General features: G+C 45.1%; 2 protein-coding genes across 2 annotated transcripts in view; one reads left to right on the plus strand and one right to left on the minus strand.

Annotated features, from left to right (window-relative positions):
• Window positions 1-12,729: 12,729 nt before the first annotated feature.
• On the minus strand, window positions 12,730-22,761 carry OSTM1 (osteopetrosis associated transmembrane protein 1). The gene is made up of 6 exons (XM_017830190.1): window positions 22,419-22,761; window positions 19,444-19,558; window positions 17,896-17,993; window positions 16,717-16,881; window positions 15,742-15,907; window positions 12,730-15,435 (listed from the first exon to the last, which is right to left on the minus strand). Exons 1-6 carry the CDS (start codon window positions 22,752-22,754, stop codon window positions 15,380-15,382), a joined length of 936 nt encoding a protein of 311 aa, XP_017685679.1. The 5' UTR covers window positions 22,755-22,761; the 3' UTR covers window positions 12,730-15,379.
• Window positions 22,762-70,627: 47,866 nt separating this feature from the next.
• NR2E1 (nuclear receptor subfamily 2 group E member 1) overlaps window positions 70,628-71,840 on the plus strand; it is an 18,055-nt gene continuing 16,842 nt past the window's right edge. Inside the window, exon 1 of the mRNA XM_017828892.1 lies at window positions 70,628-70,739. Coding sequence (XP_017684381.1) covers window positions 70,715-70,739 — 25 coding nt within the window. The 5' untranslated portion in view covers window positions 70,628-70,714. The remainder of the gene's footprint in view (window positions 70,740-71,840) is intronic.

Below are 71,840 nucleotides of genomic sequence, written 5' to 3' on the forward strand. Positions count from 1 at the left end.
TTATGTTAGTCAATCTGTTTCCAAGCACAAGCTAGCAGGGAGCAGGGCACTAGAACCTCCCGAGCAGGGCACCCATTGGCTGTTCCCGGGGTCTTATGATGGGTCAGCTGGCAGTGACACCACCTCTGACAGCTCACATGTCAGACCTTCCCTGCCTGACTTCTGCCTTTGTTATCACAGAGCCTCTTCACAGACAATCAATCTCTGCTTCAGGTTGCAAAGAGCTCCCAGTAAGAGCTGAAACAAATTTGAAATCCATGTGTAGCCATCACTTTTGCTAATTAAAGGGAAAAGCAGAGCACTTGCGCTCCAGCTAACCTCTCTCAGGCTCTCACCTTAAAAAAATGAACTAAAAATTTTCTAAGGGGAGAAGGGAGTAGCTAAACAGCAACAGCTGGGAGGGAAAACATTGGGTTCAGCTTTGGTGCGTGCGTCAGTTTAAAAGTAAAAAAGTACTTCATATGTGGGATAAAGAGATTTCAGATGTGATAGAGATCTTAAGAAATATTTGACTTTCCTATTCTTTAAGGGAAATTATTATGCCAAAAAGTCTTATTCAGTCAACTCAGCACAGAACTCCTTGGTACCAAGGGGAAAGAAAATCCTCTTGTATTTGAGAAACACAGTAGTAGTCAGCACTGTGGGCACGTACACTTCTGACAGACTGCAACTTTCTGAGATCCTACCAAAGACAGGTGGTTCCACCACTACTTTGGGCTGGTTATTTTGCCCTCTCACCAGTCTGGCAGCTGCACCAAAGCCAGGAGGATCCCAGGGCTGCCAGCATGGCACAGAAAGACTTGGGGGTAAATCAGAACAGGTAAGCTGGCTTAGGCAGCCCTGAAGGACTGGAACTAACAAAACCACATTTGTGCTCTGTGGTCAATTGATTGTAGTGCCTAGGAAGATGCAAAATCTGACTGTAGCTTTTCCTGCAGCTGGGGCTTTTACAGGCTCCATCATGTGGGATTTTGTCATAGCTAACCAATGGAGAGGTCAGGCTGCTGCCTTTCTGAGGGGTAATTTCTTTCCTCAGCAGCCCTTATCATCAAACTTGTGAGAATTCCTATGGCATGTTCTCCCTTGAGTCCAGTTTGATTAAGATTTGCCAAGAGATTCAAAATGTAGGAGATCATAATCTTCATTCAAACCCCATAAGACACAAGCTCACTTTCCTCAGGAAGCCAAGCTCAGAATGTGCTTGCCCTGCCATTCATTGAGAGCTTTTTTTTCCTTGAAATACCATGTAAGGAGCACAATTTTAGCCATCCCATGTTTACAATAGGCACTGTGTTGCTCAGCAGCAATAGCAGCAGCAGCTTTTCTCTCATGCTGAGGAAGGGACCTGAGTCAGGATTGGCCCCAAAACTAAGGAATGCCGTCATGCAGGTGCCCTCATGCTCACCCTGGACCGGGGTTAACAAGCATTTAAGGAGCTGTTTGGCCATGCCAGAAGCAGACACAGGGCTGCTGGCTCCTGCACAGTGGACTGCCCAGACATCCAGAGATCAGAGCAGGAGCTTCAACACCAAACCCACACAGTGTCCTTCCTGGGGACACCCATGTTTGGAGCCAAGTGTCACCAGAAATACAGTGCAGACACAGCATCAGGAGAAGCCACAGTTCCTGGAGGACACAGGGTGGATCAGAAGAGATTTTTGTAGGATTATGTTGGACACCATACTGCCCCAGCAAGGACCTGGGCATGGGGTCTGGCCTCCAGCAGTTCTTTCTCAGCACCTTCCTGGAGCCACTGACCTCACTTTCAGAGGTGCCCCTGCAAAAGCAGGTAACTAAGAAGGTCAGCATAGACTTACCTTGGGGCAACGATCTCTGCATGACCCTGCTTGAGCAGGGGGGTTGGACCAGGTGACCTGCAGAGGTCCCTTCCATCATCAAGGATTCTGTGATACTGTGAGGAGGACCAGTGTATATTCGATGTGTATAACAATAGTGAGCTGTGGATTTATTTCATAGCCTGCATGAAGTAAGGACTGTGATTCCAGAATCAAACCACTATATGAGTGATGATGGATGAATCTTCAAAGCCACCCTGGGTGCTCACAAATGAAGGGCTACTCACAGACATGGCTGAAGTGCTGCAAGGAAGCACTAGGGGGAAGAACCAAGCACTTGTTTGAAAAGCAAGCAGAGGAAGCTGCTTATAGGACATAGTGAAGAGTTTTTCCCACCCTACAGACTCCAGGAGCTATGCCAGCTGTCCTGCCCTAAGTGGAACACTGATGGGACACCCAATCCTGAGTGACCTGTGCACCTCTCAGAGCTTCTGCTTCCCCTCTGTGTGCTTGCCCATTTCTGCAGTGATTTCCTTGGCATTACAGCTCATTGGGCCCCCCATTGGTTCCTGGTCAGAGCCCCTGGGCTGGCAGCATGTGACCATGGTGACTGTGGTTGTTCTGGGACCTTTAAAACCATCAATGTTAATCTCTCCCACCAACTTCTTCTGGCTGCACTCTGGAGATTCCTTGGATTGCTTCATGTTTACCAAGTGATTGTGCCATTACCTGCTCATGGTAATAAACTTCACTGTAGTTGCAAAGCACCTCCATAATTTTAACTTTGTCATTTGCAGTACCCCTCCAAATTAGCTGGAAAAGCACTGAAGTAAAATACAGGGTGAAAAATTAAAGTAGGAAATCTTTTCCTTTCTGTTTGAACCATCAGCCTAGGCAAAGAGAAGAATTTCCCATAAATTAGTTTTGCTGTTGTTATAACAAGACTGGAAGGGAACTTCTCCTTACTGGGCACCAGCTTTTCCTGGCAAACACCATGACATGAAAATCGTAGAATTTGGAACAAAGCCTGGTTTTCAATAAAAACTCTCAGTTGTTTGTTTTTTTTTAAAGTGTGGTTTCTTTTCTTTTCTTATTAATCACCTCAAAGATAGTCTGTCAATCTGTGTCTCTTGGAGATAATATCTGTTGTACTTCAGGAGCTAGCTTGTCTTCTCAAATACATTCACAGGTTTTCATACATATTTATCCCATTTCATTGCAGAACATACAGCACCGTGGGTCATACAAACACCTCGTTAATCCCCAGAGGCTGAATCTGGGCATGGCAAGAGTCAGTTCATGTCCTTGGAGATCAACAGAGCAACATTAGTTTACACCAGGCAATGTTCTGATGCATTGGCTAGCAGCCAAGGAGTTCATGACTTTTATATGTTTCAACAAAAGGCGTTGAAAAGAGCTTTTGATATGGTTATTTGGTGAAACAGATCAAACACTTCCCCTTTGCATTAATCCTTTTCATGTTTTCAGTATATAAACTAATTTTTAAAAATCTCATCTTGCAGGTGTTCAAGCACATGGTTTGAGAAACAGTTATTTGGGGCATATGTGCTACTGAAAAGAAATGGCAGAGGTTTAGAAAATCCCAGCCAGCATAGAGAGCAAGAACAAAAAATGATGAGTCCTACCCCATCGTACCAGGATTGGCAGGCACAGTGGAGACAGGCTCCTGGACTAGAGATGACTCGCTACAGCAGCTCTTACGTTCTTCAGTGGGCATTGTCTTTATGCCATTATCACCCCAAAGCCCATCCCTGGAAGTTACAGATGGCCGGGGCATGTTTCAATGACACAAGAAATGTATCGCAGAGGCCCCACTGCGCTTACACGTAGTGTGAGAGGTGCTGGGCTGCTCCAGCAGCCGTGATCCTGCCTGGCTGCTCCCGGGCTCATGCCAGGCTCAGGCCAGTGTGGGTTTGCCACTGTGGGCAGGGAGCCAACAGCTTTCCTCCTCCCTGAGTGGGGCAAGGGCAGAAAGGCTCCTGCTTCCATGGGGGGTGAATCTTGTCTCTCAAAGTGGTAGGTGCCGTAGGGTTTGCCCGAAGGTCGGTAGAGGCTGAATTCATTTAGCAATGACTCAGCACTTGTTTTCTGACCTCTGCAGCCCCTTTGTGAGCCCCGGACCACACTTGTTTGTATGAGCTTGGCTATTGTACATGTGCTGGGCTTAACTGCTGTTCCTGAAAGCTGCCCACAAAATGAGATTTACTTCTAAGAATTAACAAAACCCAGGCAGGCAGTCATACTCTCTTCATCCTTCCTGGATTTTTGATTTCTTTTTAAATGACCTCTAAACTATTTTCCCATTAAAGCAAGGTCTATTTTTAGGCTATCAATGTCATTTAATTAGTCATTTTGCACAAGAGGCACATCTGACTGGAATTTATGTTCTTTTTATCCTCTTTTAACAGCATACACATTTTTTTCTACCAGTGAGTAAGATGGGGTCTCTTAGTCTTAGGTCTAACAATCTCTGCTTTTTTTTTTCCCTTTTACCTCATCTTCCCTCTCAGATGCTGGAAGCAAATATAGTAGACAGTCTGTGCACCCCCATTTCACAGACTGACTCATGGCATAGGAGTTATGAAGCAATGTGCTCTGAAATCAAGAAGGTGCACTTAATAAGAAAAAGAAATAGATTCTAAATATTTATATATGTATTTTAGACATTTTGATCTGTTACTTGGATACCTGTCCATGTTGTCTTATGCTTACTGTCCCCTTGGAATGAGTTTCCAGGGTCAAAATACGAGAGTTTCATAATGTCAGACCATAAAGATAACTTACAGCTTGATTTCTGCCCCAGCCACATAAAGGATGATGCTATTCCCTTACTGAGCTCTCACAGCTGGGTGAATATAAATTTTCGGGGGAAAAAAAGAAGCGCAGGTCTTGAATCAAAATGTTCAGAAATAGAAACCATAGCAGAGAAGAAAACATAGTTTTGCCCAGCTTAAGTGCCTTCAAGATCTTATAGCTGATTGAGAAGAGTTAGTTCAAGCACAGAGCACATGGGTCACATCTGGCAGCCTTGTGCTCAACAGCCATGTATCCAAATCCCTGTGATGTGGCCATTTTGCTTACAGACCTCTAGACATGGCAGCAGCAAAAACCTTGAGAAGGCGAGAGATCAGATAGAGCACAACTGTATATGCTTTGCTTTTTTCTTGAGGTTACCTACCTGTACGTAAGACTGCTGACTGCTGTACAGCAAGGTGTGCACTGCAGAGCAGTTATCCCACCTGGAAATAAACCCCCAAGCCCGAGGGAGAAGCCTGCACCCTGTCCTAGAGCTCTAGTCCCTCTGCATCATAGTCAGGAAGTGCAGAACATGTGGTTTTACTTCCAACCTCCTATTACAGAGGGTTGCTTTCACTTCAACTAAAGTAAGTAGACATCTGTATGCATAAGTAGCAGAAATCTGCCCCTGCTACCAGTCACTGGGGATCAGCTTGTGCACACAATCTGCCAAGGAAAGCGAGAGAGAAGCCGTATAAAGAAACTAGGCATGGGAAGCCCCTTCACCTCCTCCATTTTTTGAGTGGTTCCCTGTTAGCCAGCTGTTTTATGAGACAGCCACACACTCCCCAACCAGGCTGACACACACGGGGCGCTGGGTCAAAGCAGCCTCTGCTGTATGGCTCTTAGAGGATGCAGATAAACATGTACAGTGATGGCACAGCTTCTCAGGACTTTCTAAGCCTCTACTCAAATGTAAAGCCAACAATTACCATTACCATTAGTGACCTGGATGTCTGCTTACATATCAGAACCTCATTATGATACGTGCTGCACAGTGCACAGTGAACCTCTGGTGCCTGTAACCCTCCTTCATGTATGGGCAGTGGGATCATTGCTAGAGCCCTGGCAGCAGCCATACAGGGAGAGGAACCTTCAGCTGAGCAAACTGCAAAGAGAGGCCAGGTGCTTCTGCAGAGAAAATGAAATGTGTCAGTACTGCTTCAGCCTCTGAACCAATAACAGGCAGGAGAGGAGAGCCTCCCTACTCTCTGCTCAGGAAGAGCCATGTTGAAGTTTGCTTACTAGCTTTGTGGGCAGCTTTTCTTTCAGCCCTGTGCCCTGTGGGTGCACAGGAACAGCCTCTGCTCACTAAGGGCTCCAGCACTCTGCAGCCCACTGCAAAGCTTGAGGACTTGTAGCATTCAGCAGCTGTGAACTTGTGTTACTGGGAAGAAAATCTCCGTGTTCACGTATAAAGCTCTTTTTGAAGTATTTTGATACCAGACAGAGATAAACAACACTTCTTAATAAAACACCATCTGCTTGTGCTGTGAAACATCGAGTGTTAAAGGGATTCTGCTCTAAGATGGTCTTTCGGAGACAGTCTGTGTAAAGTTGCTTTCATCTCCAATAGTCTTTCTTGTCCTTTAAGGTCATGGACTTCTCTTTTCTTTCCAACCCTAGTGACCATGAATCTCACAGTCAGCTGGATAACATCCTCAGGGAATGCTGCCATAGTTATTTGCAGCATTGTGAGAACCCAGCTCCCATCTGGTGAAACCGTAGTAAGATGCACCCATCCTGCTTGAATCAGGATTGCAGATATTAAAGATAGAGCAGCAATCACAGGGTGTGCAGAAACCCTTTCTGAGATGGCAGAGGGTACTCCATGGCAGTGCAGTAGTATAGAGGCAGAAGAACCACCGGACATCATGGATTTTAGACCTAGGAGATGTGACACCAAGTCCTGGGAGAACAGAACACCTGAAAGATGTTGATTATAGATTTTACAGTCAGAAGAAACAGTCCGAGAAGGATGGTCTGGTACGGAGAACCAGTCAGGGATGGCATGGCATGATGCTTCCCCTTGCATTGACCCTAACAGCCTTGACTGAGTTAGAGCTGTGGTTTTCAGCCTCAGCAGTGCCACACATTGCACTGAAGGTCTCCAGGGAGGTGACCAGAAAAAGCAAGTTCACATACCTGTACAGCATACTTTGAATAAAGCAAGTTCAAAGCCCCACTAGTGAAAAAACAGGAGACTATCAATTGAAATAAAGTTGACAGACAGGAACTAAAGACCATTTGAATGCTGAACTTGACCCAGTATTTTCAAAAATACCTTACAGCTGAAAAACAAGGAATATTATTCAGAAATAATAAGTCTCACAGGAGCCCAAGTCCTGCTTTCAAAATGGCTTGACTGTTAGGATGCTACACTGTTCTGTGGGTCAGTGGGTTTGACCACATTTCTGAAGGCTAGGTGTGGACTTCCAAATCACTAATGGGGAAAATGGTTGTCATTTGTTCCCTCAGAAATCCTAGCTGTTGCCTCATGGATGCAATAGATAGGGGGACAGCTGTCACAGAGAAAGCTGCTGTGTTTTGGCATGGCCCATTAGTGTGTTGGACTCCAGCAGCTTCCCAGTACAGAAAGATGCAGCAGCACTGCTGACACCAAGCTGAAGCCAGAGGCTCCAGTCCCTCATGTTACCATGAATAAAAATCCAAAAGGCAGAAAACCCTATGCCTTCTGGAGAAATTAAGCTCTGGCAACTCCTGTAGCCTTTCAAGGAACAAGAGACCCATTTTATTTAGGGAGGTTACAGTTGCTTTGCTAAACTGGAGGGTGCTGTTATATTTACCACATTTTTCTTTCCTTCCCCAACAATGCTGTTACCAGGAGAGAACAGACAGCATTTCTGGTGGGTAGTGAACCTGCTGCCAGCGGCCTTCCCTGATGAGATGCTGCTGTGGAACTCCAGGGGGCAAGCTGTGTGCATGCCTTTTGCAGAAAGCAGCCAGCTAAATATCACAGAAATAAACAGGCAAGGTTGCTTTGGCCATGCCAGCCAACAGGCAAGCTAAAAGCCAATGAAATTGTTCCAGGAAAAAATAAAAGAAAAGCTTAATCTTAGTAAAAATATAGTCCCTGAGCACTGGCAGGGTCAGGGTCAGATTGGGTTACGTGTTGTATAAGCCCCCATTATACAAGCCAAGGCAGGGCAGAGGCTTTCCCAGGACTATTCAATCCTCCTTTCTCCTGCTCGGTTTCACTGTTGCTCCCTCATTCCTTCCTTCGCACTGTCCCTTCTCCTGCTGCTTGCTTGGACATCGAACAGGTGAGTCCAAATGCTTCCATCACTGTGAGTTAGAGCACACATCACTTGGTCTTTGAATGAAGTATGACTGTGGGACCTTATGAGTGGGCCTAAAGTTGCTCATGTGAGTTGTTGAGGACATTATTTTCCCCTTGAAGCATGCATATTCCTTTTAGGGCACTCCATCACATTCACCTTGAGATTCTGCTTTTCCATGAAGAAGTGTCATATCAGTAGCAAATTTCTGTGCATCCCAGCACTCACCTTTCAAGCAAATGTTCTGAAAGCATCTTCAGGCTATTTTTTTTTTAAATGGAGAAATGCAAAGTGATGCTGCTCCTCCTAACAGACTTCCAGAATGCATTTGCTTCTTCAGAAATAGCCTCCTTCAATCCCTCGACTCTCCCTTTGCCAGATTACTTTCAATTCTCTGTTCTGACGACATGGAGAAAAGCAGCATTCATTGGAAATAACGTGCACCTTCCAGAGTGAGAACCACGACCTGCATTTGAAAACCAACTCCAGCACAGTGCAAATGCAGTACTTTTCACATTCTTTCTCATTTCTACATGTTTAAGTAATTGCTGTCAACTCAGCACACATCTGCAATATTTTGAAACCCATTTCTCTGGTTTTGATATTCTAAGTTTGACTCCAAGACCCTAAAAAGCTGCTGAAATACATATTGGCAACTCATCATAATCTTTCAAAGAAAAAGAAACGTAACACTGTATTGCAAACAGAAAATTCATTGCAATTTTTAGAACTATGGAGAATATACTGAAGCCCTAACAAATACAACTTGTTTCTTAATAACAATAAGGGAAGTTAATTATCTAAAGCATGCCTTTTCATGACAGAGGGAAAGAACAAAACAGTAACCAAAACCCACTGACTTTACAGACTCCCAGTTGAAGTTTGCCCCTGTAGCAGGAAGAGAACACCACAGTTTTACCTGGAAACTGGAGAGCTTAAGCTTTTCAGATCTGGCCAGTATTATACAATAGAACAGATTTTCTATTATACAATACAGGACAGGTATAAAATACCTGTATCACCCTTATTTCCCTGTCCCCTGCTATAGGCTCTTTTGAAAACCTTAAGTCTTTACCACATCTATCTTAGGACGCTTCCTTGCAAAGCCAAGACGCCTGCTCCTTGCAGTCTGGTTTTTTCTGCAGCACAGTAAATTGCTACCCTTTGAAATGCTTGAAAAAAAATTTTGAATGAAGTCCAGAGGAATAGCCAGTGGCTGTTCTCTCTGTCTTAACCTAGATCAGTTTGACATAAGCCATTTATTTCATGGTTAACCCCGGAAAAATCCTGCAGGGAATATAAATTTGTGCATTAATCCTGCTCACTGGTTTGGATCCACTTAGGTTTGGATGAAGGAGGTGCCACGCTGCAATCCCCCAACTCAAATTTACTATTTCAAATGCTTTATGAAAATATCATTCCAGAGCCTTCCATGATCCTCACACAAACTCATTATTGCAGAGGAGAGAAAGAGACACCACTGTAAGCACTGAGCATTAAAATGAAATATAAAGCAGCATTAAAGTTGCTCCGTGCTTAATGCTGCAGTTTAAGCAGCTAATCTTGTTTCGGTTGAATGGCATGTTCATTACAGCAAATAAATCAGTAACATGTAGGATTATTGAAGAGGAAAGACATATTAAACCAGTTTAGGGCATCATATTGATTTTTCAATATTTTTTTTCAGTGTCCGATTTAGCTTGGCGTTTTTCAACAGTCAGTTCTAATAAACGCTTGTATAGCAGAGATTAAGCAGGTGGGAACACTGCCCAGAAAGAGTATTATGAATAACTTAATGCACTGGTTTAATTGCAGCAATCCATGATACTTACTGTGCTGGCACCAGAGGGGAATTTTCAGTATTAGAAGTTAAAACTTCAACCAAGCTACTAGTGAGTATCTCCCTTTTATTAAATATTTGAAAGAGCTTTCCAATATTTTCACTTCAGATGAGAGCAGGGAAGATTTCAGAGTTCATGTAACTATTTAACTTATTTCTACCACAACTAATTAAGTTATTTTTTAAAAATAGTTATCATTTACTTGGCACAACTTTGCCTCTCTGACACTGCAAAACATTGCAGCCGTGTCCCTGCTGTCCCTATGCCCAGTCAGCCCTATTCTGCCCAATCCCCTTTGCAAACAATGCACAGAAGCAAAAAAGCCCAAACCATCTCACACTTCAAGTAACAGGCTCCTTTCAAAGCTATACTGTATTCCCATATTGCTTTCCCACATTGCACCAGCATCCTTGCCACAGTTCAGAGAAAAGAGTCCTTTTGGAGTCTATCCATTTGGCGATGGCCATACTTGAGTAGCAACATAGTTGACCTTAAGGGGTCTCAAAGTAGGGCTGGCAGGAGAAGAAACACAGTTAAAGCTTAGGTAAAAGAGCAAAGGGCTCCCCATTGCCAGATGGCCTCCCCTCAGCCTCAGCAATTTGTCCACATAGAGTGAAGACCTCTGGGTAGAACACCAATGACATTTGCAGTAATCAAGCTCTTGTCCCACACACCATACACCAAAACACCAAAGCAAGGATTCAGTGGGAAGTTGTTTTATCTGTGGGGGAAAAAAATACAGCATTTTCTTCTCTGTAAAAGGCTGAAAGGAACAACATCTGTTCACAGGACAAAAACCTCCCTTTTCCTTCACCTCCAACCTGTGCAAGGTACGAAGGTCCATCTTAGCCCACCGCAGCTCTGGAGAAGTGTGCCTGTTCATGCATGCTCCCATGCACTCACCTTAGCCAGCACAAATCAGAAATGCCCCAAGCACCACCTCTGGCCTGAAGCAGATGCTGGGGGAAACCAGCTTGGAGCAGCACCAACTTTCCAGCAGAGCAAAGCCCTGAAGCTGTGTGCCATAGCAGAACACACTGGTCTGACAGCTCCCTAAGCCCACACACAGCCCTGGGTACAGACCATGCCAGGAACCCTCACAATGGCCAACAGAGATGCTAGTGTCTATAACAAACACCTGTGCTTGCAAAAGGTTATCACACAACCGATTGTGGTCACTGATCACTTCACCTCCTGTTTTCTTCCTTTCCATGCTATTTTTGCCTTAGATTAGACCAGGGCCTCCAAGACAGCAAGCGCTTTTCAACTCTCGGCACAACACAAGGCCACATTAACGCACTAATTGCACATAAATCATCCTGGCTGACTCCAACAAGTAGCAACAGACACCTATCACAATGCTGGGAGAAGCAATGCTCCAGAGCAGTTGCAGAATTTACTGGATCAGCTCTTCCGATGTGTAACTTTTTACACTGGCAAAGACACAGAATGTGCATCCTGCACAAACTTGAATATCAGGCTAAAAAAGCTTACAACAGTCTCAGAAGGAAAATTCACAATGAAATATGAACAAAAATTGGTAAGTTACTCATACATTCTGATTAGGAGTGCAGTAATTTTGCTAATCACATAGTTTATCATTCCAGAGAAACTCTATATTCAGGGCACGAAAACTAAGGTATAAATTAGCAGAAACACAAAAAGATTTGACGGTACTTGATTAACTGGACAGAATGCACTAGAAACAAAACATCAGGAAACTGAAGCCATTTTGTGATTGTAGCAGGTATTTAATAAAGATGGAAAAAACAGTCATTACACAAAATATATACATTTCTGGTTTGTTTTGAAGAAGTCCCTTGTTCAATGCTAAACAAGAGTCCTCACTCAGCTCAAAATAGAACAGGAGCTTTGTAAAGAACCTTTGAACCAAGATTATTTTGACACCATCATACAATTCAGGTGTCCTACCAGAAGAAAGCAGTTGCTTTTGAGTAACTCAGAAGAAAGTCCCTGTTGTCATCCTACTACTTCCTCCCATTCCTGACCTATGCAGGCAGCCCCCCTGCATGTCCCATCACAGACCAGTGGGGGACCCGGGGCTCAGCTGCACTGTTTCCTCACCCAGGCCCACCTCCACCAAGAAGCCAGAGCATCCCCCTTCCAGCTCAGCTGCAATCAGGGTCCCATTCATACCATCTTTTCTCAGAATATTTCAACCACCTGTGCACTTTAGCAGCGTCTCCATCTGAAGCGCTTAGTTCCATGTGTGTTTACAGACCCCCATTTCCACCCTCAATTACTCTCAGAGCCTCTGCTCCACTCATTAGGTAAATCCTCCGCTCTTCCCACTTGCCTTTCCCCTGTGCTGATTTCCTTTCAAGCTTCTCCCCCAAGCATACAGGCAACCAGAACAGTCCCTAGTTTTCCAGCTGAAGCCATACCTCATGGACCGGCATTACAATTTCCCCAGCCTTCCTGGAAGTCCCTTGCAAGGGATACACTGAGATTTAAATTTGCCTTTGAGAAATCCACATCCCACCACTAGTGCACAAGGCTCCTGCCCTCAGGCGAGACACCGAGCTCTCTCCACGGTGACGCGCTGCACTGCCGTTTTTAAAAAAATCTTGCAGCCTAACAGCAATCCAACACCAACTCCGTGCCTGCTGACACTGAAAGTGGCCAGTGCAGGCAACCAGAAGCCTCCCCACAAAGACAGTAAGTTATCCCCACCAGCCTTACTCAGGCACACCCATCCAAGAAACTCCATTGCAACTAACAGGAGCCTTTCCATAGACTCCAGGAGGCTCTGACCCAGCTAAACTCCACCCTTTCTCAGCAGTTGCCATTCATTTGTTCTGTAATTCAGTACAGCACTGCTCTGAAAACATCTTTCTGATGCTGTTTTCCTGCAAATGGAATAATGGGGAATAATAAGCAGGTGCTTCTGAACGCAAACCCAGAACAGCATGAGTATAAAACTACCATAGATGAAGCAAGTAAGTAACCACACTGTTCATTGTTTATTGACAATCTTTATTACAGCTGACTTTCCATGTTTAGAGGTTTCCTAGTAAGTACAAATATGAATCGAAGTGCTATCCCACAGTAAGAAATTTTTATTTGCACAAAAGAGATACAAACAATCAGTATTTCAAAGTTTATGCTACTTAATATATATAATACTAAAAAGGCAAAAAATAAACCAAGATGAAAGAGTAGCAGCAAAAAGAATTCTATTTCTCTTTCAACACAGTCTCTGTGCTTCCACATTTCTCTAGCAAATAGAGTACAAAGAGAATTCAATCCATTTATATATGAAATATCCTACCAAAAATATAACACTGTGTAAAGAAAGTTAGTAGTACAAAGTTTGGGGCAGGGGAAAAAAAAAGAGAAAAGGAGAAAATAGATGTATTATTAAAAATCCCAAGTGTAAACTTTGCTGCTGCTTTAAAATCAAAAACAAAAGTCACATGAGTATTTCCGTTTGGCTTGGGAGCGAGGAAAATAAGAAAAGCTGATTTTTTTTTAAAGTGCTTAAGCACCATATCCAAAAGTAATGACTTTCAGACCTACTTAACATGAATGTGCTCAAAAAGCCACTGCTTACAGTATAAAAGCTGTCATTCTGAAATGCTGCACATTCAAACTGGCTTTATCTGCACGAATGAAAGATTCCTTTGAACAGCTCTCAATCATATGATGTCCCAAATCAATGTAATGCTATTAGAGCAGGCAGCTGAATTAAGTCCCAGAAAGTTGAAGTTTAAGAATAATAGATATAAAAAAAAAAAAAATATTTTTTTAATTTAAAGGCAGCACGCCTCTCCCAGCCACATGAAGGTAACTTTATGCAATAAGCAAGAGAAACAGTTTTATGTTATTGTTGTAAGCTACCTAAAACAAAGTGACTGTTGATCTCGCAATTCACATGTTAAGCAGCAGGAGATAGATACTTCTTACTGACAAAACACAAAAAGGCAATTGTGGGTGGGACCAATTGCTAACACAGTATTTTACTTATTATTAAACATACTGTCAACTTGACTTCAAAATAAATAGTATGTCCTAACAGAAAAAAAAAAAAAAAAAAAAAAAAAAAACCAAGAAAACCAATTATTTGAAGAGATTTAGGACTGTTTTGTTACACTGTTATATATTTATTTGAGCCTTAAAATAAAGGAAAAATGTAACAAAGCAAATCAAATACATAAGACAATTTCATGCGGGGTTTTGACAGACATCAGACACAGATTGCAAGAGAAATTTAAATTTTTTTAGCCATTTAGTAATGGCCATTATTTTTTAATCTCAAGGTTAGAAAACACATTTAAAAATTGGAGCAAAGACTCTGGCATTCATTAAGCCCAGGTACTGCTATAAATCATTTCAATCCCACCACTCTCCCAAATCAGAAATACAATAAACAAACCGAACTGGCAGTATTGCTGCAGCCACTGAATTGTGCCCACAGAGTGACAGCAGCACTACCCATTCCTGCAGTTATTGCACGAATTTCTCCATCAGCTTTGGAATTCTGCAAGCCCAAATTTGTTTACATCCATCTATTTCACAGGAATAATATTTTTACACTATTTCTTGAAAGTCACCAATTTCCAACACAGTATATTCGTTGTCCTTCAGAACAGTTTTTAAGTTAAGAGAACCCAAAGGCGACTTCTCCCCTACAAAGTTCCTGTAAACACCTCTGTATTAAGCCATAGCAAGTTCTAGAACAGGAAATTCAGCATCTCCAGTGAATTGACTTTACCTCACTTCTCCTCTACAAAAACATTTAAAAAAACCCAGAACACTTAATAATTAAAAAGGAAAGGAAATGGCACAATAAAGACAGTGAAACATTGTAACCCAAACAGACACGTAAAATAAACCTCTGAAAAATATAGCATTTGAAAAGCAATTATTTTAGCGGTTAAAGTGTGCAAAAGACTAAATATGCCACCTGTTCCAGAGATAACTGAATACTGTAGCCATCAATGATTACTATTCAAGTCCAGCACTGGCAGTTGTGCTGCTTTTGTTGTTGTTTTGGACACTACATATTACCACTTTCTCTTCATTTGTCATGCCTTTTTGTTTGTTTTTGTTGTTTTTTTTAACAGATCCCAGCAGCATGACTTTACAGTGGTATAGGAAAGATAGGAACTTTTTCTTTTTTAAAGGTTTCCTGTCCATCCTAAGTCTGAATATTATGTGAAATTAAAAATAATGTTTTAAGCAAGAACATCAAACATTATTTCAATTTTTGCCTGTCTATCAAAATCACCTCAAAAAGATTCAAAATCTCATGTTTTCGTGAAACAAATATGATGAATACAGGAAAATACCATGCAAGGAAAGTGTAGCTATTCTATTGATGTGAAGTACAAAAGCTTAGAAACAGAAAAACACCCGCTTCAGTCCGAGACTGAAAAAAAACACCACAGATTTTTCAAAACCAGAGTCCATACAGTGTCACACAGCCCTGCCTTGTCATGTTTGTTAATACCCTCGCTTAGAAGTCAGACAGCATTTTGTTTAACTTGTGTTGCTCTGTATCATTACACTAAACCATAATTAACTCCTCTTTTGTGCCGGCCTCATTCCAACACAATTGTACCCACTGTATACCAGCAGCAGTTCTCAGGTTTTGTTTTGCAGCTCAGCTGTATTTTTCTTGGATGTTCACGAGACTGGCATTTGACTGGATGCGCTTGGCTAGAAAAGGAAAAATTATATGAAAATTAAACACTAAGAATTCCCTAAAACTAGTCTCTCCACTCCCTCTATTTATCCGACACAGACTTGCAAACAGCTTTCTGTTCACGTCCAGAAACTTTAATGAAAAGATACGGCTGAAGCTCTTTCCTACCCTTCTTCAGGGGACAGCAGCAGACTAATAGTTGCTATTAGCGCCGTCAGCACAGCTGCAGGCAGATCTGGCTGGGCTCCTCTCCCACACGAGCCAAGCAAATCCCTGGCACCACCCAGCTCTTACAGTGAAATGCCAACACCACCACTTACGCAAAATGAGTATCCGTTTCTTCTGCTTTGAGTGAAGGAAGCTACTAAGATAAAAAACAATAGGTAGGAAGAGAATAAAGGATGAAACTGCAATCACTGGGACTGTATCACTGCAGGGAAGAGAACAGTTGAAAGTCCTGCTCCAAAGCTTCCGAGTGATGTTCATCTAAAAGGAAAACATAAGCAAACCATGAAAGCAAGCACATGCATTTTTTTCTGTGCAGCATGGCATGGCAAACACTCAGGCCTCAAGACATTCAAGTGTTCAAATATCACCTCAGAAAACAGCACTTTAACAGAACTCCCCCCAAAAACAAGCAAATCCCTGGAAATGTAGAAACAGACAACTTAGACGAGGCCAAGATTTCATATCAAAACTTTTACAAGCTTCAAAAACACAACTATACTCAGATACATGCAGACATTGGGAAACAGGCATGTGGCTCACTGACAGCCTGTGGAGACAGGACTAATCCCACACTTTTGACAAGCACTCCTTTAGCCCAGCCACTTAAACTCCCACAATATACAGAAGCTTTTTCCAAACATATGTCATCAGTGCTGAGGACCTCTAGAAACAGCTGCTACAATAAGGAATCAATTAATACACCAGCTAGAACAATAGCAGTAAAGCTTCATATTAAAAGCCAGAAGATTAGGAGATTTTTTTTTTTTAAATCCATCCCTTTCACAGTAACAAGAAACGAAAAGTGCAGCTACTCAAACTGGAACGCACTTGGGAGATCAGGAGCTTCAGTCACGCTCCTGCAGCCCCAGCTGAGGACAAGACCCAGCAAGGCAGCCCCACCAAGCTAAATTCCCGCCATGGGACATCAGCCTGCCAAAGGCACTGCTGCCCATACTGCCCGACACCCAAAGGGAAAAGCCAATCCCTAGCAAGACAAGCACAAATGGCTGAGATTAATAAAGATCCCCATGACAAGGCCTCCGTGCTGAGTCTTAATAAACACTTACTGCATCTTCCACGTCGATACATAAGTGTGCGGAGTGCCCAGACTCATCACTTTGCCTGTTCATCCTCTGCAAGTTGTTATACAGGTCATTCAACTTTGTGTAGGTTTCATTGCAGTTTTTACACACTTCTGTGTAGTTATTTGGTGACAGATAAACGGTTTGTCCCTAGGGTTATAAAAATCTGCATGAATGCTGGTTTAAGGCATTACAAAAAAATTGGTTTGATTTGTTAGGTTGCTACTGCTATATTGACTGCTAGACTGACAGGGACAGACGGTGCCACACTGAGCAACCCTTTTCATCTGTGGCCTTCGGCACCTCCTGCACGCAACACAATGCACTCAAAAACAAAACTACAGTCTCTGAAGATATTTTAACACAGTCATGGCTGTATCAGCAACCCAATGACCACGAGGTCAAGTTCTAGTTTAGACACTCGAAGTGATCAGTAGGCTAAAGAAGGCCTATAAAATGAACAAGGCCTATAAAGGCACATTTCCCAGAAAGCATTAATAACAAAAAAGCAGTTCCCTCAGAGATTGTCCCGTACCCATCATTTCCCATTTCTACTACTGAATGATCCCGTAACTTGGCCAGTTTCTGATTGAAATGGAATATGCACAGTTTCTCAGGCTATATAGGGCATTTTCTCTTAGGATGATTACCACATTTATTTCACTAAGGAAGATATATTTGGCCATATTTGCAATATGGCCAAATTTTAACTACTCGTAATTTTAAGAGTCAAAAGAAATTTTACAACAATTTAAGGTATCTGGCCTTTCTGAACTAGTCCACATTATCAAAAGGATATTTAAAGACTGAATTTCTACGCCAAAACACAACAATTCTACAAAGAGAAAGAAAAAGAGACTTACAGCATGCGCACATGATATTTCTTACTGTATAATTATCAACTACGGTGAATTCAGAAATTCTGATGCAAAGTAGCATTGCAATTACATACAAAATGAAGTCAAGGTAAGTATCAGTTAGAATTAATTTTAAGCTCTCAATCTGTAAACTGCGTTTTACAGAACATTGTTTTATCTGCCTACAGTTCACAAACTCAGCAGCAGTTTATTTGTCTGGTTTGTATCTGCAGTTTATTCAACATCAATAAGATTTTGGTAGCAATTAGAGGATTTAGAGCTTCTCTTAAATACACAGCATAAATACCTGAAGGTTATGTTCAAAACACGTCAGAGATTTATTGAATAAATCCAGGAATTCTTCAGTAGAATTTGATAATCCCTCACTGTTATTCTTTAAACAATCTGTCAAAGAGAAAGAAAAACATCAGGATATTCTAATTCCTAACATTTCCACAGCTGGCAAGCCCCAGACACTCCTGTAAAAAGAGCTCTCGACTATAAAGGACAGGTCTAGTCAACACTGCGATTCCTTATCTGCCTGCCATTGATGTCTCAGACCTGCTGACCTAACTCGTCATCGAGAACACTTTTCAGAATTAATTGGCCTTGATTAAGTGAAAGATGAAGACTATCATCAAGAGCTTTCTGAAGAGGGGGACTGAATTATCTTTGGACTTTGAGATAAAACAAGACATTACTTTTATTTTCCAGCCCGCAAATCTGGCTTTGCCCAGCAACAGTAGCAGCCATTTTGTGCACCAGCAGTGGAGATGAAACAGTGAGCACCCAGGAAACAGCCAGACCACAAACACAATAGTAGAAATCAGAGTGTAGATTATTATTCTTTAAGAAAAGAGCTGAGCTTTTCACCAGCTTTGAGGGGAGCTCTGGGGCTTTCCTCCCAGTCATAGGCTCAACCCTACCATGTTACTGCTTCCATCCATCCTACCCTGCTTTAGGTGCTCTAACCAGCCAGAGCCTCGAAAACAAGAGCATTTGGGAATTTAGGTGTTCAGCAACAGCATCATGAGAGTAAGCCAATATCCTAGAAAATTCTTCTGAAAGAAGCAAGCATCAGCAGCAGTGAGGGTAAGCATTCAGCCGGGCACTGGGCAGGCAGCACACAGTCCACAGGCTAAGCATGGCAGGACAGCACAGTCCACAGAGCTGCTCCTGTTCTGCCTTTCCAGCCCTCACAAACGAAAACAAACTCTTCTGGGCTCTCAAGGGATTCTGCAGCAAATCCAGCATCTTTAACACTCAGCTCCATATTGGTATTCCCACTCTTTCCTAGTGTACCTGTTAGTGCAGGGTCCCACAAAGCACACCAGGGGAATAGCAAACAGCAATAGTTTAGCTGTTAGCACGGCACAGCAGCACCAGCACTGGGACGTGAGACACAACTATGCACTTGGACACTCTCCACCCATAAAATGAAATCAAATCATGGCTGTGCAGGCAGATACTGTTCAACATGTAAGCATCCCAGAGTTAATAACTTCCCTAACAAACAAGGAAAAGATTCTTATCCAAGTTTTTTTAAAAATGGAAAGACGGACAAAAAACCACAATGAAGCTAAAAAAATTCTCCAGCAAAGTAAATCACAAGAAAAACTAGCAAGACTACTAATCTATTAACCTAAAAGAAATATTTATATAGCAACTAAGTTTTCCAACAGATTACTGCCCTCAAATTTTGGCCCTTACAGAAGAAAACCCTCTTGGAGTGGCTATAGTTTAGGATTTCCATGTTATCTACTGATATTCAAACAAATAAGTACAATTCTGACCTGTCCAATTTCTGGGGCTAAGCCATAACAGCAGCACAAAAGCTACAGAATGAGTCACATACTTGCACAGTTGGCTGCCTCCCAGGTTTCATTAAAGAACTCCGAAAGGGTCACAACTATCTGCAGCCTGTCTGAGGTCAAGATGCTTTTGGCACAATTGTGGCTCTCAGAAGAATTCTAGAAACAAAAGGAAACAACAAAAGAAGCAAACAAGTGTTAAGAATACAAAGGGAAAATTTTGAAACATAGTTTGCACAAGCACAGCTAAACAATCACACAACGCATCGCATCGATATTTTCAGAAAAGCAGAGCAGAACTGATGGAACAAAAATCTTTTGATCCTCCAACTCATACTGTGAACAACACAGCTTATTGCAAGTGGTCTCTGCAGACCTACTAGGAAATGCACACAAGTCAGTCAAAAATACACGACAACATAAAAAGAAAAAACAAGCACAAGACAGGGCCTTCTCTTCCAGGTGGCTCATATTCATCCACTCCTGGGCTGCTACCACAGGAGCCAGCTCAAGGCATGTGCAGCCAGAGAAAAGGATGGGGTTGTTCACTAGACAGAAGGAACACTTGAAGGAGCTGAAGCAATGGAGTGGTCTCAAACAAACCAAACCCAAACAATAGAAACAGCCTCCAAAACCACTGTACCAATGTACTCTACCAACAGCAAACTTCCCCCCAGTGCAGCAACACCAGGAAAAGTCCTCTGCAAAGCAGTGCCTGCGCTCACTCCCCCAGGCCTGTGGCCAGGCTGGGCTCTCATCCTCCCCACACACAGGCACCAAGCTCATCTCTCTCAGTGAGCCACCCAACACCTCACAGCAGTCTCTGGCACAACTCATATAGCAACTTATTCTCTGGACCAAGCTCGTAAAAAAGCAGAGAAAAATTATAAAAGCAGTTACAGAACAGGAAGTCTCCCAGTCAGAATTCAGACACGGAACCATGACCTCCAGTCAGCTGACTGCCATGCTCTAGCTCCTGGTTTCTGGCTGCTAAATTGACTTAAGCACTTCTCAAAATTGCCAAAGCTGCCAAAAGCCTCTTTGATAAGCGACGTGGAACATAGGAAAAAATAATCTCTTTAATGAGAAATTTGTTCCTTATGGAGCTTTACAAGAGATCCACTTTCTGCCTCTCTTTGTTAAAATGGGGTGGGGGTTGGGTTAAACAAGACCTTTCCTTTGGAGGCTCAACTGCAGAAGTCAAATATTGCCACATCTGGTAACTCCCACATTCACTGACTTTCATTTCTACTGAATTAGAGAAGACAAGAATGTTGCTTATCTGGGAAACTCTGGTTGCTTCACAAAGGCTCTAACTGTGAAATTTCCTCACCACCTGGGCTCATGAGTAGGAAAAAACACTTTACCAAAACTGAATCAAGTAAACCTAAATAATTCCTTACGTATATTTGCCTAATTGATTCTTTAATTAGCCTAGGGAGGAGGATTTTACATTTCAGAGATGTCCAACACTTAAGTTGGCTGCCCTTGTCGCACTGCACTCTAACTATTGTTAAGATAAAAACATCAGATACCTGACCACTTGTAATTGTGGACTGAGGTTGCAAGAGGTCACCTCCTTTATTTACTTGGTTAGTTAATCCACACACAGAAGGAAAGCCAACTGCTCTCTCATACAGATTTGTCTTCCACACCACAGAGTGGACCAGTCCTCCCAGGCTGCCAGTATTCAAGCACAGCAGATACAATGTGTTCATACATATTGTAAGTACTGGAATATGTTTGGCAGCCTATTCCTAGCCAAAATATCATGCTAAAAGTACCCAAGAGAATTGCATACTAAATTTTTCCCTTTCACACTACCTAGTCACTGGTACAAACAGCTTCCATAAGAGCAACAGATAAAATAGACTACATGTTTGCAAACTAAAACACGAGACCAGTAGCTATACATTTGCCCTGGAAAGGGCAATTACCAAGTGAACATCCATGCACTTTTCCAATACAAGCACTGGAGTGGTGAGGAGAACCGGGCAAACAACCCAACATCACCCAAAAGCAACACTTTTCCAACAACAGGTACTTAAGCTGTGAAAGGCTTTGCAGCTGGACACTGCAGCACCTGAAGTTTTCCTGCGTTTAAAAAGCAACAGATTTTTCTCATCAATTGCAATTCTAAAGTTTGGGATTCAGAAATCCCAAGACTGGAAGCACAGTCCAGGGTACGCACTGCTATAAATGTGCTCTCTTACCAGGGCACCCACTTCATCACAGATCAAAGGTCCTTTGGTCTGATCCACTAATGTCATCCTCGCATCGTCCCAGGAACTAACTTTTACAAATGGATAAACTGGGTGAGAACACACAAAACAAGCCATGAACCACATCCAACACTAAGAAATGAAAAAAAAAAAAACCACCGAAAACCAAAACCAAATAACAGTATGATCAAAGTCTGAAAACCCAGCTTCAGCCAAGGTTCTCCCACCAGGAGGGTGCATTGACTCCAGCCAGTGCTCAAGACTTCTAGTTTGCTGCCACACACTCCCATCACCTTTGGAGCCAAGAAAACCATGACACGGCTCCTTACAGATGATGTGCATCACTCACCACAGTTTCACAGACCATCCATTTTCCAAGAAGTGTCAGGCAACTAAGCTCTGGCAGTGTTCCCCATTAGTGCTATACGACATGTAAGCCAGAGCACTGCTTCAGCCACTGCTACAGCAGCAAGAACAGCTCAAGTTTTTCCACTTGCACAGCTTTTTTCTGCAGGTGGAGCTACTTGCCCCTGGCCGTGCCAGGAGCTGGCTACACGGACCACGCCACCCCACGGAGCAGGAGGTGGCCGTCACTGGCAGCAGCGATTCTCACACATTCCCAGCCTCTGCCAAACTGCCCTGTGCACGCCGGTAAGGCTTCTAGCTTGCCTTCCCGATGATCCCACCTCCACCCGACGTGCTCCGGCACTGAACTCCCACGGCTGGAAGCCTCAAGAGAAGGGCCTAGGCCCTCAGCCCGCCCCGGTAGCCCCGCACCTCCCTCACCCCGGACGCACCCCGACGGCGCGGGCGATGCTGCCGTACAGTGTAAGCAGACGGCGGTAGAGCCCGTGGCAGCCCTGGCACAGCCGCACCGGGCGGGCGCGCCGGCCCAGGCAGCCCGTCAGCGCCGCGCAGCCCTCCGCGAAGGCGGCCAGCAGGCTGCGGCACTCGGGCTCCAGCTCGGGCAGGTCGCCGGGCAGCCCCGCGCCCCACAGCTCCTCCGCCAGCCCCTCCGCCGCCTCCAGTGCCGGGGCCCAGCGCGGCTCCTCGGCGGCGGCGGCGGCAGGGTCGAGCACAGCGAGCGCCAGGACAAGCAGCAGCACCCCAGAAAAGCTCTGCGGCGGCGCCATGGCGGCCTCGCCGAGGAACCGGAAGTGCCGCGCCGGGAAGAGCCCGCCCCCGCCGCGGGGCGCCGCCGCTCATTGGCCCCAGCGGCGAAGGGGCGAGGCCAAAGGGCGGGGCCGCAGCCGGCCGGCCCAGGGGCGCGTCCCGGGGCGGGGCGGGGAGCGGCGGGGAGCGGCGGGGGCCCGTCCCGGCGTCCCGTCCCGGGATCTCGTCCCGGGACACGGCGCTGGGGCGTCCTCAGGGCCGGAAGCGGGTAGGGGCTGTACCTGTGCCCGGGGGATGTACCTGCCTCGGATGCGTCCTGCTCCGCGGGAAGCGCGGTGTCTGTGCCGTGCGTTTCATCTATTTCACGCTCTCTCCCACGGCAAAGGGAATCGAAGGGTATCTGCGGTATGGGAAGTGACTTTAAAATATGCTGAAATACAGCAACAATTTAAAAAAAAAAAATCCCAAAACAGAGAAAGAATTGATGATGGAGAAATAAACTGCAGCTTTCTGCAGGCAACGTATTTCCCGCATCTTATCTGAAGCTGGACACCTTAGTTCAGGTACCACCTTTGTTGGTACCTAGTTCCAAACTTCCCCGTGGCTGATTCTGATTTAAACCACAGCCACGAAAGGAAAACTCTTCTGCTCAGCTCAGGAGAAGAGAGTAGAGGAGTAGGTAACCCCTGGCTGAGGGTTGAAGTACCAGACTATCTGGCAGGACCTTGACCCCATGCCAGTCCCGTCTGACTAAAATTCTTTTCAGCCATTTCCATGGGCCTCTGACTGAGTCTCTGGTCAGACACACCAGAGAGACAAAGCAGAGCCCTACAATTCCATAGCACGGTCCCTCCAGGAATAACAGAGCCAAACAGGAATGGCCCCATCCATTTATTGCAGCCGATTCAGTACTGCACACATGGCACCGGTGACAGTAGACAGTGCTGGCTGACGGTGCCACAACAGTGGCAGCTGCTGGGAGTTCGTGACTGAAGCTCCCCACACACACAGTCATACCTAGCTCCACCAGCTCCACGTCACCTGGCCCACCCAGTGCTGACTTGTGCCAGTCACGTAGTAAATGTCACGGCATGTAAATATCCAGGATAGATTTGTGAAAACACATCATCATCATCATCATCATCATCATCATGGCTAGGCTTCACGAACGAAGATTTGGGAAGGCTCTATCCACATTTGCTACAGGCACGCTGGTGGCTTATGAGGCAAATACGTGACAGACAACACAACAGTGTGAAAACACAACAACAAAGGCAATAAAGATGCCATCAGGCAGTCGAAGAGCACCCAACAGAAAGCATCTGACTTCTCTGAGTGGGCTGAATGCCTCAGCTCTGAAGAACTGGCTTCCAAAGCAATGAATGAAAACAAATTAAAACCACATCATGAGTTTGACACAGAGAAATGTGAGAGTTGATCAAAAAATTATCACATCTCCTGTACTTGCAAATGATCAGGGCAAGGGCCCTAGGTTGGGTCCTGGACCTTCCCTGAGCCCCCCTGCCCCGTCTCCGAGCAGGTCCCACCGAGGCTTTGTCCGAAGCCAGACAGTACCCTCCTGCACGGGGACTGCTGTTTTGGGGACCATGTCTAGCAAGGCTGCTACGTGTGGAAGCCTGAAGCCGCTTAGCAGGATGCGTGTGGCCGGGTGGCCGAGGGGCCAGAAGATGGTCACCTTTCCTTAGCTCACTAGCAGGGGTGCAGCCTCAGCACCGACAAAGCCTGGGGCGGCGGTAATGCCTGTAGCAAGCCGGAGCCCACAGCCTGGAGACGGGAACAGGGACCGGTTGCCGCCCCTAAACTACCCTCGGCCCAGCCGGCTACCAAAAAGCCCCGTTGTCCTGCCACAGGGAGCGGGGTGTCCTCGCAGTGCGGACCCCGGACACGGCCGGGCTGCCCGCATCCCCCCGGGAGAGGGCAGCAGCACTCCCGCACATCGCCCACCGAGGGGCGGCGGGGGGCTAGAAAGGGCCCTCGGAGTGTCCCATACAGCCCTGACAGCAGCTGCATCCCGAGGGAGCAACGGAAAAACACCCCGGACTGGTCGCTTACCATCGTCACCAGAGGCATCCGTCCCGTGGGTCTGCACGGGCACCGGGAAGGACCGGCTGGAGAGGATAAAGCTGCGCCTTCATCTTCGCAGGTCAAGGAGAATGTGTTTTCCCACGCCTTGAGAAACTTAAATATTCTCCTGCGAGAGAACGTGTTCTTCCTCCGAGTGGAAACTGGTCTCGGGGGGTGGGGCGAGGGAAAAAAAGAAAGGGAAAAAGGAGAAAGAAAAAATAGAAAAAAAAAAGGGGAAAGAGAAGAATTTAAAAAAACCCAACAATCAAACTCAAGACTTTCAGATGAAATCTCCAAGGCATAACTGGAGTATAAACATTTCTGACATTAATAAATGCATTGCTGCAGACCTCTAAGATGTCTGGTCATTAAATACTTCTCCTTTTTATCAGTAATAAACATGATATTACAAAGTAAAAATAGCAAGTCACTAACTTTTTCAGCTGTGGTTCAGAACCAGGGCTTGAAGAAGGCATGGACCCCTTCTCTGATAAATTTTGTTGCCAGGCAGAAGTGGTGACATTACCTTTCTGCTCAACCCTGTCAAAGGGGTTGTACTCACAACTAAAGCAAGCAGAATTTGGCCTTGGCCTGCAAATCTCAGAAATATCTAAGAATACCAGAAATCTTCTGAGGTTATATAGTCCCAATTATTCTTGAAAATACATCCAAGTGTTTCAATACCTGCCCTGACTATAGGAAAGTCTGTCATTTAGCAGGAGGAAGAGTCTTACCTTAACAGTGCAGAAATTGAACACAGCAAATGAGTATTGATTTCTTATGTCATCTTGTTGGATCTGTGGAGACGGCAGTGTGAACCAGAGAAAACTAACAGTTTGAAGCTGTGAACTTGGTTCTCCCTTCTGATCATCTCCCTGTTACCTTCAGTATTCTTTCTCCTGGTTTATGCCACTGTGAGCTGAGAACTGAACTCTTTTTTTCAAGTTTTCTTTTTATCTTTAAAGGATCAGGGCTTGGATAAAGCATTTTCACCAAAGGGCTGGAAAAAGAGGATCAGACCATAAATGTCAAAGTAGTGACAGAAAATTAAGTGATGACTAAGAGAGAAGGGAGTCAGGCATGACTGGGAGGCTGGGTGCTTGGAGAGTGGTATTGCTTCAGAAAGGGAGACTGGGGCAGGCAGCAGCTCAGAGGGCAGGATGAAAGGGGAGAAAAGGCTCTGCCTCCAAAGTCAAAACTGCAGCACAGAAGACAGACTACTCTTCATCTGAAATAGGGGCTGGCAAGAACAGGGAGGTGTGAATGTTGTCCACAGAGAGTTGTTTCTGGCATTGTGGAAATCTCTTGACCAATTTCATTGCAAAGATGACAAAGCTTAACATGAACAAAGGATCAGTGTATTATGTCTTCTTTGCGCAACTATTCCTTGCCGATGGAAAGTTTTTCTTCCCCATCTCCATTACAGTTCTGCACGTACCTATTAATTCACAAGGCCAGTGCTGGCTCCCTCGTGTGCTGGTTGTGACTGATGTCAAACCCTAACAGCAAGTAACCCAATTAAAATGACTTTTTTTCAGATTCCACAGAGCATCAGAAAGTGGTCCAGAAAACAGTACCACATATGTAATTAATAATTAAATAATTAATTAATGCATCTTCATCACACCCATGGCAATGAACTTGAGAGGAAGTAAATATGTTAAATAAACGCATCATGTTGAGACATTTTTGGTTAGTTGCAAGTCAAACTCATCCTGGCAATACCATACAATGGTCTGAGCCAACTCTATTTTCAAAGGTTGTGTAATCTTAGTTTAAAAGCAGTTGACAAACATTTATCTAACTGCACCATTTCTGACCAGCTTGAGCCACTGTGCCTGCTAGCACTGTCCCATTGGAGCATTATTTTTCTATGTGCATAGCTAAGAATAGGAAAGCCTTCTCGCTCAGGGCAAGAAGACAGAGTCACATCTGCACTAATCTCTGAAGAATGAGTAAAAGAACAAAAAGTCAGGAAAAAAAAAAGATAGTTGATTTACAATAATTTCAGTCTTTAATTCAGAAAACCCCAAAGTTTATCAGTGGTTTTGCAAATCAGATGCCAAATCCCAGCTTGAGCACTCAGGAGCAATAATGTTGCATTGGCTGCTAGGGAATCAGGGAAGGCCAGACACTTGATATCACAGAATCACAGAATCATTTAGACTGGAAAAGACCTCTGAGATCATCAAGTCCAACCTATGACCATCATCACCATGCCAACTAGACTGAGTGCCACATCCAGTCTTTTCTCAAACATGTCCAGGGACAGTGACTCCACCACTTTTCCTGGCAGTCCATTCCAAATGTGAAGACACACTCAGGAACCTCATTCTCTGGTTGAGTACAAGAAACTGCTTTCCCCAACTAAAACTTCAGCAATGTTAGACTTATGGAAAATGTGTGTCAGTGACACATACAGAATACTTTTTTAAGAATGTTCTGCAAAAATCATTTTATTCCCAGAATTGCCAAATGAAACAAGGAAAGACTAATAACATCACAGTTTTCTAAAGAGGTGTGACTACACCTACTGTGCCTGGCTGTCCAACTCAACCAGGATCTGCAATGTGTTTGTCTTGGGCAATTATATGGCAAATTGTGAAGCAGACTATTTGCTCACCTAAGCCAAATCACCACGTTCTCATTTTGGAGAATCATGAACCTCCACCCAATATCCTCTAGAGACTGTCCAGAGAGACCTGCCCAGGACCCATTTTCCATATCCACCTTCTTCTGAAACCTATGTTTTTTTGTAGCCTCTTGTGAATACTCAGGCCACATGCAGCTGGGACAAGCTCAGCAAAGGAGTCCTGGACACTGTCCTGACGCTGTGGCTAGGGTATCAGAAGGCATTGAAGTGACCTGTAATGGTAAGCCAGAAAGCCATCAATAATTTCCCCATTTCCAAGGAGATAGAGAGAGAACACCGAGACAGACATCAGCTAACTCTCTTCCTTAACACCAGCACATTTCTGAAGAGAGAAAACAACTCCACATCTTTGTATGAAGGCTCTTATTTTCTGTAAGTGTATAACAGCATGATAGCTTCAGAAATCATATATAGTGCTGTATGATCTTCTCTTAGACCTTAAATGTTTGCATATTATCCTCTCTATGAATCCACTGCACAAAGAAATATCATTTCCTTGCACCTGTCAGAGTTTTTTGCTGTGGAAAGGAAAAAAAAAAGTACATTATATTTTTAGAATCATGACTAGAAAAACAATAATTGACAGTAGACAATCATGCCAGTCTGTAAAGATATAGTTAGAAATAAGTTGATGGCATTTTTTCTTTTTTTTTTTTTTTTTCCAGGATGCTGCGCTTGAGCAATTGAATGATATCACATTTAAGGTCCTGGGTGGCATTGCCATTTCCTTACTCATATTAAGTCTAATTAAGTCTTAATTGTACTATTTGTTATGAAATGAAAGAAGAGCTGTTAGACTGCATATTTTTCATGGCAGTAAAACAGGATGATACTGATGAAATAACCAATGTATAGGGAAAAGAAATATGATGGAAGGAAAAGAGACATTTGAAGATAATGTTTAAAACACAGCAGAAACATTAGAAGCATCATAATAGTGAAATTAACACTAATAACTTCTTGATTGATGCAAATAATATCAAAGGTAGATTCTTTTCATAGTGTGGATGACTATCCATGTTCAAAAATACCCAGTGAGCCAAATTCTGCTTTTAGTAACCCTGGAGTCAGTGAGTTATCATCCCAGTCTTCTCTTCAGTAGGAAGCAATCCAAAGCTGTTCTTCCCTTTTGCATAGATTGTTTCTTGCTGGTCATATATTTCCATTGAATTTTACCAAGTTCCCAAAGCACAGGCCTAAAACACGGCTCATGAGGGAAGAGAATGGCTGGGCTTCAGCAGACACTGGATCTGCTTGTGCACCCATCAAGTTTCACTCCTTGTGGTACAGCTCCCCTGGGATAAGCCAGTGGAGGACACACTCCAGAAGCAGGAGTCCTTTCCTCCTGCACATGCGTGGCCAGGACTGAAGCAATGGTAAAGGAGCCAACATGAACATCTGAACTAATCAGCTAAGGGAAAAAGAATATTTTGACAGGTGTCTCCAAGTCTGTCCTGGTGAGTTCTTTGCTTTACATCTCTTCTTTGCATTGTACCTAGGTATTTTCTTTCACCCATAATAGTAGAAAATTATCTATTTATTAATATGATTTCCTAAAAAAAATTTTTTCTTTCTTCTCTGGATAAAAGACCACAGCAAGATGAGCCCTAACAGAAGATAGCATAAACATGATAGGTTATTTCAGTAAAGGTATTGAAATTTAAGCATTGCTTACCCTAATCTATGTTGATTCTGGGAAAATTAAAAAAAAAATACAAATATTCAGCACAATTTTAGGTTATTGTAGCAACAAGGTGCCTGCTGGTGAAGGGTTGGGAGAGACAGCTCTGGAGGAGAAGTCTAGTGTCCCACCAGGCCTCGGTCAGCTGTAGCCTCTGCACTGTTGTGAGCTGCGAGGAACCTGGGAAGAGCCAAGTGTTGTTCCTGCCTGGGGTATGTCACCAGCATTGGTCCATTGTGGTTTCCACAAAGGGCCAAACTTTCTCATCTGTGAATTTGCAAATCTGCTCAACTGAGTTCACCGAGGTTGCGTGCACGCAAGAAAGGGAGTGTGCTCTGGTCAAGAGGTTATAAACATAATGCTGAGTACCAGATGGCTAGCAGGAATAAACAGGCACTTCCAAAAGACTACAGACAGTTGAAGACTGGATGAAATTTTGTAAACAGTTGCCTTCACACCTCACAGTGTTCATTGCCATGTTTCAGTCTCAACCTGTTGCTGTGACCTAAAAGTCACTTACCCTGTTCCAGGAGTTCACATGGAATTTATATTAAAAAACCAAACAGCAAATACTGTCTCAGTTGTAAACATCACATGTAGTGAATGTAACTTACAGTGATGAGATGATAATTATGGATGGTTTATTTGTAATAGTTTCTTTTTAATTTTTTTTTTTCCATTTAGAGCGTTTTTATTTAAAAAAAATTTAGTTCCACCTCGTCTCAAAAAAAAAGTCCAAGCCGACTGACTTAACAGCAACTGATAAAAAACCCACAACTCATTTCCAGTCTTGAAACTGATCTAATACTGCATACTCAATCTTTCTCTGCTGGGTGGAACTGTACAAATCTACCTGCAGGGCCAGTGGAGGCAACCTGGTCATCCTGCCCACACCACGCCCCTGAAATCTCTGGCTGGCAGGATTTAGCTCCAATCCACATTTAAGGGGACAGTTACACTGGCTCCTTCCAGGGCCAAAGGACCCAAAGTAAATTTTCAAGAAAGGAGGTTCCAGAGACAGAGGTCAGGCTGTGAGGTTTTATAAAAGAATAAAATTTGATTTTCCTACTTTTTATACACTGAAGTGTTTGAAAGAGAGGAGTTACTTATTCAACACGAACCTGTCAATTCTTCATCAGGTTGGGCAAGCCTTTGTCAGCGGCACGGGTTTTTGAATGTCTGAGATTGTCTTACATGCACTGATGTCTCACTGTCTTCCAGCTATTCAGAGCCTGGATACCTTTGTCGACAAATGATTAAAAAAAAATAAGGAACGGTTGATCCCGGAAATTTCCCACGGGATTTTCAACATCTTCGCTTGCGGTGAAAGCGGGGACACACACACGCACACACACACACACACCGGCCAGTCCCAGCACCGAGTGGGGCCAGCTTCTGTGAGCTCCGTCCAACAGCTGGACACCCGCCGCAGGAATTCTCCTTCACGGTTCCTTGTTGCAAGGTGCGTGGCCCCGGCGACGAGCGTGGAGCCCCCCGCCCGTGCGAGCACAGGCGCTCTCCCCCCGCAGCCCTCCCGCGCACCACGGGGGGCGTCGAGCAGTGGGGCAGGCTATGGTGGTGAGGATAGATGAGTGTCCAGACGGATGGACAGATGGATGGACAGACTTCAGGTGAGCCCTTCCCCTCTTCACGGCTCTGTCTCGACGAGGACAGTGCTGGGGCTGCCTCCCGGGGCTCACTCCCACGCAGACCTCTGGAGAACTGCTGTGACTTTTTTCCTTCGGAGCGCGGATATCCAGAGCCCAGATTTAGGGGTTTTGGGTTTTTTTCCAAGTCAGGTATTCCCTTCCTCACAACAACCCCTGAATTTGTCACAAAGGAGGCTTAAACGACTCATCAAAGGAAAGGACAGGAGCCGATGAAACCCGGCACATACACGGGGGTACACACTCCCCCCCCCCCCCGCAGCCTCACGCACAGGGGCTCTGGGCACGCTGCCCCTGTCACAGGTGAGGTGGGCTCCGAGGGCTGTGGGGCTGAGCAGCAGCAGCCACCTGTTGACACCGGCGACAGCATAGGCAGCCTTCCCGGGGCTGGGGTCGGCTTCCCATTCCCCCCTGAGCCCTCCACCCCTTTCTCCTTGGCAGGATAGGGCCGCGAGCAGGAACTGGGGAGAGCTCGCTCGGCGCCGCGTCGGGGATCTGGGATATGCCCAGGCTGTCCTGCGCCCCTTGAGGTCGGGGCTTGGGGAGGCGGGAGTCCGAGAGCCCGATACTAGCCGGGCCTTTTTGACATGGGGCGGGGGTTGTTTTGAGGAGAGGCCGTGGCAGCAGCCCCGGCGGTGGCTTTGGGAGCAATGCCGCCCTCCGGCCCCGCTCCCTCGGCTCCCCCCGGTCCCGCCGCCCCCAGACCCCCGGCCCGCCCCGCTGCCGCCGCCGGGGTCGCCCCTCCTGCCCGGGGCCGCTCTGGGACTCGGCTTTTTGTTATTTTCACGGAGCAGATATTAATTAAAAGAAATACATGATTAAAAAGTAATGAGTTGAATAAAAATTATCTCCGCTCATTTTCTGATTATGTTAATTGTTAAAAACCCTTCAATCACGCTGTTGCAGTCAATGGGTTTTAATGTGAAATTAGTGGGCTCTTGATAACTTACAGTCCAGAATAATCCTGGAGGTTTAGTCATCATTCCTAATAACGAGATGTTACTGAGAACGGAGATTTTACATGATTTTGCCACATTCAGCCCTTCCCCCATGGAAAGGTCTGCCTTTGTGGCACACAACTTCAATTTTCATGCGTACGACTACTTTGTTAGTCTTCCCCTGTGTACTGCTCCATTATACGCCAATTACATATTTTATGTGCCTCTGTGTCGTCTGAACATTTAGAAAAAACCCACCGTGTGTCCGATATAAGGAAAGAAAAACGATTTTGTCCCTCATGGATTTCTAATTTTATTTTATCGTCCAACTCATCTTGGATATTGCGACTCTTCCTTTGCTCTGATTAATTCTCTCCCTAAGAGATAAAACCAGGTTTATACTGAAAATATTAAAGTAATTAAACTCTTAAGAGAAAAAAAAAAGCTGCAGGCGCTGGTATTCTACAGGCTTAAGGACTAGGGGTGGAAATAAATGTGTAGAGTCTCTCCGATGGGTGATCGCGAAGAGCCGGGGATTTGATAACTTCGGCCCCGCGTTCGGAAATGCCGTGAAATTCGCCTATCAGAGAGGAACGAAATGACGGCCCTCAGGCCACTGTTATTACAGTCAACGTGTTTCTGCCCTAGAAATTCGTTTAAGAGAGGTTTCCTTTTCATGTAGATAACTAAATGTATCCTTTTCTGTTCGACAGACTTAAAAATTTTCACTTAAATCCGCTCCTCGTATCCACCTAAGAATTTAACTGAAATCTCGAGCACTGACAGCAAACTGAATCCTCGCTGGAAGGAAGGAAAGGAGCGGGGCGGAACAGAGGAGCGGCTGCGGAGCACCGATCCATGCTGCCAGGCTGGGATGTCACCGAATTCCTTCGCAGGGACTGTCCCCGCCGCGGGCGAGGAGCCGCCTGGGCCACCGGGGAGCGGGCGCTGAGAGCCCTTGGGACCCACGGACAGCCGCCGGACCCGCTCGGTGCCACTCCTTGAGGCTAAAAAAAGGAGGGGAAAAGAAAAAAAAAGGGAGGGGGAAGGCAGCAGCAAAATTGGCGCTCTCTGTTTGTGTGTGTGCGAGCATATCCACGTATTCCTTTCCCCCGAGACAAAGTGCTGGTGCCGTGCATCCCTCTGTCACCACAAGGATATCTAATTACTGCTGACAGACAAGAAAAGATGTTTTCGGGCGGACCGAGGGGGCTGGCGAGGGGGCGGCGGAGTGCCAGGCACATTCCCGGCCAGCCCTGCACCGATCAGTCTGGGGACTGATCGCCACGGTGACTTGGGCTGCTGCTGGTTTAATATTGATCCCCTATTACCGCCAGCGAGGAGGGGGTGTTTGCTGGCCTTGCGGGAAGCAGCGGGGTCGGGCCGGGTCCTGCAGTCCTGCCTCTGGCTCCTTTGGGGTGGAGGGAGGCCGGCCAGGATTGGGCCCTTCGTGTGCTGCCCCCACGGGAAGAGGCCGCCCAGTGGCAGCATCCCCGTTTCCCACCCATGCCTGCACCCCCTGTCCCCTCCCCGCAACAGCTCCCGTGGGCGTCGGGCCTTGGGGAGGAGGGGGAACTTTATGTCCTAATTTGTTATGAACGGGAGCTCTTGGGGGGCTGTGGTTTGGTTTGTTGTTGTTTTGGTTTGGGGTTTTTTGTAGGTTTGTTTTTTTTTTTACTCGCGCTTCTGGTAAAAAAAAGAGCCATTTGTTTACAAAGCCCCTCTGCTCCATCTCAGCCCACCCGACGGGGCTCCCTAAAGGAGCGGGAGGGGGATCCCTCCGTGCCAGGCCCCCTCGCCGGTTCATTTCTCTATTTGCATCCGCAGTTAGCTGAAGATCATTTTAATAAATAACAATGAAAGGGGAGCGCATCTAGAGGGCTTGTCGGCAACATTCAAAAGCCAATAGAGTTTATAATTTTACTCTATCATTTCTTATTGATTAGAGTAATCAAGATAAAAAGCTAGCCGGGCTCCGAGAAGTTCAGCGGCATATCATTAAAGATAAGAGTCAGTTAATTCTGGCGCAGTAGTAATGGTGACGGCGATGAAGAGTTCATTTGCATGAGATGCTGAGCCCCGTAACAAGAGGACAAAAATCACTAATTAGGACTGCAGAGTGTCTCGAGTTCTTCAAGCACCCTTTCGAGATGAGGGATGATGCAAAGAGACCGCACTTTTATGTAAATCCAGGCCAGGACACCGCGACCGGGGTGCTGCTCCCCGGCAGGGATTGCCGAGCGGGAACGGGCCGGGTCCCCGGGGCCTCTCTGGGCTCCGGTGTGTACGGCCGCCTCCGCATCGAGCTTGCGGGACGCCGGCCGCCCAGAGCAGCCCGGGCAACACGGGGGAAAACACGGCTGCAGCCGGTGCCGGAATTGCCCTGAAATCTGCGAGGTGGGAGAACAGGACAAGAAGAAAAAAAAAAAAATAAAAAAAAAAGGGGGAAAAAATTAAAACAAAAATAAACCCCGTAGCTTTGCTTAAAAGTTTATTCGTCGGTTCTATTAAAAAAATGAAAACAAATAAGCCTCACACCAATGAAAAATAAAAGTCTGCACTAAGGTACCCGTGAGCGTGCGGGTTGCTAAAAACTAGGTAGAGTGCTTCGCGGCAACTTGCGAGCAGAGTCCGCAACTCTGCGGAGAACGGGGAGCGCCCCCAGGTCCCCACAGTCCCGGGTGTCGCGCCGAGGCGAGACAAGCCGGGGAGGCGCCAGTCACTCCCACTGCCTGCGGGCTCCTGGGCACCTCCTTCCCCAAGGAGCACGAGTGGGACCATCGCCCCCTCCTTTCATCGTGGTTACTGTCTTCCCCCTTTTCACCCGTCTTGTCTCGCCCCCTCTCTGCTCGCACAGACACTCCCAAAGCCGAGCAAAACCTCTCAGCTTCAGTCAGCCCTCCAGGAAGGAAGGACACCCGTGGGGCTTTGGGGAAGCTCCCCTCAAAAGCCGGGGGGCCAGTAGTGGGCTGATGGCTATCGACTTGTTTACTTGCTCGAAAGGTATCAGCCGCGGGAGGCTTGGCAGCTGGCTGTCAGCGCTAACTTTGCCCCTCGCTTGGCCGGGGAGTAAAGGATTCACGGCCTTCTTTGGGCTAATTGTAGGTGTCAGCGTGGAAAGCGGCAATGTTTGCCGCCTCTCAAAAGTCTCACTGTCTCTCTCGCCCCCCAGCAGCTCCCCGGTCAGCCCCGCTGCCCCGCCGCACACAGCCCTGTACATACACGCAGGACCAGGAGCCCCGACTACACCCACCCCTCACAGCCTCCTCTCACTTTCACCCGTGTTCACACCTTTCTCTCTCCACACATGTCCCTCCTCACCCGCCCCTCGCGGCGCACGCATCTTCCGCTCACGCACAGGATCCACACCCGCGTATCCACCCGCGGAGATCCCTCTCCCCCTCCGTTCCTTGCACACTCGCGAGCAAGAGTGCACACCCGCGCTTCGCCGTCTCGGGTGCGCGGATTCCTCTCATTCCCAAAGCCCCTTCCCGCCCAAGTGCACCTCCTGGCACCCCCTTGCACGCCCCAGCACTCTCACATCGACATACGCCCCACCTTCCCTGCAAGCTCACCTGCTCACACGCCCTCAGACAGACAGACAGACAATCACCCCTCTTCACAAACCTCCTCCCGCCCCCGACACCCCCCCATACCCTCGCACACCCCCTGAGCCGGGGCCGGTGCGGAGGAGGGTGGCCGCTATCCTCCCGCCTCGCCTCCCCGGTCCCCGGCTCTTTGGACTTTTGTCTGGCTATGTGGCTGAAGGCTCCTTTCCCCTTGTTCTTCCCATAGAGAATAAAGTCAGTCTGTATTTAATGGTTATGGCGGATGTGAGGAGGATTTGGCAAATGAAGAGGCCTTTTGCTCTAAAATATTGTTCCTTACGTCGTGTGAGTCTACCAACCCACCACGACCCCATATTCTTCTCCGGGTGTCTGACTCGAATGACAAACGAGCTGATTTTTTCAGTACATCGCTGGGAAATGTAGTGAGTGATAATAGAGATTTCTCTTTCATTTTTTACGCTTGACTTGGTTATTGTTGCTTTTCTTTTCCCGTGATTCCTTCTGAGGATTAGCTCTGACTTCCCCACTATTGGCGGTCAAAGTGGCCCAAACTCTGGATGACAATTGATGGGGATCAGGGGATTGCCCATTCTGTGCCTGTAAGAACTGATTTGTGCCAGAGAAACTCATCAAGTATAGGCGAAGAATAAAAAGCATTTGGGGGTAAATGTATTCATTGAGAAGGGTTCTTCCAAATTGCTTCTAAGTTTTCTTAATGAAAAGTAACGCTTGCAGCAATCAACGGCTTTTTGACGGATTACAAACCTGGGTAGGACTATGGGACTGCATTTAAAAGTGCCCCAGCCTTAGCATGGGGGCAACTTGCTCACAAAAGTGTAGGAACGAGGGTCAGGCCGCAAAATACAAAGCTGAGGTTTGATGCATGTAGGAGTAATGAAAGGTGCATTAATTTATTAACATGGTGCGCGCAGGAGAAGTGAAAGAACAGCCCGGTGTAAGAAGAATCATTAACTCTCTACCCCAGGGACCCACCCAAGGCTCGCCATTTACATCAAAATAGTTATTGTATCTTTAGAGAGATTAAAAAAATCCCGCGGCAGCGACGGTCCGTGTAAGAGGTAGAGGAGAGGAGAGGAGAAAAGAAAAAGAAAAGGAAAGGAGAAGGAGTCAGCGGAGATATAGAGCCAGAGAGAAGGTGGAGGGGGCGGCGGCCATGCCCCGGCCCCATCCCGGCCCCCGCCGAGCCCTTTTGCCCCCGCCAGTCTCCCCGGGGCGTCGGGAAGAGGTGGTGGGGCCCCGGGGCCCGGCACCCTGAACCCCCCTCCCCCTGAAGTGTGGCTTCGGGCGTTTAAACATCGATTTTGTTAATTAGTCTAATCACTAGGGGCCCGGGAGAGCGGCCCTGGGAGAGAACTGGGCAGGAGGCAGCATTCTGCGGGGAGAGCGGGCTTTGTCCCGGGCTGGGTCAGCGCTCCGCCGGCCCGGCCCGGCCTGGGCTGCATTTCGCGTCTCGTGGGGCTCTTTTCTTTCTTTTTTTCTCTCTTATTTTTCTTAAGCAGTCGGAGAACACAATGAGAACGGCCCCGAAGTGAAAAGGGTTAGGCGGGGAAGGAGAGCCGGGAGGAATCTCCAGTCCTTCCCTGAGTTCCCTTCAAACCCGAGAGGCCGGAATATTAACTTTTTTCCCCCTGCATCTTGTCAATGCTATCATGGCTTTGATGGGAGGGTCTTCAAGGTGGCACATTTCTGAACTTAACCCCTTTTCAAACTAACTCTCTACCTCCCTTGTTAGTGCCCAGCTCTGAACTTCTGAAGAGTATTTTTGTGTGAGTCAGGGTTCATTCACTCGGGGGCTTTTGTAGGACTTTCTTCCTTTCAGCCCTCAGTGTGTTACACCAATTAAAGGACGACGTGCTGTAAATGTAATGGGCCGAGCAGTGATTGTTTTTGACAAGCAACAAAACACATAGATCCACCCCTTAGATTAGGCCGTTGAAGGGAGGTTCATGCCGGTCAGTTTACTGAATAGTTCATGAACTGTAATTCTGAGGCCTTGTGTGAAAGAAAATGTCTCTCTCCCTTTCTTTCTTTTTTTTTTTTTTTCTTTCTTTTCCCCTCTAAGAGAAGAAACACCAAGCATCTAGGGGCAAGGGGATGGCTTGGGAGGGTGAGGGGAGTTGGAGGAGAGCAGAGGTGGCTTTGTCTTGTCATTTAGAAAGGAAAAAAAAAAAAAGAAGCTAACAGTCAAGGCACTTTATGTCACTAAACATGTCAGCTGCCTTTGCAGAGATGCTCCTCTCCATACATCTCCATAGGCAGCCTCGACCTAATAACCTGCTACCTGCTCCCATCCACACAGTATTTTTATGTTGTTCAGATCTTCCTTGTAGCTGGACCAGAAGACTTGATAATTCTGACTTCATTTCACAAGAGGAAGAAAATGTGGATTAGACTTGAACCTTTAAGGACCATAAAACACAAGAGAAATTGTATCATATCATGGACCTGATCCTGTTCCTCTTCAGCTCAACAGGGGAAAAAAAGAAGGGAAAATTCCTCTATAATCCAAACAGGACCTGAGTAAAAATGGTTTGGGAAATGGAAAATGATCCTTTACCAAATGTCTAAGGGCCAAGGGGGTCCTCGAGTTGTTGTTTATTTAAGTCAAAAGAACCGGGATATTCCCAGGGAAGGAGTAGACACAGTCACAGGCTGTGGAAAGAGTGGGAATAAAGAGATGAATGTTTCTTCTTTAAAATAAGTGAGTTTCTTCAGCCTTTCCTATGAAAGATTACCCTGGGCACATAACATTCCCTTTAATCCCAGAGGCATCTGCAGTCCTGCAGCTGTGTGAGTAGCACGTGTGGGTTTCTGAAGGGAACCACAATAGTGTACTCTGTGGAGACGGGTTGGGAGCAGATACAGCACAGAAATGCCTTCAGAGCCCTTTGGGAGAGGGATATGCCTCTGCCTGTGGCTCAAAAAGTCAGCCTCTGGGGCAACCTCTGAAAAGTAAACCACCTTGGAACTCCTACTGAAGAAACCCAACACGATCTGCTCTCCACTTTTGCCTGGACATCATTTCACCCCTGAATTGATAAGTTAAATGAATAATCTGTCTTGTGTTCAGACGTGTTGTTTCTCTAGGCTTTTTTTAGCAACTCCCACACTTTGCTAAATCGCTGTTAATTCCTGCAGGGCCTCCGCAAACCCCAAAGACACTTGTGGAAACCATGGGGCCAGCTGTCACTCCAAGATACAGAACTACTGCCATGCAATAACCACATCACAGCCGTTTTGGGCTAGGTAGCAGTGCACAGCATATTTTTCTAACCCTTCTTCCTTTCACTTTGATACAATGGGACCTAATTCCTGCAACTCTTTTTTTGGATGCAGCAAGTTGTTTACACTGGTAATAAGCACACTGTATGTGCTGTAAAATTCGTGCTTGTTACTGCAGGAGATTAATGAATATGTGAATCACAGCTGAGGAGTTTAACTCTCATTGACTTCATTATGCAGAAGGTATCAGGAAACAAAAAGACACGTGTGCTAACTCATAAACAGAAGTACATTTCTAATTCCAGTCTGCAGGCCCCATGAGAGCAGACTTTACATCTGCTCCCCCAAAAGAACTGTGTGTTGCTCATGCTGGCACACAGACCACAGCCATTTGAGGCCACAAATGCCGTAGATGAGGATGCTGCGTGGATGATGGGCACATATGGGGAGATTCCTGACTTGGGCTTGTGAGATCTGCTCCCAAGGGAAGTGGATCAGAATAGGGTGGAGGTCAGTGAGTGCCCCAGCAAAGGATGAGGTCACCATCTGATCTGTGCGTTTGATTAATGATAGTGCAAAATGTTGGAAAATATTATGGTATACACAGAAATACGTGAAAAGGGCCCCTCCCATATTTCTCACCCTTCTCATCAGTGGCGGAAGAAAGCTCCACCTGATAAAACGAAGTGGAGGTCTTTCCTCTTTCCTCCACCAGTGGAGGTTCCTGAAGAATTTATTCCTCTTTTTCCTTCCTGAAAAAGACTTTCAAAAGACTTAGCTCAGGAAAGCCAAGGAAATTTTCTTTTTCAGGTTGGGAGAGAATATTCAAAGCAGCCAAGTAAAACAAGTTATAAATTTGTAAACATTTCTGTCATGCAAATGGCCTGTTCTGGTTGCAGTAGGGCGATTCTCATTTGCTAGAGAAATCATAACCTGCACAGGGGTTGCCAGTTGTACGTAATGTAGCTGTCCTAAGCCTGTGCCAAACAACCTTTCTGCTATGCCAAACCATCCCAGATTTTGTGTAAATTTATTACACCAAGCACACAGCAGCTGTTTAATTGCAGAGAATTTAGGACAGGAAGTGAAGAATAAATCTGCATCCAATTGAATCCACAGCATGTAATTATCTGGAGCACAAATGGGTAAATAACTAAAACTAATGTGTCTAGGAAAATAAAAGCACACATATAGACACATATTTGTGTGGAGCATGAAAGTGTGTTTCATTCAAGTAAAATGACTCACTTGCAACGTTCCCTTGATCTGGCTCCAAGTGTTTGCAGTGTGCCTTGCAATTCTCTCCTGAAGAGTGCTACATGACTTCAAAGCACAGTAACTTTTTTCCAGGTGTTACAGAGTACAGCAGCAGATCCCATGATCTGATGGCTCAGAATAGTAGGCAGGAGGAAATCAGCCTGTAAATTCATCACAGAAATTAACAGAGATTTGTGCTGTATGAGGCTGACTGTACTCTCTTCCAAGGAATGAAGAGGAATGAGAAAAAGCACCTACTTCCACTAGTGAAGAAAATGACCGTGTTTGTGCCTTCCACAGAACTGGAGAAAATGAGAACCGGATTCATTTTTATTTATTTCCTTTCAGACAGAAGTACAGTGTTTTTCACACTTTCCACAACTCTGAACTTTTCCCAAAGAAGAAGGAGTGTGTTTTTTTCAAGAATAGGTTTTAATTTCTGCTGATTGCTGTGAAAATTCATGTTTGAAAATGAACCAGTAGAAAAGCATACATTCAATGAAGATGGACAGACTGCAGTAAGCTGCCCTGAAAAAAATGTGGGTAAAGTTTCTGGCTTGTAGATAGATGATTGACAAGTAATGTAATCTCCTGGGGAGATGGTTTTCAGATCTCCTCCCCGAATAGATGTCGAAAGCACCGTCCTGCTTATCCAAGGATATTATGATGTGAATACAGTACTGGCTAGCTGCACACAGCAGAAAGGCTGTAGTCTGAAAAATCTGTGACCCATATATACTCGTAAATGTGGTATTCAGAAAGAGTGCTTACTAGTCAGCTACCTGCATTTTCCCTCTTCTCCTCTACATAATTTTCCATGGCTTGCATAACCATTTGGACACTCGTGTTAACACAGCTTTCCCAAAGCTATGAGCCACTTTTGCAATCTTCTTAGCTCTCAGGTTTTCTCAAACAACCCGCTACAGGGGGAAAAAAAAATCCACTGAACTAATCATACACATTCCTTTGGGTGGAAGAGTTTATTGAAGATTTTTAATTTTTTTTAATGGAGATATTTTGGGGAGAGAAAGCAAACAGAGAGGATCAAAGAAATTTTTCATTACTGGGTGACTGAATGATGGTTAGTGAGACTAGAGGAGATTGACTGTTTTGTAGAGAGATTAGCAGAATTCACATTGCCACTGAATGAAAGGTGGAGGAGGCAGAAACCCTAAACAAGTGAATTCAATTACTTCTGAAAGGAATAGGGTAAATGAGGATTCTCTCTTTGGGTTTGCTCCAGGAAATATTTCTGAAAAGTTTGTTGAAGAATACCAGTCATCCAAACTGCAATTTTGTTATCATATAAAAACTCATCGCTCCATGGCAGCTTGTGATTTGGAAACACTTCCCTTGTTTTGTGTACGCAGTTGGCATGTCACCTCTTCATTTAATTTCACTCTCAGATTACACCACCCAGTGCAACTTGTTTGCACATGTGGCAAGGGTTTCAAAAGAAACGTAAACCTGATCCCAAGCCCACCGGAGTTAAAGAACAGATCCTCCGCAGCTTCTCTGGATAACAGCCCCGGTGGAGGGAGCAGTGAACCACCTTCTCGGGCTGTGGGTGTGATTGCTGGTTCTGGGAGGTTTGCTGTGCTCAGAGCTTTAGCATGCCCTGGTATAGTCTGCGACAGCCTAGAGTTCACGACCTAGGAAGTTTGGAATTTCAGTTTATTTGATATGTGGCAATATTGTAAGCAATATGGCATGGTAGGAAGTAGCATTTGTTCTGCAGGCTATTAGAGCAAGGTCTGTTGATTGAGAAGCAGCATGTTCTCAATGCAAGCCTGTATCTCTCTGGGGTCTCCTTGGAGCAGGACAGCCCTCTCAGTCATGCAACACTCTCCCCTCTTCCCACTACATTTAAGGATGCCAAGCACAGAGGTCCTCCCAGCTGCACTAGGACCTCCAGGAACTGCCAGAACAAGGACTAGGAGCTGAGGCAGCAGCTCCTGAGGGGAGTAAGGAGGTTTCCCAGCAGCACTCCTCCCCTCACCCTGAAGTATCAGAAGACATTGCTGAACAGACTCAGAGTGGAGAGACATTGACTTGCAGATGTTCCTTCCAAGCAGAGATTTCTCCTTTTCACACCGGCTGGGCCCCTGCCATCCCCAGAACTGTCTCTTAGTGCTGCAAAACTGACATACCCTCACTCCCTTCCTATCTGCCATCCTGCCTCAATCTGTACCTGCCAATTTCTGTTCCTTCCCTGTGGGTGCCTCTGCCCCCTTCCAGATCCCCCCAGCTCAAGGGACATGGTTCCGTGTCTTTAGTCCTACCAAAACTCCCTCCACAGTTTTGGATGCCTTAGAAAAGCTTCACACTCTCTTGGCAGTCAGAGTTATTGGGTGAGGTGCTGTATAGGATGCAGGAGACAAACTGGTCTCTGCCCTTCACTGTCTTCTACTCATGTTCTCAGTTTATCCTATCCCCTCCCAGTCTTCCCTCTCATCCATTCCCACCGCAGCAGGTGGAGTTACATTTTATTCACTCTGTTTATAACTTTATTTTGGCTGTGTGCTCTGGAGGGATAGACAGGGACTTAGATTGATCAGAACAAGGTAACTTCTGAGAATCCATCTCAATTTTTTTTCACTCTCTAAAAAAGTAAACAAAATTTTCATCTTCCTGAGACTAAGATTAAGGTCTTAAACTGCAGAGCTGGCAGAAGTCAGGAAGGCAGTTCCCTCTCTGCAGCAGAGTGTAAGAGAACTGCCCCAACCAAGCATGCTGTGTTGACCTCAGGTGCAGGAGAAGGTGGCAAAGGGTGACTGTGTAAGGAATTATCTTCCTATTTTCAAAGTCTGCTCTTGGAGGATGCATCTTGCTCTCCTCCCAATGCCCACAGCAAAAAGCAACACCCAAAAAAACAAGTTGCTGGGAAAACCTGCTCACTTACTGGAGCGGAAGAGCACAGAGGTATCAAATCTGCATCTGATGGGAGCGAGTGCTGTTTCACTAAAGAAAATGAAGCTGTGCTGCTCTCTCCCAGCTGATGATGTGACCTTAGCTGTATGATACATGTCATGTACAGCCATGCGACAGACTCTCTCCCTCATCGAGGATGTTCCTGTTTGCAGGGGGAGTCCAGGAGACTGAAAGAAATTCTTGAGCTCCCTTTCTAAATCCCTTCTCTAATAAACTCTTAGCTAGCTTCTTCCTTATTCCATATGTCTATTCTATTCCAACAGTCTAATTATTGCAAAGAGCTCATTTATGGCCAAATTTCTTATGTTTTTACTGGCATTTTACTCAGGACAAATCCTCCAGTAGTTTGTCTAAGATGTTTTGCATTGTCCAAATATCTGACAGTTTCAAAACTCATGTATGACTCAGGGCTGAGCTATGAGGTATTTAGGATCATCAGTTTGTACCAGAACCATTTCTAAATAAGTTTTCCCACCTTTTACATAATTTCCCCTTTAATATCTTCCACAATGACAGTTCTTTGGTACTCAGGGATGAGAACATTTGCCAATAGACTTTCTAGTTACTCAACGTGTTACATCCAAGGTAGAGACTTTGGGAAGTATCTACATTTCTCCAGCATATCTGATCCTGTAGTAGTTTTCAGGACACACATCAGAAAACTTTGAACCTGAGCGTGTTATGGAAGTGGAGGGACTATCTTCTTTTCTAGAGTGTCTCTCTTGAGCAATCTATCTCAGGGCAACATTTGAAACTGACTTCCACTAGGCAGCTGGGACAAGTGGTCTGTAGCATTTTTCTTATTCCAGGGCATGGGTGTGACTATATATTCCACTACTCCCATTTGTAGACAACCTGCCTCTCTGAACTCCTCTGGATTACTTAGGTCATTCAACGTTATAAATTAAATATTTAATCTTCACATTTACATAGCTTATGTATTCTTGTTTCAGAGCAGCCTCACATTTGCAGGGACCTGCATCTGGGCCCACAGGGGCTACAAACTCCATAAGGGGTTTTCAAATTGGATCTGCCAAGACAAAAGAAAAACCCTAATTCTGAAGTGGTTAAATCTCACATGCCACTGCAGTTGTGTTTCTTTCTTACCCAGTTTAGGTAGTAAGTCTGCAATATTGGTAAATCCACAAACAAGGCCTTCGTAGTAAATGCAGAGCTCCACAAAACTCTGCGCATCTGTGACTGCCTGGGAAATTGCCCAGTCCTGTGCACAGCCATATTTTTCTTTTTGTTAGAGAAAACTCTCTCTTGCTGAGTTGTGTGTCCATGAGAAGTAGTCCCTTTTCAGAGCAACTCTCATTTCAGGAAGCTCAAGTTCAGTGGTAGCCTTGATCCGATCCCAGGCTAGTTGTAAATGCAGTCTTTCTTACCAGCAGTCTCTGAGTGTGCCCTGAGCCATCTCAGCAGAGCAGACAGGCTGAGAGGGACCTATTTTGCAGTGACCGTTTCCAAGATCACTCAGTGTCAGCCAGAAGCCGGCACTTTCAAGTGCTGCTTACTGACGCAGTAGAAATGCTGTCTCCTGCCCTTCACCCCTGCTCTTTGCTTCCACTGCCACTTGCCAATTCTTCTTAAAACCGAGTATGGAAACCAGACTGCAATATCCAAGGTGTTATCCTCTCATGACAGTGGCTGCACCTGCAACCATGTTATTTCTTTCAGTATGTTCTACTTTGTACTGAGGCATGCACTATTGCCTCCCTTCACCAGACCTGTGGATGACATCCAAGTTACTGCTGAAGGCACCTTTAGGTCTTCAGTGGTCTGTACAATGCCTTCTCCCCAGACAGTGTGGGGCAGTTTAATGGGTCAATGACTCTAAAGATGAGCCTTGAGTCTTCATTATGAAGTAGAACAAGTGACTTCAGGACTCAGAGGAACTATACTTGATTCCTTACCAGAGGCACAGTTTCATAGTCTTTTTCACTAACTAGAGTCATTAAAAGACGTCCTGACCCAGCGCTGACCCTCTCTCTGTTTGCTGCCCATAATTCACAAATGCACAGTTACCATATGTTCTGGCTGTGTTGGTGTTAGCAAGAATTTTGGCTCAACAGAGAACTGAAACACTTATTGGCTTCCAAATCTACACTGCCTGTAGCCTGGGAAGGGGGGAGGGGCTTTTAATGTAACATTTAATCAGCTTCTCTAGACCAAACACCCCACCACACAAGTGGCACTGTCCAAGTAGTGTTCTCTGACAGGAGACAAGCTCGTACACACTAGGGCAGCTCAGTCACTGAGCCAGCCTGCAGCAAACAGGGGTCATCATGGGATTAGCTTAGAACCTGCACTGCTGCCCCAAAGCAACCTGCAGGTGCCACCCCTGATGCACTGCAGCATTCACTGCCAAGATTTCCCAGATCTCAAGGCACATCTTGGATCCTCCTCAGCTTTCTTTTACTAGCAGATTGCAGACTGTGTTGTGACACCTTCTTCTCCTATTAAGCAAGGCCATTCACGCCCTACAGATCAGATCTTTTAGCTCATCTACTTCATCCACGCAGTCTAGACCCCACTGTTGAGACACTGGCCTTTCACAACAAGCTGTGGAGTAGGCTGCATGGTGCCAACTGTGGTCTCTCCTCACTTCAGCCCATGCCCACCCAATGACCTGTATGCTCAGCTGGTACCCACTGTCCTCAGAACTGCTGAGCCCTCACACATTTGGCCACAGTCAACACACCTGCCTGAGATGGCTAGGTCAACAGCTCTGACCCTTGTACTTCTTCATGCTTTCAGTCCATAAATTGCACCTTTTCCTCTTCAAAGGTGGGCAAGGGCTTTCACTGAGTGCCACTAGTTACTCCAGTTTGGCCACATGGCAGGCTATGGTTATCGTGATATTTCTCTACCTGCCTCCCCTTAAGTGAACAGTTAACAGGGCTTAGCAACCATTTTCCCAGTCACACAAACCAACTGTACCATTCCTTCTAATCACTCAGAAGTGCCATCAGGAGGATTCCTATCCCGTGTGTCCAACTCTTGCCCATACTCACTGTATCTGCAGCACTGAGCATCTCTCTCTCTCCCACAGCAATGTCCTCTTTCAGTGTACAGCTGCAGCTGAGCCCCGTGACAAATTCCAGCACCTCTCAGAACAGCTCTGGCCTCCTTTCACTGGTCTTTGCAGGCCACGCCAAGTCCAGCTGAGTCCCTCTAAGCTGGTCCATTGCCAAAGCATCTTGGCAGTCTTTGCTGGAGGTGTGCCAGGAGAGAAGGCTCCTCAGGTTCTCCTCAGCTTAGGTAGATTCTCCCCTTCTCTTTTCCAAGACCCCCACTGAGCACCAGTCTATTGTGGATGGTTTATAGTTTCTGGCTTTAGAAAGTGTGCCCCAGTTTGGGAAGTAAGCTGCTTTTTTTTTTTTTTTTTTTTTTTTTCAGGTAATGTTTTCAGACCTGTTTGGTTCCTGGGAAACACTGTTCCTGTCCATCTTCTCTGACATAAAGGTTCTGGTCATGCCTTCTCAGATCATTCACTGCAACTCTGCAACTTTTTAGCCAGTTTCTTGTGTATTGGTACAGCTTGTTCAATGTCTCTTCCAGTTTCTGCAGCCGAAACAGTGTTATAAGGCTAGCCAGCAGAAGTCCTCCAGCAGCCTTAATTCCACATCAGGTTTCTGACTTTTGCAACTTTCTGATTTCCTTGTGCTGTTGGTATTTTTAGCTTTTTTAATCCTCACTGCTGTCCTGCTCAGTTAGTAACCTCCAAGCTTGCCAAAGATTCTTTGGCCTTCCCTGTCCCCGGAAAAGCTGCTGGTTCTCAGCCATCTGGTTACTGGTTCCTTATTCATTTATTTTGAACTTGTTCCAGCCTCTGCTGCCCCTAAAAAATTTTACCTCCAGTCTCAGGCCATCTCCCAAGCCTTTCAGCAAAGCCTTCAGATGTTGCTTTAATCCCTTCTGCAAGGTCTCATGCTCTTTTCTCGGGTCTTTAGACCTCATTTTAGTCACTTGTGATAGCCTCCATTTCTGCAGGTTTTGTTCACAGAATTCCACAGGAAGTCTCAGTGCATGGCAGAGCACAGCATTCCTGTTTTCCTTTCTCTACTGGAAACAGTTCATTTGATATAACTTAGAATCGCATTTGCCTACTTGGCAACCCTGTAACATAACGTCTCATGGTCAGAGTGTGGTAAGTAACAGAAGGAGGTACTTTTTTTCCCCCTTTTGCATTTCTATGTGATGAACTTCTGGCTTCAAGCAGGGATCCTTCCAATTCATCTTTAAGGACATTTTGCATGATTACAAACTATCTTCATTCTCTTTGTAAAGGCCAACATATCTTCCTGCTGAATATTCCCATCCTTCTCTTTATAGCTGATGCCGCCATGTTTGGCACCCAGTTATTTATTAAAAATATAAATCTTCTTGAGGGGCCTCTGGTGGTCTAGTGGTTAGGGTGCAGGACTCTCACCGCTGCGACCCAGGTTCGATTCCCGGCCCCCCGGGCAGATGGAGCTCGTTAGCCCTGTAAGGCAATCCATCTAAGAGAAGGTCACTCTAAACAAACCTACGTCCTGGGGACCTCACTGCCACTGTCCAAGCTCGCTCGGCTCCGGCAGATGAACCTCAGGATTAAAGGGTGGGCTCAGTTCAGCGCAAGCTGTGTCTCACCTAAAAAATCCACTGCGCAGGCTCGAAGGGTTAATGACCTTTCCCAAATCTTCGCTCGCGAAGACTGGCCATTAAATCTTCTTGAGAAATTCCAGGAATAAAATTCCATTTCAGCATAGCCAACTCTCTCCTCTTCTCTAGACAGCTCCTTTTCCACCTCATAGCTCTCTAGTGGCCCTTCAGTCTCCCATAAGATGCTGTGTGCTGGAGTCCCTTCATAAATGCTTCTGGTTTAGCTACAGCACCCAATTTCAAGTTTGAGCCTGACTCAAATGAAGCTGTTTTCCAGATCTGCTTTATATTTCAAGGAGTAGGCATGTTCAGGGCACGGTTCATCTTGTCTTGACATGGAAGTCTGAAACAGGTCAAAAGAGTAAGATCTGCAAGTGTTCCTCTGCCTCTCTTGAATAGAAAAAGACACTCAGAACACTAAAACAGGAGCAGATGACTAAAGCTAAGTGGAACTGTGTACCTTCTAGAAACTCGTACTTCCCCTGAAATACCTTCCATGATGTTTTTAGAGAAGATGGTAGGGGAGAAACTGCACAAGCAGCTAAAACCAGCCTCCTGGACATCCAGAGAACTTTCTGCACTTTTGACTTCTTTTGTACTTCTTTTGACGTATCTCCTGTACTGATTCCTCCCTGTGCCATTTTAAGAAATTTGAGTGAATTAAAGAAACTCAAAGTCACTTTTTCCTTTCTCAGTCACTTAGAAGTGCTGCTATATTGAATATAGTTAAGAAGTAATGCTATTGTGCACCTTTTACCAGCCTTCTCAAAGCTGTATTAACTGTGAAATTACTGTAAAATTGTGTTTGCAGTTATTTGTGTTTGCTTTTCTCCCAGTCTCAGCTGCCAAGGGGAAAAAGAAATCACATGAAAAATCCAGTAAAGTTCCATATCAAGGATACGAATTTGGACTGCAACTCTAGAAGCATCAGGTGAGAAAAAAACATCTGTAAGTCATCATTTTTCATGCTTGGTATGCTTCTCATGCTCAGTATGCTTGGTAGCATTACAGCTATGGCTACAAGAATTTTTTCCCACACTTGAGATCTGATCCTGCCCATACTCCCGGCAACACCTCCATTAGTAATACACTGATTACCAGGGGCTTTGTACAAATATTGTTCAATATTGCCAGAAAACTCATGGCAGGAATGCTGAAGTTAACACTAACACCAGCTCTCCATTCTCAAAGGCGTTTTTAATATGGAGGATACAGTGATACAAAAATACATCTAAGCAAAATAATTGCCCTATCCAGAATGATTTCTAAAGCCTCACAGAGAAGCCACCTTAAATTTAGGAACCCGCCCCTAGTTGGGAGTCCAAAGCTCTCAAAGCCACAGGACTGCTACTAGAAGACAAAAGGCAGTAGGAAAACATATAAAAATCCAATGTAACTCTTGAACAGCCTCTGCTGCTCTATAATAAGAGAATAATAGAGTGTGGCCCTCTTACAGTACTCTATCTGAGGATCTCAGTGGCTACACAATGGATGAGTTAGTTTGTCTCTTAGCCTAAAAGAGAAAAATGTCCAAAACAGAGCTGTGGGAACACAGTACCTCTCCAGTTCAAATCACAAGTCTCTGGGAGCTCTTCAAAGCATGGAGAAAGCCTTACTCATGGAGTATACCTTGTTCCATCTCCCTGTCATGGTTTAACCCCAGCTGGCAAGTAGTACCATGTAGCCACTCACTTACACACACCCTGCTGTGGACGGGGAGGAGAGTAGGAAAAAAAGGCAAAACCTATGGGTTGAGATGAGAACAATTTAATAATGGATATAAAATAATAATAATACTAGTAGTAATAATTATAACAATAATAGTAATGAAAAGAGAGACAACAAAAAAAGAGAGATATAAACCCCAAGAGAGGCACGTTATTCTCAACACAACTGCCCTCCACTCACTGACCAATGCCCAACCTGTCCCCAAACCACGATCAGACCTAGACAACTCCCTCCAATTTATATACTGAGCATGATGGTCTATGGTATGGAATATTCTTTTGGTTAGTTTGGCTAGTTTACAGCTCTCCTGGCTACACTCCCTCCTGGCTTCTTGTGTGCCTTCTCATTGGCAGAGCATGAGAAACTGAAAAGTCCTTGACTTCGGGTAAGCACTACTTAGCAACAACTAAAACATCAGCGTGATATCAACATTGCTCTCATACTGAATCCAAACCACAGCACTGTACCAGCTACCAGGAATAAAACTAACTCTATTCCAGCCGAAACCTGGGCACTCTCTTTTGGCACCACAAGGATACGGAAAAGCTGAGAGTAGCATGAAGCATATCAGAAGCAGCTTGGCATTTTTTTGCTACTGTTTCTGTGCTGATACTTGCTTTCAATGCTTGCAATTTTGCATACTAAAAATACTAAGTAAACTTTAATTGTTTTATAAGAGAGGTTGAATGATAGACTATATATAAAGTACTATCTAATGCATTGAACAGAAAGATACAGGCAATAAGGCATATATGTGCCCACTGTATATTAAGACTTGCTTTTTCTTGGCATTTCACACTCAAATTCTGTCTGACAGAGAAATTCATGGTAACATAAAGAAGCTTTTCACCGGAATTTGAGGTGCAAGAAAAAGTACAAGATTTTTTTAGTAGCTCGTTGGTTTCAATGGCCTGGAATAGTGCATAATTTATCCTGAACACCAGTCAATTAAAATATTACTCATCCAATAGTTTTATTTTTAAACTCTTTCTAAGACATTTTCTGCCACATGTTGCATAGGATATAGTCCTCTAGATATCCAAACAGTTCTTGATTGCACATTTTTAAAACACTCAAACCAATGGCTCCAGGCAATAAGTTCCAGGACATCAGAGCTAGGACATTGTTTAAACGTAAACATCCTAGATTGCAGTAGCCCTTGTCTTTGCCTTCCTCCCCTGGAAGGTGATGGCTTCCCATGTTCAAACAAAACACTTCTGCAATGCTAGGTCACTTTCTTGGTAACAACACTGAGCAGGCTGGACTCGATGTAACCACTATCTTTGACACAGCTTTTTCAATGTATAGGGAATAATGTCAAAATTAAACAAGTAAAGACCTCCAGCCAGCCAATTCTCCCAGCAGGTTAAAAAATATACATGTTAAAATGCCAGGACTGTCTAACATTTCACTTGAAGTCCTCAATAGCAACACCACTTTGGTACTGTAGCGAGAAAAAAAGAGTATAAAAAAATCTGAGATCTACAAAAAGGCCCTTCAACTTTAAAGTGAATGTATTCTTGGAGAAGTGAAGGGTCTGTTGTGCAGATGGCTGTTTGCTCTCAATGCTAGAAGCAGACACTCTTCAGTGAGGAGGAAAGGGGAGTCAGATAGCATATTACCATGCAAAAGCAGCAAGCTCTGCCTATGATGACTGCAATATTAACTCCCAGGGCTTCCTGCGGCTGAGAGGCAGCAGCGGCAGCAGCAGCGAGTTTCACTTGCCCCCTGCCCCCCACCCCCAAGCTTCCAGGTTCAATAAAGATTACATCATGGAATAAGTATGCCATGTAAGCCTGAGAATCAAAGCCGTCACAATTGGCGGCTGTTTAACTGTAATGTCGCTGAAACACATACTCCCCCTATGTGCACATACACTTTCCCCCTCACCCCTCCCAGCCCATCCCAAACCCTCCGTGGCTCCTACGATTAAGGGTAGTATTACTGGGGAGAGGAAAATCTGATCAAAACTGTCGACTGCAAACTGCCGATTTTCTATGGATTCAATAAAGGCCACCTTAACGATTTCCCTAATTAATGGATGACATCTTTGGCTGGAGGAGAGGCGCTGTATTCTACTCTGCCTTAGTCTTTGTTAACCTTCTAATTAACTTTCGTAGGTCACCCAGGTCTCCCAAACCTAAAAGTGAAGAGAGCCATTGTGCTAGAAGCAGTAAACTTACTTTTTCTGCCCGGTACTTAAAAGGGAGAACGATTATAGGCAGGGAAAAATAACTCCATTTAAACTCTTTGTTACTGCAGAGAATGCATAGGTCCCTGCCTTAGAAAATAATTGAAACACCTTTTATACCAATATTTGCATGCATAATACACCAAATTAGCAAATATACATCTAAATTCAGCTGCAGTTGCAAATTGATTAGGCATTTGGAGGGGTTTTTGGTCTCCCTTTTTTTTTTTTTTTTTTGGAATGTCAACTTCAGTGGGTCAACAAAAGGGATTGGATTTCTTGAGCAAATTGCAACTGCAACAGCTATCAGCTTTTACATGGCATGATCTCCAGCAAAGAGTCTGGACTAATAGTACACACACATGCATTCTAACACTATAATATTAGGCCAGATTAATCCCTGTGGTAAGACCATTGAAGTCAATGGAATTGTATCAGAGATGAATTTGGTTCACTGCCTTTTGTGGAATCTAATATGAATTGACCATTGAGCTGGAGGCATCAAAGATGATAAATACAGCCCTCTTTCAGGCAGTCTGATGCAACCCAAAAAAGGGCAGGCAGAAGGCATTTAGGATGGGTGGCCTTTTCTTCTGTCTACAGCTTTCTCAGGGAAATTCTGCCCTCATTCACGCCCATTGATTGAAGTCAATTAAATTATTTTAATAAATTGTAATTAAAATTCACAGTGTACAATGAAAGATTGAAACTTCATAGCACAACTTGACTAATAAACCTGAAGTTAATTGCTTCTTGAAAGTAAAGATTGAGAGTGCTTCTTTGGCTTACGGAAGAGACACAAAATTAATTGTTCCTAGTTTTCTCTGCTCAGCAGAGAACAACAGAGCAGAGTAGAAGAGAGTAATAATTGTTCCCCAATATAAACATACAGATGTACATCCCTGCACAAATATCTGACTATGCAACCTGTATTCTTGGACAGAATGAACTGAGCTTAAAATTTATGTTGAAAAAAAATAGAGCAGTGTGGTTTGGTGAAATTTTTGGATTAGCTGAGAAGGAAGCATGATATACTGATTAAAAGAGACCTGAAAATCAGGCTATCTCCAGTCTTATCCCTTACTGCCATTGGTCCACAGTGGAAAATGGTGGCTTTGACCTTGATTTAGTTTTTCCATCTTTAGGGAAGTTATGTGTCACTGAAGTAGCATTAAAAAAAAGAGGCCTTGACTGAACAGGTATGCAAGGTGTAGTCATGAAAAATGCAACATGCCAAACCAAAAGTGTGAGACTTTTAAATTCTTTTTTTGATGGTTTGATTCTGCCACCATGTACATATTTTCTAGTGGAATAATTGGCATGTAAGATGACATCTACTGCTTCTTTACTCTCTGATCAAGTGGTGCGAAGTATATTAATCATCCTTCCAAGTGTCTCTTGATTGTCCTAGAAACATCTTGGCTCTGGATACATAACTCTGAGGATATTTGAGTCATGTCACCTTTCAAAAACATCTTCAGTTATACACGCCCTTTACATTTCTGCCTGCGAGGTCCTGAAAGAAGTTTGGCATCATGTAGTACTGATGGATGAGGAAAGACAATCAAACTACATGTATGAGACCAAGATACAGAAAAGAAGCAGCTTGTCTTCCCTCCCTCTGGAAGACTCTGCCACTGGAGAGCTGGACAACTACTGGAGGCCCAGGACTCTACTCTGCTCCTACTGAACACCACAACCGGGCAATGTTCTGTGTGACCATTCAGAGGAGAGATTAGTCATCCCACATCAATTGTAATGTATTGCCCTTTATAGCTCAATGGAAGCTTTCAGGGACCCCAGTGTCAGGCTCTGCCTCAGAAGGAGTATTTGTACTAAAGCAAGATGTCTTCAAGGAAGGGGATCACTGTTTAGGTTTGCTGAAAAACTGGATTCATTCTCAGACACCTAAACAAACCTTCCACATGACATGGAGCAGGGGGAATTCATGTCACCTGACTTGTAATATCCATGTGAAGTTATCTGCATCTGAATCTTGTGAAACTGGATACTTTAAGAGTCAATTGAAGGAAAGACATCATACAATTACTAAATAGAAGTGCCTATTTTGGATGTCTGGTACAGGAAAAATGAACTGTGCCCCAGAAGAGTTTTCTCACAACTGACTATGAAAAGCCCACATACCAAACTTGAACATTTGCAGTTAGTACTGCAAAAGCCTGTTTTTATGGTCAGATGAATCCCACCTTCAGTTCCTCTGCACTTCTGTTCCCCATTTGTGAGAACGGGGATTCACCTCGCAGGAAAGTAGACAGCTACTTTTAGGTCATCTACTAAATTGGTACTTTTGCGATGCAATTAATCTCATCCAAATTCAGAATCTAAAATAGATCTGAGAAATGCATCACAAAAAACATGTGTGGGGATGTTTCAGCATAAGGGGAGATGAAGATAACCAATTCTGCTATTCAGATTTCTAAAGGCAAGTAAAATTAATCTCCTCTGTTTGTTTATGCAATACCAAGCACAACAGAGGCCTCTGATAAAAATAGTTTAGATATCTTGTAATAGTGTTTTAACTGCCTTTGCATCTTAAATAATTCAATGACTAATTAATTGGGAAAGCTGGTTAACACTCAGTAGAATAAAACATAAGACATTTTTCTCATTGTCACGGTTTAACCACAGTTGGCAACTAAGTACCACAGAGCTGCTTTCTAACATACACATACCTCCCATCAGTGGGATTAGGGGTGACAATCAGAAAGAAGGTAAAACCCATGGGTTGCCATAAGAACAGTTTAATAATTGAAACAAAACATAATAATAACATTATGATAATAATAACTGTAATGGAAAGAGAGAACAAAAAGACACAGAGAAATAAAATCCAAGAAAGAAAGACAAGTGATGCACAATACCCACTGACCAATGCCCAACCTGTCCCCAAACTACAACCAGCCCCTCACAGACAACTCCACCCAGTTTATATACTGAGCATGATGTTCTAAAGCATGAAATATCCTTTTGGTTAGTTCAAGTGCCCTGTCCCTGCCACACTCCCTCCCAGCTTCTAGTGCACCTCCTCTTGGCAGAGAATGAGAAACTGAAAAGTCCTTGACTTAGAGTAAGCACTACTTAGCAATAACTAAAACACCAGTGTGTTATCAGCATTTTTCTCAAACTTAATCCAAACCACAGCACTGTACCAGCTACTAGGAAGAAAACTACTTCTATTGCAGCCAAAACCAGGACACTTGGTAATGAACATAACAGACAATTTAAAACTTGTTATTTCAAACTAAGTAAATGATCTGTGATAATATTTCACAGCAACTGGGACATTCATTATCTGTCTTCTTGACACAACACACTGGGTTGTGTGTACCCAGAACTGGAATTGACTATCTGACTCTGACCTTAAAGTCACATTTTACGGTCTGTGAAAGATGCCTCCCTCCAGCTCAGCCCATCATTTTCCAGAGGAAATTAATTATTTTTACCAGATAGCCTTGCTGTTAAATTGAATTATTCTCAGTTGTCATCTAGAAATAGCAACAATTTCATATTAATAATAATAAAAAGGATTTACAGACAGAGAGTATAACCCAGGGCTCCTAAAATGCATTTAATTTTTCTTCTTGCAACACAAACAATTCTTTTTAGGTCAAACTTGTAGTGAAGTCCTGGGCACATAGCTCATTGAATCCACTGCCTTGGCAAGACTGGAGTTGGACCTGAGGTGCAGCAAATGTTCCAACTCTGTTGCCTGGACTAGAAATTCCACCTTGCCACCTTCTCAGCCCTGAGGGGTATGATGAGATGCCTTCACAGACCAGGAGGCTCATATGGGCTTTCTCCATCCTCTGAACTTTTCTGTGGGGGAGAAGCCTGTGGACTCAGCAGAAACAAAGATGTCAGTCCTTGTCCTTCCCAATTCTGGAGTGAGCTCAACTCTTAAAAGTGATCTTATACAAAGCAGAGCAAGGCTGCACATTTGGCTTTCACACCAAATATTTTTAATTTACACCAAAAAAAATAGTGTTTCTTTCCCTGCTTGGTGCTCTGGCAGAAGCAGAAGGCTTGATCATCTCTGATGACCTCAGTGCTCTGCAGCAATTTTGTCTTCGCACTCAGCTGTCCCCACAGAGATGTTACATGTTTACCCGATGGGGCTGAGCAGATGACCCTGCTTGAGGTGAGCACAGCGCAACCCAATGCAACTGGCATCCTGGTATACAGCAAACTGAGACAACTGGGCTCATTTAGCCTGCAAAAAAGGAGGCTCAGAGGAGCCTCTTATCACTCTCTACAATTACCTGAAAGAAGGTTGCAGCGAGGTGGGGGTTGGTGTCTTCTCCCAAGTAACAAGCAATAAGATGAGTAGAAATCACCTCAAGTTGAGCCAGAGGAGGTTTAGATTGGATATTAGGAAAAAATTCTTCACTGAAAGAGTTGTCAAGCATTGGAACAGGCTTCCCAGGGAAGTTCAGGAGTTACCATCTCTGGAGGTACTTAAGACACATAGATGTGGCACTTGGGGACATGGTTTGAGGGTGGACTTGGCAGTGTTGGGTTAATGGTTGAACTCAATGATCTTTAAGGTCTTTTCCAACCTAAACAATTCCATGATTCTATAGCATCTGCATGTCTCTTAGACATGAAAAATCAACTCTACCCTGTTGCCTAACTTGTGCCAGCAAACACAGTGCCCAATGCATGGATCACCTTAGTAAAGTTTCAGTGCAATAGGTCTGCTTCTCTTGGAAGCCAAGAGCTGTCTATACAGCTCTTGTGATAGAAAAGAAGCACAACTCTCATTCTTGTTTCTCCACAGGCTCCTGTACAGTGTCAGAGCTTTTGGCATGACCTGGACTAGATTTACAAAGAAGTCTGAGACTTCAGCAAAGTTGACTGAGCTGCTCAGCATTGTCCAGTATTAGAGATGTAACAAAAGTAAAGACTTTATCCCCAAAATACAGCATTTTAAGTGCCTCCAGGTTGATATAGGTACCTTTATGTTGATCTTGGGTACTAAAGAGAAAATTTGGAGTGAAAGGAAAACACTTTGCTCAGCCCTAGCACAAGAGCCCATTGCTGAACACTAGACTGTCTAAGTAGGGAGCAACAGTGACAGACTCTGAAGGCAGGTTCATCTGTCCAAGACAAAAATCTGAATATTTGAGAAGTTTTGAGGATTCCAAGGGGTTTATATGGATGAAAAAGAAAACAAGAGAATCCATAGATTCTTCCTTATCTGCTGTTGTTTTTTTTTAAAGAGTGTCCTACACCAACTGAGGCAGGGCCATGGGCTTTGGAAACCCTTATGGCCACCCCTGAAACTAGATTAATATGTCAAAATATGTACATAATGGCACTGCTGCCCCCCCAGTTCTCTTTGCCTCACTGTGAACTTCATTAGGTCTGCCAGCTGAGGTGCCAGTTCCTTTCTCCCATTTTCTTATCTGCCACCTTACAGTGCATTCCTGGTAACCACTCTTTTTCCTCCTCACTGTTGCTGATTTGGTTTCTCTTGCTGATTTTTGCAGATCAAGTCCTATATTAAGAGCTTCAGATTTCTGCTGCCATATCAACGGAGAGTCACTGACCTTATTTTACAGCTGTTTCTGCCTTTACACCTTGTGCATTCTCCAGTTACCTTTTGGCCACTCTGATTTCTTTGTCTTTTTTTGTCCCTCCTTCAGCCTCTAAGTCTGGTCATACTTACCCTCAACTCTGCTTCCCATCTTGCACGTCCCTACCCACTAAGTGCTAAATCTTCCAGCCTCTAGTCTGCCTTATTTCATCCAGGCACGTGGTCTGGCGTATGTTTCTAGACACCTGTGTTCATACTCTGCATCTTTGCATTTATCCTTGCAAAAAAATCCTTTCTTCATCCAATCCCTGCCAGGGTCCCTTCAACCTCCCCCATCCCTACTCATTCTTTGATTAGCACTTTCCTTCTCCAGACTCACCAGCAGACTCTTTCTATGGATCACCCTCTTCGTCTGTTTTCAAATAAGCCTCTGAAGTCTCTGCAAAAACAACCCTCCTCTACATACCATTATGCCTTTCTCATCTCCTTTACCTCTTATCCTTTCAAATTACTAGTTTACTCCCATTCTCTTGAACTCACCTCTCTGACACTCAGCAGTCTGGTTTCCAACCACTTCACTCTGCAGGAATTGCTCTCTCTAAAATCACTAATGATGTCCTTCTAGTCAATTCTAACCACCTCTTCTCCAGCCTCTTTCCCTTTGATTTTTCTAACACCTATGACATATCAGACCATTCTTTCCCTTGGAGTTTCCTACAATTCAGCTGCTGTGCTGAAAATTGCCACCTTAATTTTAGAGCTTGGTAGTTGACAGCCAGAAGCGTTAAGAATGGAGGCACAATGAAAAGGATAATTCTTTGTATTGTCTTCTGCACACTAATGAAGCTCCTTTTAAGAAACCACAAAAATTTTAAGGGCATACCCAAAAGCAAGGAAAACTCGAGCACAGGGTCTTTTTGATTCCTGTAGACCTCTACACCACACTTAACGTATAATGCAAGAAACTTCACTTTTATATTTTCGTAATTTTGACGAATTCTTGATGATGAAACTAATAATTTCACCTTTCTACAGATTGGTTTTTTTTGTGGCGCTCTCTGTTCACTGATAAAATCAGAGATGGATTAATTCAGAACTATATACAGATATATAATATATACAAAAAGAAGATCAGCCTGGGAAGATAGAGGAGTCTTTCCAGTGTCAGGTTAGCCAAAAGTCAAAGAACATCTAGAGGGTAAAAGCAAATGCAGCGCCATAGCGAAGGTCACAGTCAAAGGTTTAGGGGAGGGGGGCATGTGGTGTGGTGTTAAATCCTCCAGCTCAGTAATGAAACCAGAAGCTCTTTTCAAGTTAAGCTATACTTGCAGAGCTACATGGATAACATGAACAGATGTCCCTACTGTTTGGCTCTTACTGCACCCATTTTTACAAAGATAGTTCTACTTGAGAAGTGGACTAAATAAAATCTGTAATGTGGAACTTAAAATATTAAAACTTCATTTGCAGAGTGCACAGAGATAAAACACACAAGAATTATCATTGACTTCAAATCAAAACTGCTGCACTCTGTAGTCTTCTACTCTAAGCTCTGTTTGTCTGCCTTATAGTCTGCAGCAAAGCTGTGCATGATAAATCACACCGTGTTTCCCATTAAAGTAAGAATAGGTTGCAGAAAATGATGGTTAAAAAAATCAGAGGAATTAAATTTAACTATTGGGTACCCCACTCCCTCCCCTGTGTGTCAAAGCAATTAGTGAGAGTTAGATCAAAGGATCCACTCTGCAGAAAAGGAAGAAATAGAATCCAGTGTGAAATATCCCCCTGCAAAGACAGAAGATATTCAAATAAATTACAGGTAACTAGGAGATCTGATACTATACCACCGCCAGGAGGAGAGGGTCAGCAGTTACATCTGATAATAGCCTGTCTCTTTTATTTGGGGTTCACTATTTTCCAAAAGAAAAGCTAAATATTGATTAAGTGATACCTTAAATACCACAAGATTATCAAAGCAATTACAGGGATTAACTTCCCAAAATGCTTTAGTATAACTTCAGCTGCAGAAACTGTGCCAACTTAGTACTGGCTATTAACATCTGTATGCACAAGAGTAATCCCCCAGTTTTCTTTCTTTTTCCTCTCTCTTTGATTGCTTCTATATATGTTATAGTTTTCCTAAGTGCTTGGGATGTACCTCCTGGGAACCTCATTCTGCATTCTCTGTTTTGACCTGATTAGATTCAGAGGAAGTCAAAGTTTATTCAAGGAGGACACAAGACATCTAGCTGTGTTGCCCACTTTCACGTGAGAAAACCTTCCGTGTAAGAAGAGGGCAGGAGACTTGCCAGTCATGAAGTCCCATATGGGTATGCTGACTTCAATCACGCTAACTCAGTCTCATTCACTGACGGCACTGTCTACCTGAGGATTAAATGTGCTGCAGGCACCTTTGAGAACAGCATCAAATGGCTGAAGAAGTTTAACTTGACTAAATAAGAGCTTCAGCTTGGTCCTTGTTAACTTTCTGTTCCGAGAGCTCACTCTCATGCTTATGTTGATGGGGACGGCTCATTTTTGCTTCCATTTTTCCCCCTTCACTCTTCTCTTAGTAGGAGAAGCAACTTTAAAGCATGAGAGAGACAGACAGAGAGAGCATGACGCCCTATAATCCAACAAGTCAACTTCCCGAGCTCAAACATGAACTGATTTTTTTTTCTTCCCTCGCCTTATAAAAAAGAAATTGACTTTTGTTTGGAGTTTGTGAAAAGTGGGACTCGGGGCCCAGTCAATGGGGCTCCCCGCAGCGCGGGCTGAGTGGAGCCATCTCGAACCAGTCAGCCGCGGCACCAATTAATCCGCTCTTTGTCACAGCCCCGGCCTCAGCAGCAGCGGCAGCAGTAGCAGCAACACATTTGGCCATTGTTCAGACCTTCATGCAACGGGATTTACCCTTTCAAAGAGGCAGTTTTGTCCCAAAGAGTTCGAGCGGAAGTTTCTCACTGACAATTTGCCCCAAATAGATAGATTTGTCAGCAGCAACCTTTAAAAGCAAAAAGCCATGGAGGAAAAAGGGGAAAAGAAGAAGTGTAGGAGGAAGAGTAAGTGTATCCTTGTCCATCTGTCTGTCTGCCTGGGAGGCTGTCCTGAGCAGGTGGGATGAGTGCAGGGCCTGAGGTACAGAAAGGCGAAATAGCATTGATGGGGGCTCTTGTTCATCTCAAGGCAGATGTAGCAAGGGAGCTAACAAGCTCCCAGGCTGTTGTATAGCTGCTCTGACTTCTGAAAGCCTTTCAGGGAACTTCTTTTACATGGCATTGTCATGCCTGATACACAGCAATGTGCTAGGCTGGCCAGGGTTTCCCAGCCTCAAACACCTCAACAGCAACGCAAACCTGAGAGCATCAGGCCTCGTTCTTTATGGTTTGCCACCAAAATCTGCATTTAAATGCATACAAGTTTGGGGTTTTTTTTGTGAACAGGCTGGTGTGGCTTTTCCTATGCACAGTGCAGTAGGGCTCATATTCCAGGCAGGAAAAGGGTAAACAAACTACAGGTATTTCTTGTCCCCACACTGATGCTGCAATGCTCCTTGCAGGCACACTCTCCGTTGGACTTCACAGTCTGTTTGCATGAACAGAGAGACAAACCTGCTCTGTTACAAACTGCAGCTCTTCACGTGCACTGCTGTTGCTCCCACCCTCAGAATATAGCACTAGCCAGTTCCCTGGCTCACACATAGGACCTGCCCTTCCCCACAACACTTCTGCACATACTCCAAAAGCAGAATGGGAAAATGCTCTGGAAACTCTCTCCACAGCTAGGACTCCAGCAGATCTACAACCATATACACGCGGCCTCTCCCAGCAGCACGGAGACAGCCTTACTCTCACATTGCAGGGCAGCAACTGAGAAGTTCCCAACCCTGTCAGACTAATCTCTCTTAATAGCTCAAATTTTGGGAAAAATAGAAAAAGTAACCTAATCTCACCTTGACTCCACCTTGACCCTGAGATTAGCTCAATTAGTTAGACCCTGGTGCTAATAATGCCAAGGTTGTGGGTTTGATCTTTTTATGGGCCATTCACTCAAGAGTTGGACTCAATGATCCTTGGAAGTCCCTTCCAACTGAGACTATTCTGTGATTCTGTTATACCCACTGGGTGGATGCTGAGGTGGGAGCTAGCAGGTTCCTGTGAGCATTATGGTGCTGAAAACTAGAGCTCTGTTTTTTTCTGGGAAAGGCTGGAAGAGGTTGTTCAGCCCAACACAGTTGCCCTTTGCATATGAGAAACTGGCATAGACACCAAGTATAGCCTGCTCTTCCCCACAGGCCTTTGCACAGCAAAGAAGCCAAATTCACAGGAGAATAAGTGGTTCTGCTGCAGTCTTAGTGCTTATCTGTTGCTATTTAGGCAGTTTGGCTTCCCAAACAAAGCTGAAGAAACACGGTTCGCTGACATAGATCTGCTGCAGCTATTTGACCAAAAGAAGGGAATGAGAAATAGGTGCAAGGCAGCTATACAGTCCTAAAACGGTAGGGCAATGAACTCTGGAAACTCCATTGCTGGGTGACAGCTGGTCCAGCTCTTCTGTCAGACTACTTGGTCTCGCTGTATCTAAAATGGGGTTTATCTACATTTCCGAAAGAATCTCACTGTTTGAATATTGTCCAGCCCACTGGTGTTTACTTGACAGCCTTCCCAAGGCATTTCCTGAAAGACACAAGAAAAACGAAGACCAAGTTCAAACTGACATCAAAAATGTCACCGGTCTGCTTTATACCCACGAAGTTCCCCTAAGCCTGCTTACACCTGCTCTTGGAAAGCAAAAAGGGCACACAGGGTTGCAACCTAATTATAAATCAGCAAGAAACAGGGCTCATTTACTATTATGTTAGATCTATTCCAAGCGAATCAGTTTAGAAAACCTAGAACACATCGAGTTAAAACTGAGACCAAGTTAAAGTTCTGAGTTAAAACTGAAATATCGGGCTCCACACTTGAAGACACCAGTGAGTATCACATGTTCTAGGTGGCCTTCACTACAGGGGACAAAGAGTTCAACAAACAGTTGCAGAGCAGCAGTGTCCTCAGTCACAGAAGACAGCTGTAGGACCTAAGACCTTCACCATCTGCAGAGGAGTTTTAAGAGATCATAAGGGCGAGTGAGTAAGCATGGACACACCTTGCAATGGTGCAATACACTGAGATGGGCTAAAATTCAAGCAGTACAATCGCAAATATATTCAAACACAGCTTTCTCCATATGGCATCTCTCTGGTAGGAACCTCACTCCTTCAACTCTCCTAGAAATGCACAAGTCAATTAATATTTGTTCTTCCCTGGTATGGGAGGAACACCAGTACCAGGGACAATGGTATCCATAAGGAAGCTTGGCTGTTTTACCTTTTATTCCCTTAGCATGATTGACCCTGGTCATCAACCAAACTGATGGGTCTCCCAAGACCAAAACTCCTCTTTTCTGAGTGGTCATTTTGCTTATAATTTCCAATAAAAGAAAAAAAAAGCTACTGGATACAGAAATTATTCTACCAGCTATAGTGTGTTTACCGTGTGCACAGAAAACAGAACAGAAGAAAAAGACACTCTGTTTGTCTGTCAGATGCTGAATCACATCAACCTCATGCCAGCAAAAAGGCTAGCTGGATTTGGGCAGAATCAGCCAGCACTGACTGCAATGACAATATATATAAAACATAAGTAATAATCAAGCATATACTCCTGACCGTACAAAACTGGTTAATTGACCACACCATAGATTTTAAGCAACTTCCCATGCATATATGTAGCCAAACTACAATATTTTGTTCACTCTTGGGGTTTCCTAAAGATCGTGATTTTAATACACAGTATCATGTCTTCACTTGTAATTGGAACAAAAGCATTATTGAGCAATAATCTGCACACTGGACTTCTACTGCTTTAGCTTAGTGATCTGCCACACAGCTTTGCTTATCAGTATCAGCACTGCCACAGAACTGAGTAATTAAGAAAAGCAGTTAATGTAAGCATTACTAGTTATTATTACTCCACAAGCACCATTCCACGCTGGATTGCCGTCCATGTCAGTCCTCAGCTTTTGATTCAGTGCTTCAATACTTTTTGCTCTGTATTGTAGCATGAAGAACTAAGTCACAAGATAAAGCTCTGTCCTGGAATTCCCATAACACATTACCCTTATAAAAGCCATGCTTCATTGAAAAGAGGGACATACAGATACTGGATCACATCTCACGAGGGGGATATCCTCACCTATATCCAAGCACCTGTAATTCCCTAATATATATATGGTCATATAATATTCTTGTGACAATGTAGCAAAATTGCATCTGCCAAAGTCACATGAGAATATGAGAAAAGTATCTGAAGTCTCTTTTAAGAGCACTTAAAGCTCAGAATCCCTGGGTTGGAAGCATGCAAGCGTCCCACACTGCAGAAAGCACTCCAGGCACCAGGGTTTATGAACCATCAAAATACATTGCAAGTTGAAGAATGTACATTGTATTTGAATGGTGAAATCTTAGTTGAGGACTGACGGGACTCTTCCAGTCAGATAGGCTGCCTAAAACTTTATTGTTCACGTGGAATTTTGCAGATTTCACCCACACCAGCAATCCTGTCGAAGTCTGTTAAACTATGCAATTTCATATTTACAATGGAAGACTGCAGGATCAAAATCTGCCTCAGTGTATGTTCTCATTGGACTACGCTTTCTGTTGAGGTATGACAAGTGCAAATAGCTGCAGGATTAATTCATTTTACAGAGGAGCAGAGTAGACCTCTGCTTTCCAGCTTTCTTAGGGGTAAGAGTGTTAAATTTTGTTACACAGGCTCAGACCACTGGTTTCTCAAACACACCATCCCAATCTCATGTCTGAAATGTCAAAAAGCAGAAAATCCTAACCAACCTCATAATACATGTAGGTAGTTGCAGAGTGACGCATATTGTTCTCTCCTCTGTTTAGACTTGCCAGTAATTGCTCTACCTGCAAGGATATTTCTGTGACCTATATTTTATGAAGGAAGAGATAAAGCAAGCTTGGCTATAAACGTTGTATTCAGTAATAAAGCTATACATCTCTTCTTAAAAATCTATCTGCACCAACTGGCTCAATACTTTCAAGCAGCACTGAATGTGATATGCTGACTCAATGCTGCATCTGGAAGTATTTATTTTTGTTGGTTCTAAATTCATTTCCTGAAATAGATACCACAGATCTGATCTCCAGCCAATATCAAGAGATATAGCTAAATTGAAATCAATGGAGCTGAGCTACTGCATTGCCAGCCAGAAATACAGCCCTTTCTAATAGCATTCTTTGCTGCCACTACACAGTATTTTGTGCAATTGCCTCAAAGGTCAGCTTGTTAATAGGCTTCTCCAGCAAAATTTGGGAGGCCAGTCTACCAGAGAAATGATTACATTCAAAGGACAATCAATCAGGGTCATAGCTAAGGCAACTCTTTCCTACGCACACACAAGTGCTTAGGATGCAACCAGAGCTATTTATTCAATACACTGATAAAATGATTTTTAAATGTCACAGCATAGCTCCAAGATGTATTTATTCCTTTCAGTCAGCATTGTTTTATTGACAATTTAAAACTATTAAAGCATAGACCAATCTTAAGTTTTCTTTTATTGAGTTAATAATATATTTGCTCTTGTATTTGAATCTTTCACTAATTTTATATAGCTGTGTCTCTGCTGGCTTCAGTATTGATACTATCTTTTGTGTTCATGTCAGGAAAACTAAAATGAGGCTGTTTCTCTCTAAATTAGGTTGCAGCTGCTGCTACATCATTGGCCTATTACGACACTTTGATTTATATCTAACTAGCAAACTAACAAATAAGTCAAGTTACTAACTACAGCTGCTTTGTTAAGCACTTGTCTGGCATTGTCTAGAGGAGATCAGGTACCAGTGTAGGCGTATAAGCCAAGCCTGACATATCCCTTTCAAAGGCATACGTGATTAATGGGGCATTTCATTGCTGCAAGTGAACTCAGGCTTATTCCACCTCTGAATACAAGTATTGAGAAGAAGTGCCATGACTTACAGCAATACTCTTTTCTCAGTTATCTTCTTTAGGTATAATTTTTCCCACTGTTCTGCACAAGATGCCTTTGCTCCTGTATACTCACCAGATGCACGAGTGGAAATAGAGCTGTATGGTTGCTGTTGCATGTGGTCATTAACTTACTTAACCAAGCATGCACATGCACAAGGGAGAAACTCACCACTTTTTCACTGGCATTTGCAGGGAATACAGGTCTTCCCCAAAGCTTTATTGGATGGATTACTCAGGATGGAGGATGAGCTGAGAGCTGCTCAAGCCCAGAATCCACCAGGGGTAACTGGTACATTCATTGTGGGACACCTCAGCACGTCGAGAGGGAATGTAAGGTGCCACCAGCTCAGAGAAAGTCATCCCCAGCTGCTGCAGGAAGGTGTTTTTGCTTTACACAGCACAAATGAGCACGAGGAAATCCCTCTTGCACCAGGAGAGAGGGAGCACTTACAGGACACACTTTTCACTGGGTCATCTTTCTCTGCCTTAGATTTTAACATTTTGGGGGAAAAGCCTTTTCTTGCCTCACCTGGATAAAATTCACAGCACCGAGTGGTGCCTTTTGGTTTGCTTGTTTTAATCAGGGCTCTCAACGTAGCCCTGCAGCCCTGGAAAGCATCTGGCCCCAGGGCATCCAGGGTGGCTGCCAGGCCAGCTGCCATGCAGCATCCTCATCCCATAGGGTCAGCTATGTTGGGTGTATGGTGGAGTCTAACCCCAGCCAGCAACTCAGCCCCACGCAGGCACCTGCCCACTCCCCCTTAGTGGGGAACAGGGAAGAGAATAGGAAGTGTAAAAGTGAAAAAACTCGTGGGTTGCGATGAAGACAGTTTAACAGGTGAAGGAAAAGGCACACGCATGAGCAAAGCAAACAAGGAATTCATTCCCACCACTTCCCATTGTCAGGCAGGTGTTCAGCCATCCCCAGGAGAGCAGGGCTCCATCACACTTAACAGTGACTTGGGAAGACAAACACCATCACTCTGAACATCTCCTCCTTTCTCCTTCTTCTCCTAGCTTTACATGCTGAGTATGAAGGTCTGTAATATCCATTTGGTTAGTTGGGGTCAGCTGACCTGGCTCTGTCCCCTCCCAACTTGCATCCTGACCTCCCTTGCTGGTGGAATGAGAGACAGAGAAGGCCTTCTGCTCAGCAGTAGCGAAAACATCCCTGTGTTATCAACACTGTTTCCAGCACAAATCCAAAAATACAGGCCCATGCCAGCTACTGTGAAGAAAATTACCTATCTCAGCCGAAACCAGCACAGCGTGATGGCCCAGACAGGGCACGGGGAAGGCCAACGTCACAGTGCACAGTGCACAGTGCAGGGCCCTCCTGGGAAGATGTGCACAGGGCAGGGGCTTGGCAAGGAAGACTCAGTACTGCAAAAGAACTTTTTAGGTGCCTTTCAGGGAGCAGCCTGAGCTGGGCACCAAGCACAGCCATGTCACAGACCAGGAGTGTGGCGGGACAGCCAAGAAGCACCATGGTCCCTTCAGTAGCCTTCTCAGTGCGGCTGCCAATCCATCTACTGGCGGGTGGATACAGAAAGGGATTTGGGTGGTGCTGCAAAACCACAGACTGTGACCTAAAGAGAAGTGAAGTTACCTTAGACTTCCATGGTGATTTGGCAACCTTGAAGAATTAAATCCTGTGGGTCTCTATGCTGTGAGGGTGCTGCTGTGCTCACCCCTTTTGCTTGGGGCTGCCTAGGGACTTCCCTGACTTTTATCTGGCACATACCACAAAGGAGGGGAATGGAGATAGATTCTCAAGCATCCCAAAGCATAAGCAACTCCTCCTCCCAGGAGAAGATAGCTCTATCCTTTCCCTCCTTATCTCCTTTCCAAGAAAACAGGTATGTTAGATCTGCCTGATCTTACTGCTTCTCACTGAGAGAAGCAGAAGAAAATGCCACATCTGTATATTCTGCTGCTACATCCATACACCTCTGGCAGCTTAAATTTTTCCCTCGCCTGACCTTCTTCTTGTCCTTTTTTTTGCTCACTGAGTATCTTTTGGGTCCCCATCCAAAGAGCAGAGAAGACATGCGAGACAAAGTCAGGAGTGCTGAACTTGAAGATCGGTTGCACACTGGATTTTTCTTGCTGCTAAGACTCCAAGAAAAGAAAAGATAACTGGCAAGAGACTGTGGCACAATGCTAAAAAATGTCACCATGTATATGTAGTCAGAGTCCAGAGTCCTGAATGAGATACATTGAAAAGAGAACACATGCCAACTCCTGTATCAGGATGGATAACTATTTGTGCTTCCAAGGCACTATGAGAAGACAGTAAATTTCATTACTATATTAGCATCTCCTGTATATGTAGGACTGTTTAATAAACAAAATACTAAATATAATTGTTGTGGTTTAACTCAGCAGGCAGCTAAACATCATAAAGCCGTTCACTCACTGCCTGCTCAGTGGGACGAGGGAGAGAATCAGAAAAAACGTAAAACTTGTGGGCTGAGATAAAAGTAGTTTAAAGGGACAGAAAAGGAAGGGAAAAATAATAATAATGATAAAAGAATATGTTTATGAAGTGATGGACAATTGCTTGTCACCCACAGACTGATGCCTAGCCAGTCCTCCAGCCAGCTCCCCCCAGTTTTTTTGTTCAGCAATGATACCATATGGTATAGGATATACCTTTGTCCACTTTGGTTCAGCTGTCCCAGCAGAGTCCCCTCCCAGCTTCTTGCACACCCCCAGCCTACTTGCTGGCAGGGCAGTATGAGAAGCTGAAAAGTCCTTGACTTAGTGTAAGCACTGCTCAGCAACAACTAAAACATCAGTGTGTTATCAACATTATTCTCCTCCTAAATCCCCAACACAGCGCTATACCAGCTACTATGAAGAAAATTAACTCTACCCCATCCAAAACCAAGACAGTAGTGGTAAATGCTAAATGGTAATAATGGTAATAATTATAAATAAAATGTTAACAATAATTTCATGGTTTTTTGGAGCTGGAGTGCTTTTCCACCAAATGATCATGGAAACAGCTTTGATAGAAGCTGCAGTGAAAAATTGGACTAGGGAGAGAGCTCTTCCCTGTACTCTTGGAAGATACATGATGCCTTCACTTTCAGGGCTGAGATACAGCAAACCACAGGAAAAAGGACAAACCCCAGCTGGTGCAGGTTTGCACAGCCTGGGGAACAGGGAAGAGCTGATGGTTTGCTCCCTCCTCAGCAATTCACAGCCCCAGCCCATCTCACATGCAGAGCCAGCTTTGGGTGTGTGCATTATGTTAGTGGAGTTTTGGGTGGAGGGATGGGTTATTTGAGCTCTTCTTTTTATTTAATCTTTGCAGAGCCTGATTTTGTACACGGGAGGAGGAGCCCTCCTCATATTCAGAGCAGCCTGTCTAAGGTGTGGCTGGAACCTACAGACACAGTTTGATCAGTATTTGCAGTGTTTTTCAGAGTTTATAAGGCAAAGAACTGTAGCTTCTGTAGGATCAGAGATCTGCCTCACTAGAGCAAGGGATGCCCAGGGACAGATTTGGGCCCTGCTGCCATTTATTCATCTTTGTTTTGGCCTCCAGACCCTGCTAATGTAGCATCTCCTTTCCTGTTGCTCTCCACATTGCTCAAGGAGGTGAACTATTCCCTGTCTCCCTGGAAGCAGATTTGGAGTGAATTTGTCTGCGTTCCCTGATACACTAGTTTCTTTGCTTTCTGAGATCTCCCTGAGTAACTCCCCAGTCCTCTGGACAGTGTCTCTCAGTGTTAGGCAGGACCAGGCTTGTCCTGATTCAAGGCTTCCTTCTGTGCCATGGATGCGCTGGACCCATGGGGAGCAAAGAGCAAAAAGTCACTGGGATTCTAGTGCTGTCCAGAGTCATGCAGCCCTGCAACACAGATATGGTATAGGCACAAGAAGAATCATTCATACCTGGTGTAGAAGGATGGAAGGATGAAATAACGAAGTGCAAAAGGATAGGGACAGTGTGTTTAGGGCTGGGCTAAGCACTACCTTCCCTCAGCATTACTACCAGCAAGGGGTAAGTCAGTTATACTGCATTAACACCTCATATCAGTGACAGGGACGAGAAAGGAGAGACCGAGGCACATCCGAGGTTTTCACAAGTTCCTCAGCAACTGCTGCCCCTGCTCTCTGGTGCCGTTGCCCGCCCCACTTTGCCTCCGCAGGAAAGGTAGTCTTTCCTTTCTCCCCAGATGCGGAAGGAAAGCGTCTCTCACCATCCTTGGACTGCTCTACCAGATCCCAGCAGGCAGAGAGTTTCCAAGAGGTGAAACCGGAGATGCTGAGTTGGGAAAGGGTCTCATCTCTGGCCCCCCGCCGCTCCCCCGCCCCCCGGCTCTGACAGCGGTGCTGGGCCACTCGAGGGCGGTGAGATGATGAGGCACGGCGAGGTCGGCGGTGCCCAAGGGTCGGAGCGGCCCTGCGGAGCAAGGGCGGGCTCCTTGCACGGCCGTCGTGCAACAAGTCCCGGCGCCGGGGAGCGGGAAGCGGCAGCCGCCCCCGCTCGCCTTGCAAACCCCGCCGTGCGCCGGCCTTGCTCCCCCCGTGCCAGCCTCCGGTTCCCTCGGCAGCACGGAGGTCCGGCTGCCCGGTGGGAAGGCTGCAGGCTCGGCGGGGCCCGGCCCGGCTCGCAGCCCCGGCCCGGTCCCCGCCCTGTCCCGCCGGTTTGCCAGCACAGCCGTGCCCGGGCCGGGGCAAGGGCAAGGGCAGGGGCGAGCCACAGGCGGGCCCCACCTCAGCACGGAAAATGCGAAAGAAACGGGATCTTGATCCGTTCTTTCTGCTTTCTCTTTTGTCTCCTCTTTTTTCCTTTTCTTTCTTTTTTTTTTTTTTTCTAGGGGGTGTCCTTTTTTATGACAGTGAGGGCACAAGGCGAGTGAGGAGGCGGAATCGTCTCGGCAGCCGCTGTATTTTGTGTGGAAGCCGCTCGGGGGTTCATTAATATCATTAGCATTTAACCCCCTCCCTGCCCCCTCCTCTTCCCAGCGCGGGGTGACGTCACGCGGCGGCAGGAGTTGGGGGGAAAGCGAGGGAAGCTCAGTGGGCAAGGGGCGTCCCTCTCCCCTCCCCGCCGCTGCCTGTCACAGCCTCTCTGCCGATATTATAGGGGCTGAAGCCTGGAGCTCAAAGCGCGAAGTCAGCCAGTGTAATGAACTTCTGGAAACCTTTCCCTTTTTATACCATTCAGTTTCTGAGAGGCAGAGACTGCCTCCTCTGACGCCTTTTCCCCCCTTCCATTATTTTTCCAGGCTCTGATCTCCCTGCTCGTTGCACCGAGGCGCTCGACGCAGAGCCCCGCTCCCCATCCTACCTTCTCTTTCGCCTCATTGTTGTCCTGGCTGCTGTGGCTCTCGCTTGCCTTCCAGGAGCGCAGTGGCGATCACAGTCGCACCCCCTGCACCCTCCCGGGGTCCCGAGAGCATCTACTCGCAGGGGGACAGCGAGCGGCCGCCGACTTTGGGTCGCTTCGTTGCTATTTTTCTTTGCCTTATTTTCGGCTTTCCTTTTTTTTTTTTTTTTTTTTTTTTTGCTCCTCTTTTTTTTTTTTTTTGCCTTTTCCCCTCACCGCGTCCCCGCAGCGTGTCCCCGTCCCTCGGGAGGACATTGCCGGGGAGCGGGGCCTCGGCGACGATGTGCCGGCCCCAGCGGCGGAGCCAGCAGTGAGCGCCCAAGGGAGGCACCTGCCCCGCGGAGCAGGGGGCGCTCCGGGGGGGCCGCACCGCCTCGCCCCGGCGCCGACGCTTCACCCCGAGTTTAACGACTCCCGGGGGCTTCGAGCATGAGCAAGCCGGCGGGATCAACAAGTGGGTAATAACGCGGTGGAGAACTTCGAGCAGCCTTTCCGAGCCCGGCTGCAGCCTGGCCTGGGGGGCGGGAGGTGGAGTGGAGGGAGAGGAAGGGGAGGGGGGGCTGTGGCTTGGGTTTGCATCCCCCCTCCCTCCCCGCCACCCCCGCCCAATTGAAAAAGAAGTGTATATTTCCAACCGGAGTGGCAACGAATATATAGGCTCTGTGTTGCCCCGACAGAGTTTGGGCCCGGGGTCTTACAAAAAGTAAAGCTTTTTAGCTGCACGCCCTGGCCTTCCGCGCCGGGAAGCGGGGCAGAAGCCGGTGGGCAGCGAGCCCTGGGGAAGGCGGCTCTGCCGGCGGCGGGGAGGGGGCTGGTCCCGCCGGGGCTCGGGCGGCTGTGTGCAGGTCTCCGGTACTGGGGCGGAAGAATGAAGGTTTGGGTTTAAATGGCTTTACGGCGTTGAAACGTGCTGCTTTTCTCACGGAGTTTATGCAACCTTCTGCGACATAATAATTTCTTTTTAAGAGTTTGAAACTCCGGTCACTCAATTACACGGAATCGCGCAAGCAACTCAGTTGAAGGAGGATTTAAACGCAATACTTTGCACACCATTCCCAGTTACAACAAATAATCCTGCAACGAGGAAAGCAGAAACAACTTAAAAGTCACATTTTCCTTAATCCTAAATCCATGCACCTCATAACTGGAGAATTTAAAGCATGACTAACCTCTCTTACAGAATGGCTCAATCCGTATAATCCCAACGGGACTTTCGAAGTTTGTAATATGGATGGAGTCAGTAACAAAGGGGGGGGAAAATACCCAATCCAATTTAATGTCTGACAAGTGATGGATCGGACAGCTATTTCCTCTGCGCTCCGACGGGCTCCCGGGGTTGCGGAGCACCGGAAAAAGGGAGTCAAAGCCGTGAGGAACCCGCCGTGGTACCTGCCACCGGCCGCCTCTAGCCAGCCCTGAGGCCTTCTTTTCGCCGCTATCCTCCATTATTTTGACCCGGATCCGCCCTTTGTCCGCGGGAGCCGGGAAGCCGGGAAGGAGGGAAGGGGGCGCAGCAGGGCCGGGGGACAGCCGGGGGCCTCGGCGCGGAGGTCGC

Source organism: Lepidothrix coronata, unplaced genomic scaffold (genome assembly GCF_001604755.1).
Source record: "Lepidothrix coronata isolate B3197 unplaced genomic scaffold, Lepidothrix_coronata-1.0 Scaffold5, whole genome shotgun sequence".
Classification (NCBI taxonomy): Eukaryota; Metazoa; Chordata; class Aves; order Passeriformes; family Pipridae; genus Lepidothrix; species Lepidothrix coronata.

Excerpts from the sequence above, each read along its gene's own strand:
- OSTM1 (XM_017830190.1), bottom strand. The coding sequence starts at position 22,754 with ATGGCGCCGCCGCAGAGCTTTTCTGGGGTGCTGCTGCTTGTCCTGGCG. Across the intron at positions 16,882-17,895 it reads GTTTTGAACATAACCTTCAG|GGACAAACCGTTTATCTGTC; the intron begins GTATTTATGCTG and ends TTATAACCCTAG. Across the intron at positions 15,436-15,741 it reads GAAACGGATACTCATTTTGC|CCAAGCGCATCCAGTCAAAT; the intron begins GTAAGTGGTGGT and ends TTCCTTTTCTAG.